Source organism: Harmonia axyridis, chromosome 4, assembly GCF_914767665.1.
Source record: "Harmonia axyridis chromosome 4, icHarAxyr1.1, whole genome shotgun sequence".
NCBI lineage: Eukaryota > Metazoa > Arthropoda > Insecta > Coleoptera > Coccinellidae > Harmonia > Harmonia axyridis.
In genome coordinates this window covers 29914630-29986718 of record NC_059504.1, presented here as the reverse complement: position 1 = coordinate 29986718, position 72089 = coordinate 29914630, and the positions used below count along the sequence as shown (strand labels likewise).

Below are 72089 nucleotides of genomic sequence, written 5' to 3'. Positions count from 1 at the left end.
CCCCCTGTACATCGAAAACAATGCGTTCGCGGATTCATGTTTATGGCCATTTCATTTTTTAAAATTATCCTAGGAATCTCTTATTTTTCTTCGTAACTACATTTCAGGAACACCCAGTATAAGATAAGAAGAATTGGTAATAAAACTTCATTATCATTTTTTTTCCCACATTATATGATAGATATAACTAAACAATGTCTTCAAAAAATTTTTTTCGATTGCCCCATTGGAAAAAAAAATATTAACGCCCTCGAAAGAAACGCACTTTAGTTTCTGTGTTAATAGATCCTCAGGATTGAGATTTTGCATTTATATATACAATAATCATTCCAAACTTCGTGCAAAATATCAAAAAAAAAATTAATATTTCAGTTACAAAAGATCCGACCGATTGTGCGAGTTTGAATAGAATTGTAATTTCTAGCATTCTAGCTAATAGCAATTTCGTGTTGATGGAGTTGTAAGAACTATAGAAAATTCAAGCAAAATATCAAAAAAAGTAAGTATTTACGTGAAGTGAGAAGCTTTTGAGAACTCATCATTTCTGTGGAACCTCTTTTACCACTTTTTTTTTCAATGAATATCATTAGTTCATTATAATTTTCATATTTTATCATTCTGTAATTATTAGGTGGATCTCTCTGTGGAAAACAATATCACATAACATTAATCTTCAATTACACTCTAGTTCACACTATAGCTCTTCATTCAATTTGTATTCCTTCATTTTTGAATTTCCATTGATCGGAATCCCAAACTAGGAATATGCATGCGATAAATACATACAATCTTTTGGTATTTCCAAATTTTTTTGACATATATGAAATAAAATAATTGGACTGGCAGAAATTTAGGTCAGGTTTTCTTTATGATGGTCAAATGTTTTCATGTATACTTATATTGTTTTTGTTTACAATTCATATCGTCTATCTCTACTCTGGAATCCTTATTTCTACTGGTTTTCATTTTTGTCTTCTTTTTTATTATTTTCTATTCTATATTCAAAGATTCATTTAAAAAAATATTTCAATACTCTAATACTCGGATTGTCAGGAAATCTCATGGAAATTATTACAATTGTAAATTGGCAACATTTATGTTTGCAAACTATTTACAGTCGCCGCCAAATATGTTGGCAAGAACTTGGTTGCGCACAAAACTGAAGGAGGAGCTAATGACTGACTATGAATACCTAATAAACCGAAGCGTTCCATTCAGTAGCGTACATATAAAGCCAGTTTAATGTCATACTATCGTACTACCTGTATATCTTATTTTCTCAAATAAAAGTACCTGTTATAATTGTAAACTTTTTCTATCTTTTCTTATAATGAATGGTTCTACTCTCAATGTTAAATATTATCGTCTGATTTTTTTTTTCGTTATCTCGAATAATTCATTGCCGATTCAATTTATTTACCACGCCACTGAGTTGAGCAGTCTAGAAATCGGCAACACCCCAGATCCAATGCCGTGATAGTGCGAAGGAGATAGCATTATCTCTCTCTGCGCCTTAGATTTGCCATCCTATTTGGCGGCGACTGTACATCGCGATAGATTTATCTCTTCTTTATGTTAAAAAATGTCTTGAAATTTTTCCAGCCTGAAGAAGAGATAAATCCCCTCTCGGAACTGTCGCGATGTAAATAATTTTCAAATATTCACCATTTTCATAATTTCCGATATTTCCATAAATAATATTGAGAATTTTATCTCTTCAAAATAAAGACTATACATATAAGTGATAGATGGTTTTCTTTCTTTTGAGTATATTCAAAATTACTCAGAACCGATATTTTTCTATCAATTTTATTATCAATCTAGGATAATCGAAAATGAAGAAGGAAAAAATATTTGTATCCATCAAATTTCAGGAAAGCATGTTTCATAATAACGTGGAATCAAGACGATAGATAAACACCAATAATTAACTAATGTAAATTATGTCACAGTAAAAGTTTTCAATCCAGGAGGGTGCCCGGGGGGTATAACCCCTCTCTCTGAGTATTTCCGATCCGCCCTCCACCCCCCAAAAAAAATATCTTTCAAAATCAAAACGAATTTTTTACTACAACAAAATTCACCTCGCGGAGAATATTGTTTAGAATCAACACTGCATTTTATAATTATAGGAGCAGCAGGTATTTTTTCTGAATTATGAGTATTTCAAAAATAATGAAACTCCCACAAGGTTCAACCAAGGCTATAAATATAGGTACTCCAACTATGCAACAAAAATTTTACTTTCAAATCATCTCTGAGAAAGATATCACAAAAAAATGACAATGATTTTTCTTGTTTTATTTTTTATATTTAACTGAATAGTGATCCAAATCTAAGAAATTCTTCTCATTTCATTTCAAACGAACTATCAAAACTACCCGCTACTTTATCCTATATTTTTAGTGGAAATACAACTTGACATCGAAACGAAGGTGTCAAATTGTTATTTCCTTTCAATATTAGTCACAAACTGAATTGAATCTCTGCGAAAGAACTGAATTGTTGATTTCTCAAATAGGGCTTGAGGCCAAAAATTCCTTGCCGTCGCCAAGTTGAAGACTTGGCTTTTGTCTATATTATCCTCGATTCATTTTAAAAAAATCAATGAAAAAAGTGAGAACATTTTCAATTGAAACAGGCATTAGATTTTTCAAATTATTGTCATTCAATAAATTGAATATTGATATATGGATATTAGTTTCATTGATATCTTCATCGACTACATAATCTAGCCAAGAGATATTTCATATAAGAGAAGTGAAGCTAACCGAGAAATTCAAGCAGTTTTTGCAATCATTGTTCTCTAATCCCGAAGAACGCATAAGAAAATATTATTTTTTTTGATGGACTAGGAAATAATATTCGGGAATTTTAACAAGATAATAATTGAATGAAGATGAAGCCGAACAAAAATCAAAGAAAAACTTTGAAGAAGGTTTTCATTAGTTCAACTTCAATTCAGTGAATAATGTTCAAGTAATATCGCAACTCAATTAAAGAATTTATGATAAGCGAATTGACCTTTGTAACGATTTGTTGGTTGCTAAATGGCGAATACGCTAGTTCCGCTTTTCGTGAAATACTTAATTGTTCCTGGGTTATTCAAATCCGAATCATAAAATCATGAGTAGAATTATAGAGGTATTTCTTAATAATATTTGATCAAAATGAAAAATTTCAAGATGAATTAATTTAGTTCTTTCCAGGAGAATCTAATTGGATTAAATTTTCTAGAAATATATTTTTCTGTTTCCATATTTTCTGTTGAGTCGAAATATTTATTAGATAAATCCCACTCTCTTCATTTCATTTCTACTGAAAGTCTTAAATTCCTCTCAAATTTTTCATCAAGAATGAGGAATATCATTATTCATCATTTATGTTTAAGAATGCATGTGTATGTTACTCACCTCTGATTATGCTCTCATCAAGAATAATAAAATAATTATTGTAATAACACATGTAAACTTTTTTGTTTTAAATTTTATTCAAAAAATAGTTCATTTCAATTAATAGGCAATTGTGATCATCCTGAAACATTCGTGAAAAATAAAATAAAACGTCATGGTTAATCGATTACGTCAATTTGATTGAAAAAATCATTTTATAGATCTATCCTAATAATGAATTTATAAACATGAAAGTGAAAGAACTGAGTAATCTCTAACAACTTTGTTGCAATTGCAATCAATAATTAATTGAACTGTGATAACGATTTTTCAACATTTGAGCAATATAACACAACTTTATCTCAATTACCATTTTCCTTCCTTTTTTTTTGATAAACATTAGAATAATCGAAGGAATTCAAAATTGATTTATCACTGTTCTAAACCATATTTTATTAATACTATAATTTTCATTTACAGAAGTAACATATTTCATATAGTATTCGCATTTTGAACACAACCTGATCAGGTATTCGAACAGAGAGACCCAACATTTCTTAGAAAAATAGATATATAAAATTACGAACTGTACTAAAAACAATGAAAAAAGATATGCAGATCCACCTTCAGTGATCTAGTAACAAAAATCATAGAAAAAAAATTAATCTAACAAAAATTCAACAGTCTTATCTACATGAATGTATCAAAAAAAAACGCTGTAACCGGAAGGTACACCACATAAGCGTCACTTTGTACAAATCCACAAAAATTTCGAAAACACGGTTGCTCAGTGGTGGGTTAACCGTGGGGTCGACATGCATTATAATCTTCGACCCTGGAGATGATGTCATAGGTAGAATTCGGGCGAACTCTGTCCATCGGAGTTAAGGCTGGCTACGTGAGTTCTACCCAGGTGTATTCTCTGCTTTAGGAGATCCCGTTCTTGGATCACCCTGGCCAGTTCGGATTTTATCTTCTGGAGTTCAACCTGGAGTTCTCTGTTGGCATGTTCTAGATGCTCACGTTGTTCATTGCGTTTGTGTCTGCAATTCTGTGCGTATCCTCTGTTTTTTAGGGTCCTCCGTTTCTGTTTTAGTCTAACGATTTCGTCTCTGGGGCATCCGTGGAGTCTTTTGTTGAGTTCTCGCACTGAAAGGGATACTAGCATATCGTCATCTAATCCTCCCCCTTCCCCGCATGTGGAATAGTCGCTAGCGTGGCTGTTGGTCAATCTGGGTGATATAGCACTCGCGCCACTACAAACTGAGAGTGGTCTTTGATGATGAATAGCGTGATGGTTGTTGTCCATACCCGGAGGAATGTATTCTCGCCTTTCCCAATCTCCATCACCTCCAACACAGTGCATGGGACGTAAATCTAAGGGTTGGGGGTCTCGTATAGTCCACATCCAGTCCTCCATGAAGGCAGGAGCCCGACAATGACCTGGTGGTTGGCTTGGTGGTGTTTCTGGTGGTGTACCTGGATCGTTCATCAACGGCATATTGATAAGAACGGCCTGTTGTCCATACAAAGTTTCTGGTGGAGGTGACAAGGAAGAATACCTGCGATCTTCTGAGTCTTCCTGTATCCAGGTCTCGCTTTCGACCAAATTCCTTCGGTCCTCCCGTTTGACGGTGACATCTTCGAGGTGATCGAGGACGAAATCCTGCACGTACTCCTCGGCAAGATGCTGATCGTCCTCCATTCTTCTTTCACTTTGAATATGCATCCGTGTAACTTCACTGTACGCGTACAAAGCCCGACTCACGCGCGTGTGTCTCCGTGTGTAAATGTTGGCCGATGAGAAGGCAGCGTTAGATTGAGCCCCCGGCGTTCGGCGTCTGCTCTCGCGTGCTGCGGAGAGGCGGCGTCGGCTGATCCAGGAACCGCCCCCGCGACGCTGCCATAGGCGCGTCGGATTTTATTCCGGAAATTTGTTTATACCTCTACAGCCAGTCAATACAGAGAATATTCACACCATATTGTTCTTATGCACGTCCATTGTACACTGCGATCGGGATAAAAGACGAAAATTACACCCACTTTATTAACAAGTCCACGGTTTTATGCCGTCCGGGTAGTTTTGTGCATTGGGTTTATGGGCGATAACTTTTTCCGAATTCGAAATCAGGGGTTTTCTGCTGGAAAATTTGTATGGAGTCTGGAACGGCCAGGGTATAAAGGGTGATGTGAGCTGGTTGCTACCCGGCATTGGTTATTGGCGTATAAACTAAGTTTTCCGCTTTGGATACGTGATTTTATTCGTTTCGACAACGTTGATGGAAAATTTTAAACGTGAACTGGCGCGAATAAATCTCGTTTGAGTTAAGGGGAAAACATGAAGTTGAATACTTTGGTTGAAATTATTGCAGGATAGTTCAACGTTGCTATAATTTTAGATGTATACATATTCGTGATAAGTTAAATAGAAATGTCGAAAGAAATATTGAATAGAATCCTACGTAGATTACAAGTACCAATTGATCATTTCGAATTCTAATTCTTAAAAGAATATCTTTCTTTTCACAACTCTTCTACTTTAGCGTGTAAACACTTAAAATTTGGAAATAAAATAAATACGAAAAAACAAAAACTGCTTCAACGTCGTGAGATAAGAATATTTCGGGAGCTAGCCAGTTCACCAATTCATTCTTGAAATCTAATCTGGCTGAAGTCTTGTTATAACTCAATAAATATACATATTATGTTAGTACAACAAAGCGATATCCTTTCTAGATATCTAAATAACATTCAGATCGAAAGTTGTTCATTTCAATTTTGTGTTGAATAGCTATTAGTCATTGATCATTTTTCACAGAGTTTTTCGCAATTTAATAATAATTTTCTTCGAATGAAAATTATAACCACCATGCCAAAAAGGGAATGCATGCTATTTCATATCAGCAGCAAATCTTCAGCTCTGAACTGAACTAAATAGAGGTATACCTAATCGAATCTGTAGTTACGGAAATATTGTGTTATATTTTCGTTTGAATTTTCTTTGGTTCTGGTAACCCAATCAACACGAAATTTTGCATCAGAATCGTTATTTTATATATCGGGTGACCCACTTTGAGAGGCGGAAAATCCAAGAGACCATAGAGAATCGGAAACTAATATTCGTTCGCCTAATGAACTATAGTCGGGGAATGCTTCGTTTACAATGTTCGAGTTTAGAACAAACAATTTTTTATGCCGAACGTCTGAACATACATATATCAATGAAATTTTCTAGGCCTCGATTTCCAGAGTAGTAGCAAGTTTTGTGATTGAAACTATTTTTTTCCTCTGCCAGTGGCGTCCGTACTAGCATCTTGACTAGGCATATTTGAGGAAAAAATATGGCACCACTGCTTTCCATGAAAATTGCAGCAATTCTGAATTACTCATTCAAGTTCCTTTTCATTTTTCACAACTTAGCAAAAATGATATTCGGATCATTACAGGCATGTTGGAATACATAGGTACTTGAAAAACAATGGTTTTTAGTTTTAGTAACAAGGAATACCAAGATATTCATTTTGGTTATAATTTTGTGATGAAAATACAGAAGCCACTGTTCGTGAATATCGAAGAAATTATTATAACAGAAGAATGTCAGATGCTGATGTATTCATTAGAACATATCGAAAGTTTCGTAGCTTTAGCCTCCGTGAGAATAAGAAAATTAACAGGAGGCGTCTAAATAATTACCAAAATTGTATTATTCGTATTTTTTTTTTAAATTTAAGGCTTTTTTTTTATTTTAAGGTCCTTTTCTAAGAAAGGAGATGAACAATTTCAAATACCGAAGTCTCAGATGAGGGGTTTTGCTATAAGAGGTTTCATCTTGAAATTTAAAAAAAACTAGTTTCGATATCAAAAAGAGTGTATTTCAAGAGGAATAATATATTTATTTCATTAAAAAGGGGATATGGCATTAATGATGGAAAGCGTATGTTATTGAAAGCCAAATGGCCACTACGTTTACAGTTGCAGCCCCATTATTTTTTCATGAAATTTTCCATGGCTGATTCGCACATTGTCGGTGTATGTTCTCGATAACTTCAGAATTCCATCTTTAGGATCGTGAATCGATTGTGGAGCATTGCCAAATGTCTCATGTGGCCCCAAAAAAAGTTTGAAGGTGTTGAATCACAAGATCTCGGTGGCCAATTGTGATCACCTCTTCAAGAAATAACAATGAGGAAAGTTTTCTTGCAAAATTGCGATTGTTTCGTTGTGTGGCACGACACGCCGTCTTGTTGAAATAAACGTTTAGACTCCTCGTCTACTTCAAACGTTAGGAGAAAGTCTTGTTTTTTCCTCCATATTCCTCATTCCTGCGATGCAGAGGTCCAACTCTCAAACCAGCGGTTTGGTGGTCTTCCTGGGAGTCTTGCGGTGTTAGGTGTTAAGATTCTTTATGCAAAATACGGTGTAATGTCGTTTGTGAAATGTCCAATTTCTAAGATCAACGAGGAATCGGGAATCTGGGTTTTCGTCAACACTACGGGATACAGCAACAATATTTCTATTCATCACATTACTAACTTGTCCCAACATCTCAAACTTTCTCACCAGTTCACTATTGCCGGCCGAAAAAGTGCTTCATGAGGACCCAAATGTGATTGACTTAGTTTTGAGTACTGTGATTAAAAAATTTTCATGATTTTTGTAGTGAATTTTAACAATTTCAATGTATTGTTAAAGCATGTACCGTTGCATATTTAGTATTGTCGTAGCTTTTACTTGACAGCTGCCTAGATAGTGGGCTATTTAAAATGAAGTTTTAATGGTACATTATTGACAAGTGTGGCGAAACCAGTCCTATCAATATTTTAGTAATAAATCGTGTGTATAGCATATCTTATTTTTATTTCCTTCATCTCAAAGAACTTCTTCAATATGAAGGTTAAATAAATTATGTATGTATAAATAATGTACTCAAAATCTTCTTATTCGTCTTAATCTTCGTTTCTTTTTTTATGAAAATATATATGGCCTCATTTCGAGTATATTTTTTGTGCGTACAAGTATCAAACCCATAGGTTTGAACCTAGGTTTCATGTTCAAATAAAAATTTCAAATATTCAACTCCCTATACTATTGAAAATATTGTAAAAACTTTGTAATACTTAGAAGAATGGAATTGTACCATGTGTCAATGACCTAGTTTTCGAGACACGTTAATTGAAATAAAAAAGACGAATCAAAAATACGCTTTAAAATTTTTTCTGTTTCCACATTTTATAATTTTCGTGAAATGAAAACACCTCATGACTCCTCCTAATTACATATCCCGTATATTTTTGACATGGATATATTATTGCATAGTCTGCAGGATATTGCCGAATTCCCAGCGAGTCGGTTGAAGCCATCAAAATACGGATGGGCCATTTTATTGACTGTGCGTGCAAATAGAACAGCGAACTTGCTCAATTATTTGTTCACAATTAAAATTTCAGGCATATTAACCCTTTACCGTGATGTTCAGTAATTCGCTATTTGAACAATGGACCATTCGCGAATGTTCTAATTACATTAGAGATACAAGCGTTCGTTAAGTTAGTGCACAGCATCTGGGCCCATCGCAACAAACAATTTTTGGGTAGATTCTAGTTGGTTTTACTTAACTACTGCTTCGCTCTGGGTTAACCTACGAGTATAATTGACAAGTCGAATACGAAATATTTCCCATCGAAAACTTTTTTCAGAAATTATAGAAAAATTCAAATGTCGAAAAAATTACTCCTCAACTAACAATAATAGTATGGAATATGGAAAGCTTACTTTACGTCAGTAGTTTTCTAATTTTTTTCAATATTCTGTTCACATTTTTTATGATTTTGACGAAATTCTTTACAAAAATTTGGCACGAAGCTCGAAAACATTATTTTATAATATATGTATAATAATTTACAAACTGAGTTTTAAGTATGGAACGCCTCAATTATCTCGGAAACGTATCGCACGAATTTATAAATTTTGGTGTCCAAGGATCTTATGATATGGCCGATATTATAAAGGAATTTCCATTGTTTTCAGAACTTCCATTTTTCCGGAATAATAATGAACTTTGTTATTTTAAATGGACCACCTGTATATTTTTAAATTTGGAAATCCTTGAGAAATACTGAATATTTTTCATGAAAAGTTCTAGTCCTATTTATCCCAATCTCTATGATTTTCATTTACATAGCAAAATATAACATTCTTTATAACTTTATTAACACATTCCGTGTGATTAGCCTGTGGGTGATAATGCACAATGAACTTTATTCCAACACCATATGAAGATGCGAATTGAAGAAACCTATTACTTCTGAATTGAGGACCATTATCCAACACTAAAAATTTCGGAACACCAAACATCATGAATACATGGTCCTCAAAACATTCTATAATATTATCCGAAGTGGTAGATCTTAAAGGGAATAGTAAGGGGAATTTTGAGAAATAATCGCAAACTACGAAAATTAATTTGTAACCACGAGAGGATCTAGGAAGAGGTCCAAATATATCAGCGGAAACCAATTCCCAAGGCCTATTCACGTAATTTCTTGTCAACATGAAACCTACAGGAGCCTTTTGAAGAGTTTTATACCTGTTACAAACCGAAAACGATCTAATGTAGGAAGAAACACCAGCCTTCATCTTAGGCCAGTAAAAATTTTTCAAAAATTTTCCCACTGTTTTATTCATTTCAAAATGACCAGATTTGATGTCATCATGATGGGAGGAAATGATTTGTTATCCGATCCGGTTTTGGAACAACCTTTTTTTAATAATCTTGATCTTCATAAACCAAGTCAGGATATTCTAACTTAGTGTACAGTAAATAAAATCATTGATGACCTTCCAATTGCTATACTTTTCAGGAGTGCTTTTAACCATAGACCATTCTTATGTACCACTTATCAACTGATCCCGAATCATCATCTACTACACAAAACTTATACAAAAAGTCCGGTACAACATTTTCTCTCCCGGGGCTATGAACAATGTCAAAATCATATTGTGCTAAGGCCACAGCCCATCTCGCTAGACGACCGCGAGGATCTTTCAAATTATGTAACCATAAAAGGCTGCTATGGTCTGTTATAACAGTAACTATAGAACCTTCGATATATGGACGAAATTTTTCGAGACTAAAGAGCACAAACATTCAAGTTCTGTTGTGGTATAAACACGTTCGTTAGTCGTCAGGTACCTACTAGCGTAAGCTACAACTTTATCACCTTCAGGATATTTCTGGGTGAGTACAACTCCTAAACCGAAACCCGAAGCATTACTTTGAACAACGAAAGGGATATCATAATTTGGACAAGATAAAATCTATGAAGAGATAAGAGCTTGCTTTATATGATTGAAAGCATTTTCGCAATCTTGACTTCATGCAAAAGGCTGGTTTTTCCTCAAGAGTCTATTCAGAGGGGCGGAAATATGAGCGAAATTTGGTAGGAACCGACGGTACCAACTGACCATACCCATAAAACTACGAATTTCCTTTATAGAAGTGGGTCGTGATATATTTACTACAGGTAAAACTTTTTGGGGGTCCGCTCTCAGACCATTTTTATCAACTACATAGCCCAGGTCATTTATTTCTGGTTTAAAAAATTCTCATTTCGAAATATTCAAAGATAACCCTGCGTCCAAGAGTATATTCAAGATCAAGCGTAATATTCTAATATGATATTCAAAAGTTTCACTGACCACGACAATATTGTCAAGATAAGGAAATGCAAATTCCGTGAGTTCCCCCGTTTTAATCCTATCTATAAAACGTTGCCACGTAGCAGGACTATTGCAGAGTCCGAATGGAAGTCTCTTGAAATGGAATAGACCTCTACCTGGAACGGTAAAAGCAGTGTATTTCTTCGAAGATTCACCCATAGCTATGTTCAAAAAGCACTCTTTATATCTAAGTGGGATGTTGAATTCGAGACAAAAAAGTAGCTTTTATATTCAAAAAAGTAGAAACTTCTACTAAAATAGACAAATCTATTCCTGGCTCCCATTCAAAATTTTATTCATTAGATTGCGGACGACCAACAACAAAATACTGCACAGGCTTTTTATTTTCGACAAATGACAGAATGGCCAGATCACCAGATTTAAGGCTAAAAACATAGTGAAGCCTCGCCTCAAGCATCAAAAACAAATACATGTAACTGAACTAGGCCGTTCATAGTGAAGCATCGACCATCGCATCGACCCAGGCATCAAGCCTCGCCTTTCCCGAGGAATCAAATCGAATATCGATTTGATTTTCAGGACTCTGCAGTCTGCAGGCATGAGGCCCGAAACTCGATATATTGGTGCGCTCAAGGTCACGTAATCGCTAGACGTATATTGTTGTTAGTCAGCGTCGTAGTAAAGTCAAAAGTGAGAAGAGGTGAAAATTATATTTTGGTATAGAAATGGATAAAGAGAAGTTGATAACTGAAATATTCAATCGACCTGCAATATGGGATAAAAGAGACAGGAGATATCACAACAAATATGTGCTGGATAAGGCATGGACGGAAATTGGCAATATAACAAATATATCAGGCGTTTGCCTGATAAAAAAACAATGTAAATAGAACAGAAAACCAATATTGTAGCAAACTCTTTTATATTTTGTATTGAATATACGGTTATTTCTCTTACAATTTTAGACACTGTCGATGCTCCAACACGAAAAGAAAATCCTAAGCTCTTGAAAGAATTTCCTGTAGCAAGGTACCTAAAAATTTGAATACAATGAAATTTTCTGCAGAAACAATCATCATAAAAAACTCTTCTGCGAAAACCGCAACTCCATAGTTATCACAGTTAAATAGTTACAGGGTGTTATTGCTGTACCTTTTTTTCTGTTCAAAATTTTTCATTTCTGTAAAAACATTCTTTTAGCAATGAGTTTCTCATGAAAATTGAACCTCAGACAACTACATCAGTTTCAGTCTATCTCCAGAAAAACTTAATGAGAAAAAGACTGATAAAAAACAATATTTTTTTCATTTTGTTCAAAAATGCTTTATATGATTTACACAAAAAAGTGATTAGTTTCCTCGTCTTAATGTTATCACAAGTCATTCCTCTATATCGATGGGTTTTTTATGTTGAGTAAAAAGTCGATGATATTCGCCAAACTGCCTCCGTAATCGGTTGACCGGGTGGAAACTACATTCTCGTTCATTATTACTGGTATTAGTGATCCACCATTTTACTGCTGCACTTGCATATACATCGCAATCACTATCAGAAAACCTTTTGAATATTTCACTACTTCCTCTTTCCAACACCTTCCTACGACTGTGGATTCACAAATCTTACAACTGCCTTCATATATTCCACACTATGTGTGCCTGCTAGATGCGATGCTTGAGACGAGGCTTCACTATGTTTTTACCCTAAGTCCACATGATTTATTTCTCAGGAAACATTTGAAAAAAACCTTTGACGAAACGAAATTATATAGCAGAACTAAAGAGGAAAATAACTAAATAACGATGCAAGGATAGTTTGATAACTGTTATGGTGGAAGCACCGTGGTGTCACGTACAGTTCCGTTCCGGATCTAGGGGACAGGGGGGTATTGGTAAGCAGGAATTCCTTCCCCCGGGTAGCAGATTTAGGGGGCGGTAAATTTACGCCTTGGCAGGCGTTTAACTTCTTCTTTGTGGTATAGAATATTGGCTAATGACGACACACATAAAAGGTATTGGTTTGCTTATTCTAAGACCAAAAATGCTACCAGATTTTTCAAGCATCCTCTTCCTTTTCCTCTACGTTATACACTGCTGAGTTAATTATTTGAAATAAATCTTCAGAGAAGTTAACCGACTACGAGGCATCTCAAATGCACAAAGTATATACATATAGTCAAATGGAAAACTCGTCATGACAAGATATTGACCAAGCCATTGAATGATTGATTCAAATGGGTAAAGACAAATGGACACAGATCCGACGTATTTTTATGGATGCTGTATTGTATTAGGTGTACAACTTGGCTTCCGCCGTTTTGCAATAGATGGGTGTACCGGTAAAATAAAATAAATTGATCGTAGATGTCATACAATAAGCTTAGGTATTTGTAAACATAACGCCATCGAAATATTAGTCGATTTGTGTCTGCATCATAAAGTTATTCTCAATTAAACATATCATCTTACTAGCCAAATTCTCGTCATTTGCGGGAGGTTTTAATTTTCTGCTTCAATATTAACAAATCTGTGGTTGAGGCTCATCAAATGCTCTCAATCACCCATGGTGAGGCCACTATTAGTGAAAGAACGTTCCGAGAGTTATTTCAACGCTTCAAACGGTGAGTTTGACATCAAGGACTAGCATGGCGTTGGAAGAGGTAAGGCTTTCGAAAATGCAGAATTGGAGGCATTAGTTGATCAAGACTCGTATCGAACGCAAAAATAATTGGCAGGATCATTGGGAGTGATAGAACAAGCCATTTCAAAATGCCTGAAGGTCAAGGGAATGATTCAGAATCAAGGAAATTGGATGTCGTACAAGTTGAAGCCGAGAGATGTTGAACGGTGTTTATTTGCTTGTGAACAGCTACCTGCAAAGCAAAGACGGAAAGGATTTCTGCATCGCATGTAACTGGAGATGAAAAATGGGTTCATTACGATAATTCCAAACCCAGAAAATCATAGGAGTATGATTCCACGTCGACGGCCAAACCGAATATACACGGTTCCAAGTTCTTAGTCAGTATTTGGGTGGAAACAGCTCGGTGTAGTGTATTATGACACTGAAACAATCACAAGCAATCGTTATCGATCGCAATTAAAGCGTTTGAGACAAGCATTGAAAGACAAACGAGGGACATGATTAAGTGATTTTACAGCATGAGAATGCCCGACCCCATGTTGCGAAAGTGGTCAAGACATACTTGGAAACGTTGAAATGGGAAGTCCTACCCCATCCGCCGTATTTTCCAGACGTTGCTCCCTCATACTATCACTTGTTTCGATCAATGGCACACGGCCTGGCTGACCAGCACTTCCGGTCTTTTGAAGAAGTAAAAAATTGGATCGATTCGTGGATCGCTTCAAAAGATGACCAGTTTTGTCATCATTTTCAGATGGGAGAATGATTCTAGCAACATACTGACTTTCTTTTCGCGGGATATTAGACAATATCAACTTGATTAAGGATATTTCTAGAATTTAGGAATAACATTTTAAATCAAAGAAGCCAAACCCTACACAATAATACACGCATGCAGAAAAATGAGGTAGGTCATTCGCTATGTGAGAATAACTTGTCCATACGAGTGGAACAACGGTATATTATAAACCTATAGACACTAAAGTGGTATTTTTAATCCCGAGGCAATATATTTGAGCAATTCGCTAAGGGATTGAAAAACACTTTTGTCACATTGACCACTTGGTGAATACTTGTCCTATTTATAAATTTCATGGTAGTTTCCAAGCTATCAATTCAGTTTCAGATTTTTTTTTAGATTTTGAAATCAATAAAATGAAAACAATAACATTTACTACTCCATTCTGGTTCTTTTCTCTTGATTTCAGATTTTATTGTGATATATACGTCGTCAACTTTAAGTGAGAAAGAAAAAGAAGAAGAGAAAAGATCGAAAAATTTTTGTTAAGAAGAAGAAGAAGCCTTCCAAAATAAAAATTTCAGCTCAGCTTCAATAACAAATAATTAATTCGTCAAAAACGTGTCAGATTAGAAGTCTTGTAGGAGTATTGTGTTAGCAGCACCTATTACATATTAGTATTGTTACTCTAGTGGCGGGATGTCTATCACTTTTGATCCCTAGGGATTAAAATATCCAAAATGTTGACACCAATTGGAAAGAAATCAGACGAGAGAAATATGTCGATGTGAAAGTATTTTTAAATAATTGACCAGAAGTGGTGACTGGTGACATCAGTGGAAGCATCAAAATACAAGGCAGGCAATATAACAAAAGCTATTGGAAATTTCAATTTTTTTAGTAACCTATACTTACACACATCGTCTAAAATCTTGCCTTCTCCCCCTATCAGTTCTGAACTTGTTGAAAAGTAATATGACAATATTTAGTCTGTGGAATCTTCACCATCTTATCACTCAAATGAAAACAATAAACCACCAAAAAATCTTTCTTGTTCGGAAGAATACAGTTGTATTCGAAGTTAATCAGTTTTCATCGTATAACGAGAGTTGTAATATTGAGAATATTCCGTGTAAAATGCCGAGACATCCAATTTCTCAGTTTGACCTGGCAAAAATAGTAGCCATACATCAAGAAGCTTTGTCGAACCACCAGATATTCCAAGTAAAGAGCATAGTGGCCAAAAAAAAAAAATTATAAAAATAATAGTGGCTCTCTTCCTGGAAACTGGCAACGTTGCCAGGAGACCGGTACCTGTTCAACCCAGAGTAAAATCTGCAAAGGAAGAGCCGAGAGATGGCGTTATGAGATTCGCGCCACACTCTAGTGCTACTCGGCAGATAATAATAATATGTAATTACTTTTTTCTCACATTATCACATTAACATGACAAAATCACGAAAATGGGCAAAATACAAAAATAACCCCTATATATAAGCATATTGAAAAATCAAACAAACTCATGATAAAAGAGGCATAACTAAATTTCCACAAATTTCAAAAACTTAAAAAAATAATCCCATAAAAAATAAAACGAATAACAAAAGTTTATCTATTACAAAAATCAAAATATTCTTTCATATTGTAAGGCTCACAATCATTTATTAACTTATATGCTAGCTTTTTAAATTCTTTATATACACTTATAAGGTGCAAAGCTCTAAGTAAAACATTGAACAACTTCAATGCAGACTACTCTGGATGTTTTTCAGTTAGCGATAGTGAATGTTTAGGGTAAAAATATGGTTCTAGTCGTCTAGAATTATATGTATTTTTGTAGGAACTCTAAAGATGTTGGTTTTTATGAAAAAACAAAAGTAATCTAAATATATACAGACCATAAATAGTCAGTATATTATTTTTCTTGAATATGCCTCTACAAGATTCCCTAAATGCTAATCCAAACATATTTCTCAATACCTTTTTTGCACAATGAAGATTGATCTCAGGTTAGTACCTACTTCCCCAGCAAATGATACCGTACGACATTATTGATTGTGCATTTATACCATTTTGAGAATATTTAAACCTACTCGCTTCTGAAACTTTCAAACTATAATCGACCGAGCAGAGTCTCTTCAGGACATATTCTGTATGTTCCTCCTATTTAAGCTGTGCATCCAACAATATACCCAAGAATTTGCTGCAACTCAACTCCTAAATTTTATTTCAACATTACTATAATATAAGCTTTGTGTGGAGAAATCCCGAGATCTAGGAGAAAACATTATGCATTCGGTTTTTTTGACATTTAATGCTTGTTTATAGTGATATATAGTGCCATCCGCATTACGGAAGAGTCGCCCCTGCACGATGGAGTAGGAAAGTGTAAATTGATTAATTTTATGCTCCAGAATCATGCTCAAGATGATAATTATGTTTTGGCCAAATATAGCTTCGTGGCATTATGTATGTATACAAGTTCAGAACTATTTAGAGGGACACTACAGGGATATCGAAAAACGTTAGAAGTAGGGGAAATGCGGACAAAAGGACATACTGTTTTGTTTTTCAATCATATATTTTTAGTTATTGCAATAATACTCCCATTTTGGTACTAAATACTAACTTTGGTTAATTGTTTTTAAGTGTTATAAGCTGATAATTCAATTAAACTACAAAAATAAAAGATATAAGAAATTATTTTGACTTCTAACAAAATCCATTTTGTCCGTATACTAAGGACAAAATGACATACTAGTAATAGACATAATGACAAACATAATATTTGTATGCAAAGTTCGAAAATATGAAGGTTTTAGTTCTCAAGACAGCAACATACGATTTATAAGCCCAGTGAAAACACTGTATGCAACGCTGCCACTCCTCACTAGGTATGAAACAAAAAAAAAATGTCATTGCAATAAAGGCAGGGGCAGTCATCGACATCTTCATTTTTATTGTTAATTTGAAACGGTTCAGTGTCGAATTCTTCATCGTCAACGACTTTTTTATTTTTCAACGGCCTTGTTTTTTTACCACAGGGTTTTTTATTATTGAATGTTTCAGTAATTTCTTGTTTCTTCTTCTTGGGCAGCAGATTTAGCCTTGGTTTTGTCAAAATAAGGCGTTAACGTGCATTTGCGAGCTTCTGGCTTTCTTATGGCTTGTCACTGAGGAAGTGGTGAAAGAATTTCATTAGGAAAGGATATCGTATTCTTTACAAGATACATACAAGAATTTCACGATATATCTCGTATTGTACGTGCAAAATGAATTCAAAACAACATGAAAATGAGCTCATTAGTTCCACGTGAAAATCAATCAACAAAATTCCATATTATTTCCAAAAATATATTTTCTTGACATGTATCGGACAAAATTACATACTATGTCGTTTTATTCATCAGGATAGTAGGTCATTTTGTCCGATATATACTTTTTATGATATTGAAGCATAATTTCAAAACTAAACTAATATCTATCTTGAAACTTATACATATTATTACGTCATAATATTACCAACAAGAATACATTAAAAAAACAACGAATATCGTAATGACATTCTCCGGAAGCAATTCAGACCCCAAGTGAACAAAAAAAAATTCAACCGACGTAAACACATTTGTAGCTATTGCACCAGTGAAACAGACAGTAGGATGTCAATTTCTTCGCAGGATTGCCATCATCACTAGCTGAAACTGAATCACTGTGGAACCCCGAGCTATACGGCACCACTTTTGAAAAAATCTAAGAGTTCATATTGTCCGCATATGTCGTTTTGTCCGTATTTCCCCTACAGGGTGGCTAAAATTACAAAAGAGTTACAATATGTAGGGATTAGTATGTTGGTGTGAACAGATACAAAATATCTTCAATTTTTCCCGAGATATCTCGAAAAAAAACTGAAAATCGAGATTTTCTTTTTTCTGTATAACTCATTTGTTTTTGGAAACAAACTACAGCGCTGAAAATATTTCAGATCAATAGAACAGTGGTTCCTACCAAAGATACCCAATTTTTAATAATACCGTACTTTTCGTTCTCCGTAAAAGTCTAGGGTGCAATCGACCGTGGCTCACCCTGTATAATGGATATTCTGAAACAGAAAACGAACAAGAATCAAGAAGACGTTAATGGGATGTTAATGTTCATACGGTCAGAGGCTTGATAATAGATGTACCCAGAAAACTGCGTATATTGTTGAGAACCACGAATCTTCACATTAAATTTTGTTGTTTATAAAACTAATCCTCATCAGTTTTATAAAAATATAGTTATTTCATTCAGATTACTTACATAGTTTCCAGAGGAAAACTGTAAAATGTGGTCGGTTTTTTATTCGATTTTTGTATTCTGCGTATTTTGAAGCGGAAGCTCGAATGATTTCAGAGCTTCATAATCACAGAGGAAGGGCTGTTTTGGTGTCGAGATTTTTTGATCTGATTCTATATCAATTCGATTTTCTGAATTCAAATATCGAATTCATTTTTACCTAGGAGCTCAGATTTTTAAGATATACAATTTCAGAGAACTATAAGTTACATTATTTCAACTCAAATCCATAGGTGTATTAAACGAAAGTAGATACCTACGAAATGTTAATTTTAGTTATACAAAATACAATATTATGTCGTTCTTACAACCGAAAAATAATTGAAGAAAACAAATAGTCAATCAACACTTCGAAAGCTTCTTTTTCCGCGACATTCTTGAATGCTCTTTTGAACAGTCCCTTTTTAAACTCCAGCAGTAATCTGCCATCATGTGTATGGCTCATCTTCCTTGGTAGTGGTCGTTCATATAACTTTAATATCTTGGTAAAATCTTTCACCCCGTTCCTCACTCTAAATTGCTGTGTAAATAGTTTATTTTAATACTCATATTGCACCCTGAGATTTGAAACCTTTAATCATCTTGTTAACCATTTCAACATAGTTTTGAGCTTTATGTTGACGTCCAAGCTTCTCGGTCAACTTGATTCATTGAATTTATGAAAGCAGGATACTTGATTGTCTTATTTGTGGGCCGTCAAATATCCCTGGTTCGTTTTTCTGTGCTCAACTTATGTATTTTCACCCCTATATATGCAAAACATGACCCATTCTTATCAAGAGCCTTTACAAATTGCTTCATTAAGCCCAACTGTATATGTAACGGTGAAAGTTATGTTTTTTTCTCATACTTACCCGAGTTAGGGGATTAAAAGTGTCAGTTCAGGTACCTGATAGGCAATAGTTCCACTATTTATAGATTTATTTACCTGTAATTTACTCAATTACAGATTGACAATAAAACCATTGTCCCTACATTAATGAATATATCATAATAATTTCAGATGTCTCATAAATGAATATACTGATGAAACTCAGATTGGTATTAGAGTTGATGTATTTAAAAAAGAAGAGGCTGATAGATAAAAACGGATTGCATGTACAGATTGAGTGTCCCAAATATAGCTCTAAAATTCCAGGCACCAAAAAAAAGTTTTTTTTTGTTGCTCTGTGTCATTCATTGGAATCAAAATACAGAATCGCGCTTGGATCCATGGCCCAATTGTCCTTTCCCGGTGAATCGTTTACGCGATTGTTAAACGGGGGTTGCTCCGAACTCCGATCCATCCCCCACCCTCAGCTGCCACTCACTGCATCGTCTACCGCACAAAACAATGCCATTATTGCGACGATCGGTCGTTCAGAATTCGACTGACAGAATGCGTGTTGACTTATTAGCTAATCTTCGTAAAATGACAACGATTATTTATGAAGCCATCAACCCCCACAGGGGATGTTCGAATGACATCCTGATGACATTTTAGTGGAGGTAGAGACCCTTCAACCTTTACTCTATCAACATGAAAATTCCAATTAGGCGGTATTAAAATTACAATAATGCTGGACGTATTGAAAACATATTTGGGAGATGAAATTTTTCAATATGGAACGAGTAGAGATAAAGGTAAATAATCTTGCTGTATAGAATATAAATATTTTCCATTATATAATGATTGCTTTTTAAGAGCTTGAGGACTCTAAATATTAATACAAGACAGAAATATTGATGGAATGAATTTTTTATTATTATAACCTGGGGAATAATTTCATGTCATTTATTTTTCAAATATGATTTCTGTTATATGTCCGTCGCGGCTTACGTTATACAGGGTAAGAACTATTTAAAGGGGCTACTATCCGTAAGAGAAACAGGGTGCTAAAATTACAAGAAAGTTGCGTTATTTAGGGATTAGTGTGTTTGTATTAATATATCCAAAATATCCCCAATGGGCCCAATGGTTCTCGAGATATCTCGAAAAACCTAAAAATCGAGATTTTCTTTTTTCTGTATAACTCATTTGTTTCTGGCGATAACTTCACGAAATTCGGTTTGTAGTAGTGTGTGTTTGAAGCCATTATTAAATATAGAGATTCTAATGGTGTCTTTAGCTTTTTTCTGTTTTCCATTGTTTCAGAGACGCGATAGTCAATTTTTTTCTTCCTATGGACGCCATATTGAATCTCCTCATGAGGGAAAAAAATATGAATTCAACAATGTATCTTACTCTACGAAAATATCGAGTCTAGCTACGCAAATTTGAACTTCCTTTTTATTTTTTTTTGTTTAAGGTTTAAGGTTCTCTTGCCAGAATTGTCAAATAACTTGTTACTTCGTGCTGTTGTTATGTGAAAATGAAACCATTATAGATTTCTCAAGAATCTCAATGAAAAATTAATCTTAATCTCATGAATAGGTACGTGTTTCGGAAATTTTTCAAGTTTCAGGATTAGAATTGATTAATTCGTTTCATAATTATAAGTATTCTTTATTTATTTTTTTTTTTTGTTATTTCTTCGATAATAATTGAACATATGCTCTCATAGTCTCATATTACAAAATTATATGAATCTAAATAATTGAATTTATTGGGAAGGCAGGGATGAATTTTCTCTACAAAATAAAGCTCATCAAAAAAAGATTCTGTTCTATTTAATTCCATTTTTTTTTTCACGTACCTACCTAATAAATACCCGATGATGGTATATTTTCAACTGAAATTTACACCATCTATTTTTAATGATGTGGTCTTTGTAGATATTCTGAGCCGAGAGCCACCAAAGAAGTGTTAGGATTTCATTATATTTGCATTCTTATGACTTCACTCAAAACCTCAATGGACAATGAATTGATCCATGGGAACAGTCTAGGCATACCAATTTCCAACCATCCCTGTTCTTTCTTTGTTGCTGGAGCTGATACTCAAAATGTTAAATTTCTAAAACTATCAAAATCTGCCAACAGATTTCTACCTACTAAAAATTTCATAGAAATTCGAGAAACTACTAAAAAAGTCACACTGGCGATCGCTTCAGTCATCTCGGAACTGCTCGGGGATTCACCTTCTTTTGTCTAAGCGCGCACGAGCTTACAGCCTCGCTTACAGCAATATGTGCCGTGCGACTCGTGCATATCAAGCTGTAGTGAGTTAAGTCAAGCAATAAATATCTCAAAGTCAAGTCAAATCCAAGTATGTATTTTGTCATGAGCTTGATTTTCAAGTCAATCAGTTAGTTAATATATCAGCCACTCCTCACTAGGTATGAAACAAAAAAAACGTCATTGCAATAAATGCAGGGGTAGTCATCGACATCTTCATTTTTATTGTTAATTTGAAACGGTTCAGTGTCGAATACTTCATCGTCAACGAGTTTTTTATTTTTCAACGGCCTCGTTTTTTTTACCACAGGGTTTTTTTATTATTGAATGTTTCAGTAATTTCTTGTTTCTTCTTCTTGGGCAGCAGATTTAGCATTGGTTTTGTCAAAATAAGGCGTTAACGTGCATTTGCGAGCTTCTGGCTTTCTTATGGCTTGTCACTGAGGAAGTGGTGAAAGATTTTCATTAGGAAAGGATATCGTATTCTTTACAAGATACATACAAGAATTTCACGATATATCTCGTATTGTACGTGCAAAATGAATTCAAAACAACATGAAAATGAGCTCATTAGTTCCACGTGAAAATCAATCAACAAAATTCCATATTATTTCCAAAAATATATATTTTCTTGACATGTATCGCACAAAATTACATACTATGTCGTTGTATTCATCAGGATAGTATCAGTGGCGGCTCGTGAGCTTTCATTCAGAGGAGGCCAAGCAAAAAAAATAGGTATACCACTAGTGTATCTACTTAGCCAGCGAAATGCATACCCAAGTGCAAGAATGAATAAGTATATAGTTTTGGTAATGAAAATTTTGTCATCGTAAGGCATTTGGCTGAACTTTTTAATCAAAATGAAATCTACAATATCTTCAGTAACTCTGAGTTCCCTACTGACACTATCATTTTCATTTCTAGTTTCCGACGTTTCCGTTTCCATTTTTCTCGATAAAATATATCTGAATAGCCAGACAATATCCTTCCTTACCTACAAACTTTGCCGAACAATCCTAACACGAAACCACAATGCACACGCCGAAAGGAATAAAAAGTTCTGACCTATCTTTACCTTTCCCTAATTCTGGCGCTAATAAACAGAAACAGCTGATATAGACCCATCGTTAATCGCCGTGGATCATGTTCGGGCCGTTCGGGTTAAACGAATATATGCACGGTCAACGGAGACCGGGCCTCCGTCACGTGATATCCAGCTCGCATTTAGAGTGGCCGGAGCTTCCTATCGGGAGAAATTTGAAATTCTACGTTCAAGACAAACGCGACTAGAGAGGAATTGGGCCTCCGCGACCCGCGTCTGGAGTCTGCTGTATTCTTTAGCGCATCGCATGCCTGTAGTACGGTGCAGCGGTGCGCAATCTTCTCAGTTTTGAAGTCTGTTGCGGAGAATGTAGAAATATGATGAAATATTGGGGTAAAAAGTATCCAGAAATTTGAATATTCTATTGATTTAGGTTAACATAATATAGTTGGACTTGAACTAAGAATTAAATATAATGCGGTAAATTTGGGGAGGCCCGGCCTCCTCTGCCTCCTCTGAGCGGCCGCCACTGGATAGTATGTTATTTTGTCCGATACATACTTTTAAGATATTGAAGCATAATTTCAAAACTAAACTAATATACATCTTGAAACTAATACATATTATTACGTCATAGTATTACCAACAAAAATATATCCAAAATATCCCCAATGGTTCTCGAGATATCTCGAAAAAACTAAAAATCGATATTTTCTTTTTTCTGTATAACTCATTTGTTTCTGGAGATAACTTCACAAAATTCGGTTTGTAGTAGTGTGCGTTTGAAGCCATTATTAAATATAGAGATTCTAATGGTGTCTTTAGCTTTTTTCTGTTTTCCATTGTTTCAGAGACGCGATAGTCAATTTTTTTCTTCCTATGGACGCCATATTGAATCTCCTCATGAGGGAAAAAAATATGAATTCAACAATGTATCTTACTCTACGAAAATATCGAGTCTAGCTACGCAAATTTGAACTTCCTTTTTATTTTTTTTGTTTAAGGTTTAAGGTTCTCTTGCCAGAATTGTCAAATAACTTGTTACTTCGTGCTGTTGTTATGTGAAAATGAAACCATTATAGATTTCTCAAGAATCTCAATGAAAAATTAATCTTAATCTCATGAATAGTTAATATATCAAGCTACATGGCTTGATGAATCCATAGTTCCAACTTCTAAGTACCAACATATATACTGTTACATTTTTCGGTAAATTAAATCGGTACTTCTGACTAACACTAATTTATTTCAGATACACAACTATAAACAACTAATTACAGATGATTCATTTCAACTATTACACTAATTTATTTCCACTACTACATTAATTTATTTCCACAACTCATATCTAATTGAATGTACGACACTAACCGACGTTTTCGTCGCACTGTGTCTCACTGCGACTTCGATTGGTTATATACCGCTGGCATTTCTCTCTAGAAGGGTCTTGATCTTTCTATCGAGCTCTCGGTGCGTCCGGTACCTTCTAGAAAGAGGCAGTGGCGTAGGGCTTGCGAATTCGTTACACTGCCCCCTTCCTAGGATGTTCAGTCCCTGAACATATCCGGCTCGGTGGCTCAATCTACAGGATTCTCCGTTTCTGCAATTTTCTTGTTCACAGAAATAGCACCCAACGGTCTTCTCTTGAACTTTGATCCTCTCCTCAAAGTCGCGATGCCTACCGATCAGATCTTCCTCTTTCAAGATATTATCTCCCAGTTTCTCTTTCTTGAGAGCGTCCTCCCTCGTTATCAGCCAATTCACGAATATGTGAACAACAGAGCTTCCAGGTTCTGATCGTAGATATCCTTTCGCTTCTTCCAAGTCCCTAATTAAACTTCAGGATTTCGTTATTCCCGTCAATGTCTTGGTCTGATTCCAAATTATGTAAGTTACATTTCCTCCCCTCTGCGCACACAACAAGATATTTGTAAGCTTCCACCGTATCTTCCCGCTTGCTGCCAATGTGCTCATTGGTATCTGGGAATTCCTCGACAAGTTTCTTGGCCTCTTGCTCTATAAAGTCCACCTTGGCCTTAATCACTTTCGACTCGCCTTCGAAAGCCTGAGGTTTTCTGAGCAAATCTTGGATACTTTCCGAGTCTTGACCATAGGTATCATAGCACAAGTCTTGCTTATCCAAGAGATCTCTTCAGCTGCTCTATCGAACATATGCACCTGTTTTAATCCGATCAAGAGTTCATTTTGATCGATAACCAGCTCCAGAAGATCCTTCCATTGAGTCTGGACCTCAATCATCTTCTCCTGGATCTTGGCGCATTTCCGTTAACTAAACATGATTGGAGCCTTGCCTCCTTATTCATTATACTAGCATAAAGAGTGTCAAAGACATGAATTAGAAATTCCACATGCTCGACATCAACTACATGCTTTTCAGTTTTGAACTTGGTCATCTGGTCCTTGATCCATTCCTGGAGCTTGGTACACTCCTGGATGAACCCGAAATACTGGGAGGCTTCAGAGAGGAAAACTTCCCTCTGAGCCACTAGCTGACGTAACTTCTTGAACTCGTGAACCATTTCTTCCACTCTTTTCTTGATGTTATCTGCATTGTAGTACTCTTTTTTCACAAGATTGCTACATCTCTGAGGTAATTTATCAATCGTTTCCTGATGAGCTTCAACTTCAGCAGTTATTATATCCAGCTCTCCCTGCAACATCTGAATGGAAATCTCATCTCTACCAACCTCACTTGTTGCCAGAGCCGACAACTTGTCATAAATCCAGGCCTCAGCTTCAGAACTCTCCTCGTAAAACTTTTCCTATTCAAGGGCATCCTGCAACCTCAACATCTTCAGACTGGCCATATCCATCACCATCACAAATCGATTTTCCAATTCCAATTCCTTCATCTTCCCACTGATATCATTGGAGAACTCATGACCGGATCTCATCATGTTGACCGCCCTATCCATCAAACTTTTCACGATGTGTTCCCTCAAGTTCAGCTCGAGCGTCCGATACTTTTTCTGTAAGCTCTGCACCGCGGTAAGACTGATACCCAGGTCCAAAGAGGCTGCCAGCGATTTCCTGTCGCTCAACCACTGTACCTCCTCGTTTATCTCGTTGATGCTCTCGTAGTTCTCTCGGTGCTGTTGGTAGTCATTTTCCAAAGCTGGATGGCATCTTAGGATGTTCTTGACTGAAGCCAAGTCGTTTCCGAAATCGTTAGAGCTAACTTTAATCTCGACTTCACCTAGCCAAACATCGAACTCTTTGACGGACCTGCTGAAGAGCAGTGCTTGATATGCCTCGTTCAGCTTTTCCCGTTTGATCTGCTTGAGTTCCAACAGTCTCTTTCAATCCTCTTTGATTTTTTTCAGCCTTATGACTATCTCATCTTTGGCATAGTAATTCGAATGTAGCAACTCTTGTCCCTCGTTTATAAGGCTTTGCATTCTTTCATCACTGTCCATAACCTCTGCTTCGGATGTAGAATGCTTCTGGATTTCACTTTTCAGGTTTTGAGGTTCCCTATAGCTCTCATCTGCCGCTATCTGAAGCTTTTGGTTCAACCAGATCTCCACGCTGCAAACATTCATCAGGAATTTCTGAAGGACCCTGAATTTTTCCAGTTTCAGTCTCCTGGCTTCCGGCATTTGCGAACGTTCTTTTTTTATATCTGGTATAGCATCCATCATTTTTAACATTTCCTGATTATTCTGGTTCCTTTCATGATCCTCCAGTTTCTTCGATTCAACCTCATTCCAAGTATTCTCTAACTTTTTCGTGTTATCCACCATTCTTTTACAATTATCCTCTATTTTATTTTCCAAAGATTTGAAGCTTTCCTCCATTTCATTTTGTAAGGATTCATTGTTATTCTTCAGTTCCAAACAGTTGTCCATCATTTGCTCAAAAGCATTTTTAAAGAAATCCAAGGTTGCCGGGTTCATTTTCTCTGCGATCTCGTAATCGGCATTCATAAATAAGGTCAGAAAAATGTTCACACTACTGTCCACAGAAATTTCCACGAAAATATCCACAATAATGTCAACGAGAATGTCCACAAAAATGTCCACGATAATGAAAAATATCCACAGAAATGTCCACGATTTAATTAACTCTCGGTTCGAAAACACACGCGAATCCCACACCTGACCCCAATTGTAACGTTTCTCGGTTAATTAAATCGGTACTTCTGGCTAACACTAATTTATTTCAGGTACACAACTATAAACAACTATTTACAGATGATTTATTTCAACTATTACACTAATTTATTTCCACTATCACATTAATTTATTTCTACAACCAGAACTGTGCCAAAGCATTGTGCTTAGTGCTTTCGAAAGCACTTGAAGTCTTTTTGTGCTCCCAAGCAATTTTTAAAACCAGTGCTTAGTAATCGAAGCACTTTCGCGAAAGGCTTAGTGCTTAGTAGTCCCATTTCTAAGCACTAAGCACTTACGAATTTTTGTCATAACACGAATATGCGACGACGCTTTGGTATCCTTTGATCGTTTTACATTATCTGATTAGTCTTTGATCGTCTTGAAATTTCAAGATGATCAAAAAGCAATCACATGATATACATAAATAAATACATATTAGATTTATATTAGTTTGATTCAATAAGAAATCAATACATCTGTTAAGAAAAAGGATAATATGAAATTTAAATCATTATCATTATTTTGAAAATGTAATTTAATCACAAATCTCAAAGGTAATGGAGGGTGACAAAACTTCAAAATTTGAAATTATTCGGTCGATTAGTTAAAGAGTAATTGAACTGTGTAATCTCACACATAAGATGAACACCACCCTGTATATCCCAAACGAAGGCACTCAGGAGATTGAAACCTTTTGATACGAGCCCTCCATGATTTCCTTAATTCATGGTATCCATTTGTCGCATTAAAAAAAAAAATTAATTCATTGAAGAGTAATTGAATTAAAGAATTTTCATTCTTTAGTGAATGTTTATTGATCGCCCTGTATGACCTTGCCAAACAGAGATTTAGAATTTTTATTATGAATTAATTCTTTGTGGTTACGGAAACAGAAAACTGTTCACGTGCAGGGTGATCTAAAATTCACGAAAATAGAAAATGTCTGAAATTTTCCTAGTCCGGATCTGATTTATTCGATTTCAGAAATATTGAAGTAATACGCTAGTAAAAGATGACAAAACTTCAAAATTTGAAATTATTCGGTCGATTAGTTAAAGAGTTATCGAACTGTCAAATTTCATTCATGAGATGAACCCTGTATATCTCAAACTAAGGCACTCAGGCGCAGTGTGGCCAGATTTAGTAAAAATTTACTTTTTCAGTAGATTTTTCGCATTTTCATAAAGCTTTTAGTTGGAAGAAATCATTTGGTTTTGAAGAATTTAACCGAGCGGTTGGGAATGTCTAGACTCTAGAATGTTCCGATGAATCAATTCATTGTTCATTGAGGTCCTTCGTTTTACGTGAATCTACCTACTTAAACATAATAAAATCATAAAACTTCTTTGGTGGCTGTCAGCTGAAAATAAATACAAATAAAGATGGAATATCCGAGAGTACCTCATTAAAAACAGATGGTGTTTAAACTTCAGTTGGAAGTATACCATTATCTCAAATTTGGTATTCTATTTAGTGAAAAAAATTGTTGTAACTGGAATTCCATTCACAATTTTGAGTGGCTGAATATTTCAGACTTAAATATATTCATTTTACATAACAAAATCGTTTTTTTTTTGTATTTCCTTTTTTTCATAGAGAATTTTTACGAAGATTTATCTTTTTATTTCCAATCAATTCAATTATTTAGATTCATATTATTCTATAATATGTGGCTAAGGGAGCAAATGTTCAATTGTTGAAAGCACATAAAAAAGACCATCAAAAATATACTGCCGTTTCAATTGAAAGGGGCGTATCTGCAAAAAAGGACATTTGAGATATTTGTCTTCGAAGACTTTCATTTCATCCACAGATTTAATTGAATTGATATGATGCATATTAATTGAATTTAAACTGTAGATGGCACAAATGAAAATGTTTGAAGTTCAATATCACAAAAGTGATTTTTTGTAGATACGCACGCACTTCTCAATTCAAACGACAGTATTGATAATCATGAATCGAATTTATTAATTTTAATTCGGAAAGACTATTGAAGTCAAATATAATTATCAAAATAATTTTTGTTGCTTGAAATCGTACTTACAAACTTTAACCCTATATATCATTGAATAATAGGATCCTTGAATTATTTCAGAAAAACGTATTTTTTTATTTGTATTTCAGATTTAAGTTCAAAATGTATCTTGTATCTAGTACTTCGAACACTCATATTCAAAGAATTTTGTATTTGGTTATTTTTTATTGGGTTTTCTTTTACATCTTTGTCGACGATTGCATGTTTTTGGCAATATTCTAAGTTATTCGGGAAAAAAAACAGAAATAACGATTTTCACGATGTCATAGGTGAAATTCGATCAATTCTTTCACGATTTCCTTAAAAAATGTCTTGTTTTATTTTCGAATCTGTACGCATCTCTACTATCTATCCTATTCATGTAGTAAATGAAGAGACATTAGAATAAAGTAATTTCTGAATAAAGTGAAAATATAATCTGTTTTGTCAAAAAGTATGTTAGTAGATTTTCGGTAGATTTCTGAACGATGTTGGTAGATTTATGCGGCAAGTTTAGTGGATTCATCATATTCCAATCTGGTCACGCTGCTCAGGCGAATGAAACCTCTGGATACGAGTCCTCTATGATGACCTTCATTCAGGGTATTCGTTTGTCGCATTCTTCCCGGGACACCCTGTATATGAATGATAGATGTCTTGCGACTATTTTTATTGGAATATATTTCATGAAATTAAGTCCGGAAATAGTTCCGTAAAGTGGTTTCATAGAAATAAATATATAATTTGTAATTTTTTTTACAGTGTTCGACCTGATATTTCAAATAACCTTTGAAGAAATTTTTGAAATTCGAAATTGCACGTTACATTCATATACTGATGTGATTCTACGTTTAGGATTTCAAAAATAAGAATGATTTAGAGTTTCTATCTTCAATTCAGTATAGGTAAAAATATTTCAACTGCATTTCAGATGTAAAAACGGCTGTCCGCTGTTATTGTTGCCTGTCGGCACGATTGATGATTTTATTACCCTTCTTTGTAATGGTTAGGCCCGGTGCACAAATTTTTCTAGGATTTTTTCTCCGAGAGTCGAAACAGATTAATTTCAGCATACAGAAAAATTCCTTAGTGAATTTTCACTTATCTCATGAAATATCATTAGACGTCGAAAATTTATTTAACGTTTATACCCCTTAGCATTATCTAACTCTATTATTCAGGTCTAACGATGTATTCAGTTACTGAATCCAATGTTTATTATGCATACTCTGGTAATGGAATGCAATAAAATAGACAATTATGGAATTAATTGTTTAAATAAAATCAGTTCTGTTTCCGATGCCGATAAGGCACGTCTGCAAAAAATATTCTATTTTATTTTGCCTACACAAAAATTATTGAGCTTTATTGGAGAATCATAGGATTAAAACCATGTACATTACGTGTTCAGAGCACTTGTTGAGAAAACGATTCCAGATGTTGTAAATGGCATTATTTGGGATAAATATTTTCTCCGAATACTGCATTCACCTTGTATATCATATAAATCCCTATAGTTCAGATGTTACGGAATCCTATAATCATCAAGACGTTCATAATTTGAGTTGGTTGGATGGTTCAAAATCAATTTCTATTCAGGTGAACTAGCTTTCTTACAAGATGTTGTTAGTAATTATTTTCTCCGTTCATTCGATGCCGGTTGGGTAGGTCATAAAAAGTCATAAAAGCTTTTCGGGATTTGCCAAAAGAACGGTTCTATTAGATTTATTCTTGTTTAAAAACAAATTTTATCTTGGAAATATGCATTTGAAACAGAAAATGATTAAAATATGAACTTCAACTCGAGTATACATTGAAATATACAGTTATACAAATGCATATTCATACGAAGCCTAGTTATGGTTTCACCAAACTCGTCGGTTTTGTGATCAAGGAAATAATGGATAATTTTTTCAAAATATTTTCTTTAAAATTTTCATGTTTCTGGTTGAACTATCAGCATAATATTAGTTACGACTCTTGAAATTGTTATTTAACATCTAAAGGCAACATTTTATTTAGATTGAATTGAAAGTTTCGAAATCTTCAGAAGAAAAACTCGTTCGGTTATATCTACGGAATTCTTTGTCAAATGTCGACTAACTAAACAGAAACATTCGATATTCGAAAATATCCTGAAAATTTCAAGTTTGAATATCTCTTCAAGAATTATAATTTTTTCGGCCGGCCGAACAGAATCGAATTTCAGAACAGATTCATCATCAGTGAGTCGAACCCTCTCGAACTTCATTGTTTTTGACCATCTCTGGTACAAAATTCATAAATTACAGACATCATGACGAAATAATAGAGCTGAACAACAGCTCAAATATATATGTCATAAATTTTCAAGTATGAAATAATAACTCATCACATTTGTCCCTTCCATGCAGGTTCCTGCTATTCGATATTCAAACTATATGTTGGTTAACTAGTATCATTCATTTTTGTGACAATTCAATTTTACTTTCATTTAAATATAGTCAAATATTTTTCTACAAATAAAAATTAAAGTGTTAAAAGTTCAAAATCCATATTTGAAAAATTTGAAATTGTTCTCTTTCATTTTCATTTTGTCCATTCTTTTTTATTTTGATATTCGTGTTTGTATTGTGAACTCTGAAAAATAATAACCTCATTTTTTCATTCGCGAAAAATTACTATTTTAAATCAGATCGCTTCTATAAAGTTCTGGTGAACTTCTTCTTTTACCCGCACATAATCTGACATATGTTTATAGGAACAATATTTATTCCGATTAAAAAACTTCACTTTCAACAGTTCCTACTTGTTTTTGGTTGAATCGATCAACTGTAATTCTATTGAATTGGGATAATGAAACACCGGATTCCTGAACTAATATATTGAATTTGGCTGTACAAGTTATGTGTTTACAAGGTAACAGCTACGAGCGTACTGGTCTATGGTATCCCAATTTCCTGGGGATGTTAAGCGTCGCTTTGGATTTTGCATACCAAAGCGCAATTCAGGTCCCTGATTGGTTCACGTCGCTGTACCTGCTGGGGTTGGTTTTCGACCTAAATGCGTCTTTCTGAATATTCAACTGCCCGTAAAGTTTGCGTGAAATTCACTTGACGCAACACTACTAAAGTGCTTAGTGCTCAAAGCCCTTTTTTTTCGAGTGCTTAGTGCTCAAGCACTTTTTTTCAGTGCTCGTCACAGCTCTGTCTACAACTTATATCTAATTGAGTGTACGGCACTGAGTGCCGTTTCCGTCGCACTGTGTCTCACTGCGGCTTCAATTGGTTATATACCGCTGGCATCTCTCTCTAGAAGGGTCTTGATCCTTCTATCGAGCTCTCGGTGCGTCCAGTACCTTCTAGAAAGAGGCAGTTGCGTAGTGCTTGTGAATTCGTTAGAATACACTAATGGAATAAATTAAAGGATCGAAATAAAATTCAAAATTTTCAGCGGTTTTTCAAATGGCTGTATTTTCGATAACAATGGTCGTATCTCAATTCGAAGAAAAACTTTTTATTGCTTGAAGTTTATAGTTTAGAGATCTCATGATGGAAAAATTTTCCGAGCAACATGTACAGCTAAATCCTAATGAATACAGAATCTAAAATTTCTGCGAAATATTTTCAGTTTTCATTATTGGCATACAGACTTCAAAATTTTTTTCCAAATTAACCACTATATGGATGAGATAACTTGTTCATTCAGCTTCAATATCCTTTTTTCAAAGTTTCGATGCGAGCACATCTCGCTGAAATATCGAATTTTAAATTGAAAAGGACCTTTTTGTTTTTATTTTTTTGAAAATTCGATCGAATGAAACAAAAAAATCGCTTCATGGATTGAATTGAAATTCTCAGGGATTTTTGTGGTGATATTGAACTGTAAAACGCATACTCAACATTGATGGTTTTTCCGATATTTTCAATTCAGCGCTTGATTATCCAAAAAGCCTCTGAAAGCCTTTTTTTATCAACTTTTCAAATTAATGTAGAACGAAAAAAATTTTTTTCCGAAAATCCAATAGCTACTTCTTGTAGAGAATTCATTCAAGATTTCATAATATCCCTTAAATTTTCTGTGCAATCATTGATTGGTGAGATATTGATGGTTAAAAACAAAAAAGGTCCTTTTCAATTCAAAGTTCGATATATCAGCGAGAAGTGCTCGCATCGAAATTCGGAAAAAAAGTATATTGAAGCTGAATGAACAAGTTATCTCATCCATATAGTGGTTAAGTTGGAAAAAATAATTCCAAGTCTGCATGCCAAAAATGAAAACTGGGAAAATACAATCTGAAATTTCAATAAATAACATGGTGTTTCGTACAATCTATGTATTTCCAAACAATTTGAGAATATAGCTCTAATGGAGGCTAATGTTAGTGTGTCGAAAAAAAATAGAAAGTTTTAGCGCTTAATCGTAATAAGGCTTCGCGTCAATGGTAAAATACCCTGTATATGTAATTAATTAAATGGAGAGAAAATTTGTAATAAATGTTCTAAAGTGCCTTTAACTGCCAAAAACATTTTTTTTTGGCCAATAACAAAACATATCAATTTAATAGCAGTCAATGAAAGTACAATTAGACAGTTAGGGCGGCGAAATTTTATTTTGCCGGGGCGCCAAAATGTCTGGCGGCGGCCCTGAAGGCGGTTAGTACATCCAAGCAAGTAGATCCAAGGAAGGCAGCAGGCGCGCAAATTACCTACTTCCAGATCAGGGAGGTAGTGACGAAAAATAACGATACGGGACTCATCCGAGGTCCCGTAATCAGAATGAGTACTGAATACAGTATCTTCTACCGTGAAGTCCCAGCTTCCCATCTGGATTGGAGTAATAAATTCCTGAAAATTTTATTTTCATTTTGTAATAATAACCCGACACTAGACATTCATTATAAGTTTGTATATTTACGATTATTTTTTTTATATGACTCATACCTATGAGTTGACACTCTCACTCTGTGATATAGGAAGAAATGATAAACCATAGTGTGAAATATAAAATGTTATATACTTTGATTTTTCTGCTTTATCAACATTTTCTATAAAATGATTCGATTGCAAAAGCATATATAATAATCAATCCAAAAGATTATTCATTCCTTATGAATGATCTCAATTAACAAAATTTAGAACTCATCAACCAATATTAATTCATAAAACTGCAACCAATTATTAGAGATATATACCACTACATCCTTTCTGTTAAGGTTAAGGACATCCTAAATGCACATATTTCCTAATGAATGTAATCTGCCGAATTTGCGCGATTAGAAATAAAAAAAAAGATAACAGTGGAGTTCGTCATAATGACACGTGCATGATCAGATAAAGAAAGGAATTTATAAGGCACGAAAGGAAAATTTTCATTCAAAAAATTCATCTTTTATCGGACGAGAGCTATAAACATAAACCCTCATCTCCAGAAAGAAGTTCATTTTCTCCTTTATTGTTATTGTACGATATAGATTTGTCTTTGTTTTTTAATAACCTAAAAATATATATTTTTTTATTTTTGTGTTCACACGCTAATCCCGGAAACCGAAAATACCTAATTGATTTCATTGATATTGGATGGAACTAAAAAAGTTATCGTCATTTAAGAGCACGCGAGCACATTCGCGGGCTCAATACATGCAATAGATTGAAATGCCATTTCAAAATTGTAGGGTAGTAAGAATCTTTCACCTCAATTGTTTTCTACGCCAATGCTAGTTCCCATGTATTATAGTTACTATGTGGCTAATAAGTCTAAACAATCGGAATTAAGTACATGATAAATTATCAGTTTTTTCACATGATTTCTTCATTGAAAGGTCAATAGTTTCAAAGTCAATTTCTCACACTAAATTAATCACAATGTTTAGGATAAGATATTGTATCGATACATACAATGAATCAGAAGAAAGGGTGTCTGTTCATTTAATAAATTGATAAAAATGAGAAATGGCTTCAAGGAAAAATTAACAAAAAACAACAAGAATTCATTTCGTCTGTAATCTGTATGTACCTACACGCTATCTCCCAAACTACTGAATGTATTATATTGAATAATTATTTCAAGATCGTTGCCAAATTTCGTGTTCAAAATTAATTAGCCGTTAGTCTCAAACTACAGAGTTCGAATCACTGGAAAAAAATCCGTCCTCAAATTCTATTCTGCCGGTCCACCCGGTCAATCCCGATAACTTTCGAACGGAAGGACTTAGAAACTTAGAATTTGGAGGGTAGGTTAGGATCTTGAATGCCGCTGTTAAGATTATTAATAAAAAAAACTAAGAAGGGTTAACAAAATTTCTCTAATTCTGTGGCAAATCCATTCATTCCGTCACATCTCGTAAAACAAAATCGTGTGGAAGATTTAGAAGAAACTATCATAGATGCATTAACGTATAAAGTGCCATTTTTCAAACGTTTTGTGGACGACTGTCTCACTGCAACACCTGAAGAAAAAATAAATGATATTATAAAAAAATTCAATAATTATCATCCAAAATTGAAGTTCACCTGTGAGTTAGAAAAACAAAATGAAATAAATTTTTTGGACCCAACACTCACACGAACAAACACAGAAATAAAGACGATTTGGTGTACAAAACCTACCTGGAGTGGCCGTTACCTAAATTTTGAAGCTACAGTCCCAATAACACAATAAAAAAGGTGTCATATCAGGAATTGCTGACCGAGCTATAAAACTGACAAGTCCAGAATTCAGAAAACAGACAATAACTAAGGCAAAAAACATACTAATTCAGGATGATAAATGATAAACAAAATCTTCAAAAACAAATTTTTTATGCTATATAACTCAGAAAAACAAACAACTAAAAATATCGAAGCTGGACCACCCAAATACGTATCTGTACCATATATCCAGGGCCCATCAGAAACTTTAAATAAATCACTTAGACAGTATGGAATAAATTTAGCACATAGAAATATAAGCAACCTAGCTTTCTTAAACTCGAAATTGAAATCAAAGATCCCAAAGGCTAAAATATCAAATTGAGTGTACCAGATAGATTGATTAAATTGCCCTAAGGTATATATTGGACAAACAACTCAATATATGAAGGAACGTATAAATGGCCATAAATATTGCAAGAACATCACCGCACTCAAAAAGCACGAGCAAACTGAGAAGCATAAAATGGACACGAATACCAGTGATAAAATGGACTTCGAAAATTTTTCCATCTTAGAAAGAGAAAAAAATAGTAAAACTCGAAATATATTGGAGATGATTCATATCAAGAAAAATAAAGAGGCTATGAGCGATAAAACAGAAACGAAAAATTCAGCCCAAATATACTGCAATTTGATAAAATAATAGAAAATAGAACATAACATAACATAACAATAATCTTTATTTTGAGGAATAACCTGTGTACATAAATAAGCAAATTATTAAACAAAATTGATGTCATAAATCAAGAATCGGTGAGCGCTATGCCAGTCTCCCCAACAAATACTCTTCCACTGTATACGGTTCAAGATCCATCAGCAATGTATGGACCTCTTTTTTAAATCTATTAATAGGAACAGCTATTTTTATTTTATTTGGCAATCTGTTGAACAACCTTAAACAGCTATACAGGGCAGTCTTTTTCGTCATCGTTAGGTGATGGATTGGGTATGAATAGTTATTTGTTCTTGTTTCATAAACATTTTGGGGTTCATACTCCTTAAAAAGTTCCCTATTTTCATAGAAGAACAGCAGGCATTCCTGGATGTACACTCCACTCAGGGTCAGGATTTTTGCTCTTCTAAAATGCCCTCTGCATGACTCTCTGTATCCTATTCCTGCCATGGTTCTAATGACCCGTTTCTGCACGACAAAGATTTGTTTGATGTCTCTGCTATTTCCATAAAAAACTATCCCATATCGAAAGACTGACTCGAAGTTAGCATGGTATACCATTTTAATCGTAATGTCATCTACATATCTCCTCAGGATACGTATGCAGTAGCTCACCCTATTCAATTTATCAATAGTTTCCTCGACGTGGCAGTTCCAGCTCAGACAGCAATCAAGAGTCATACCCAAGAATTTGGTGCTGTTTGTTAACTTCATTTTTTCCTTGTTCAATACGATCTCCGTAGGTAGCGCATAACCAGGGCGATTTGTTCTGATTATCATCGCATTCGTCTTCTCGTCATTGAGGAATAGTTTGTTTGAACTAAACCATTCTTTCATTTGTTTCAGTATGTTGCCAGCTGAATTAAGTAGGTCTGGAAAGAGTTTTTGTCTGATAAGGATATTCGTATCATCTGAGTAGTTAGTAAGACTGAAACAGTCAGTTTCCTCCAAGATTTCAGCAATGTCATTCAGATAAACAATGAGCAGCAAGGGTCCAGCCACTCCACCTTGTGCTACGCCAGTATTAATAGTCCTGATTTCTGATAAACCTGTCTCACCGTCTTTATCCACCCGTACAAATTGTTTCCTATCCGACAGATATGATTCAAACCATGCTAGAGCAGGACCTCTAATGCCGTATCTCTCAAGTTTATCGAGTAGTATGAAATGATCCAAGCAGTCAAACGCCTTGGTCAAGTCAAAAAACAGGGCCATAGCAACTTCACTTTTCTCCAGTGCCTCAATGATGTTCTGTGTGAATTGGAATATTGCAGTCTGGCACGATTTTCCTTTTTGGTAGCCATGCTGTGTTTTACTCAGTAGGTTGGATGTAGTAAAAAAATCTATTATGCGGTTACACATAACAGATTCAAAGATCTTCGAAAAGCAAGACAACAGACTGATCGGTCTATAGTTTTCCAGTTTTTCTTGATCACCCTTTTTATAAACTGGTCTTATCTTGGCCAACTTCAAACCATCCGGGAAGAGTCCACACTTCAAGGAATTATTCAGAATATATGTCACAATGTCCACTATGCTTTCTATACTCAATTTCATTATCCTTGTTGGGACCTCATCACTACCTGCACTCATCTTGTTTTTTAGGTTTTTAACGACCTTCATCACCTCCTCTGGAGTTGCAGGGTGTAGGAATATGGATATACTGTTCCTCTTGATTTTACTTGTATAGGATTGTGGATTCATTGTTGATACCAGGTCTCTGATTGAAGTTATTAAAAAATCATTAAAACGGTCAGCCACAGTCTTGGGATCTCCATCAACTTGTTTATCTCTCGTGTTTACTGTCCCTCTGATATCCTTTACTATATTCCATGTGGTTCTCTGTTATCTGATTCGACCAATCTTTTTTGGTATCGTTTGGACCTGCTTTCTTTCAGCTTCCTGTTGTACTCCTTCTTAGTCTCTCGATAAGTATTCCTATACATTCTGTTCAGTCGTGAACTACGGTCGTATTTGTTCTCGAACGACCCCGGTAGAATCTGATTTCGTATCGGCTGTCAGCGGAGAAACAGAACAGATTTTCAATATCGATCGTACGTGCTAATACAGAAAAGTTTCAAAGGAGACAAATTAATTAATCTTCTGATAACTCATCGTAATTAATTTTAGTTTATTTTCATCTATCTTATTCATCGTCATCTACTAGTGTTAGTGAACTAAATAATATTGAACAACTATTCGTGAAGTGCCCTGAATTCATCATCAGCCAGGTGAAGCCATAGGTACTTAAGGGAGGTAAATTCCCCTGAATTCCCTTCCTTGGAACCTCCTTTTAGGAACCAGATTAGCGGTGATTCGCCTAGGTTTCTTCTGCAGCCCGTTGGGGTAAGTTGCATTTCACAATTTTTCGGTTGTTCAATATTAGTAGAAAAATTCATCTGAAATTGACCGCAAACCCCCTTTTTGCGGACAATTATTGGTGCCGAAACCCGGGAAAATATCTTAAAACCCCCTAAATTCAGTCTAATTGTCATTTCCGTTCATCTGATTGAATTTGTGATTTGATTTTCATTCATTAATTGGGTAGTTATTGAAAATTCATAACACGGTTATCTTATCGCGCGTCATCTGTTCATTATCTTCAACGATAAACACATCGTCTGTTCTTCTTAGATTTTTCGGAATTAATTTATACCGATATACATACCGGGGTCGTTCGACAATTTAAAATGCCGTCAACGGATAAATTGAAGGCCTCTTTAGCAACATCTGTCATTAAGCGCGAGAATGCATTTTCTGCGGCATCTACTCTTCTTAAATTAATAGAGGATTTGACCACAGAAGTCGATGTGGCCAACATGTGTCTGGCTGAGTTGGTCAAAGTGGAAAAGACTTTCAGGGAGGCTGATGAGTTAGTTGTCCAACTCAATTCTCAGCTAGAGGAGCCTGGTCAGATGGGATCACCATCAAAATTCGAGGCATTTTTTGAAATTTGCCTACAGGTACGTGTCGCCCATAGTCGTCTAACCGCATCTACGTCTGTTAAGGCGCCATCATTGTCATCGGCTGAGCTACCTATTCCGAGGGTTGACCTGCCTTGCTTTCAGGGCAAGGTTGAGGAATGGCCCGGATTCATCTCTCTATTCGACGCCTTAGTGCATCAGAACAATTCCCTGGCGCCCGTTCAGAAGTTTCACCTCTTGGCATCTGCCATCTCTGGTGAAGCAGCATCTGTCATCTCTGGCTTTCAACTAAATTCGGTGAATTACCCTCTGGCCTATCAAGCCCTTCACTCCCGGTATCAAAACCCTCGTCGGTTGGCGAATCTTTATGTGAATCAGATCTTGGATTCACGGCCCGCATCTGTGTCTTCCTTACCACAGTTGAAGAAATTCGTCACGACGCATCAGAATGCCATTCATGCTATCAAGGCATTACCCATTTCAGATCTGGCTGACTTCCTCTTGTTTTCTCTAGCTTTGCGCAACCTCGATATACCATCTCGCCACTTGTTTGAGGGGCAGTTATCCTCTGATGACTTTCCCACTCTCGCTCAGTTGCTCGAATTCACCAATCGACAGTTGCGATTGTTGGAGAGCACTTCCGTCACCTCATCCATTGCGCCGAAGGGATCATTAAGACCTCAATCTCCAGCAGGCTCAGCATCTGTTTCCCCATCGTCTGTGCCTTCATCCTCTGGTGTGTATCCTCGCCGCCCTGCTAACGCTGGTGCGTGCCCTTCGTCGTCTTCCGCGTGTGTGTTTTGCTCAGCGAATCATTCTGTTCGCCAGTGTCGTGAGTTCAAGGCCATGAACGTTAATCAGCGACGAGCTTTCGTGACTGAAAGGCGACTATGTAGAAATTGCATGTCGTCTTTCCATGCCACCGCTAAGTGCAGTTCGGGTCAGAGCTGTCACACATGCGGGGGACGACACCATACAATTCTCCATCTGGCATCTGCTGCCGCGGTATCTGCTGCCACTGCATCCCCTTCCGTTTCCTATGCTGGAAGGAAATCCCTTTCAACGGAAGAACGTCCTTCTTCGCCCTCTGTTTCATCAGAGGAGCCAACCCGTGCTTTCACCTCTCGGGGCACCTCAATAAGAGCTCGATCAGCGGGGATCTCGCTGATGTCACGCCGAAGCCCTGAGGCGGCAGGTTCAGTGTCGTCCCGAGCCTCGCCAGCTTCACCTCCCCTTTATTCTTCCCACTCCCCTGGAAGTGGTTCCGAATGACTGCACTGGTCATCTCGCGGTTGTCTTACTCCGTCAAACAAACATCTGTCTTCGTCTTTCCGTCTGTTCTCTTCTTATCATCTGTCTTCATCTCCGCGGTCTTCTTTGCGTCAGACCAATAATCCTGACTATCTCATGCCTACCGCTTGGATACGTCTTGATAACCGGCGGAATGTCGTGTTCGGCCGTGCTCTCCTGGATTCCGGCTGCCAGCACACCCTTATCACCCGTGAGTGGGCCTCCAAGCTTCGTCTTTTCATCCACCCTGAAACCATCCAACTTCGCACCTTGAGTAACGCGGATCAGTTTCGCATTCAGGGTTACGCATACGTCACTCTCTATCACCAAGGGGATCCTCCCAATCTCATCATCAAAGCTTACGTTATTGACAGCCAAATAGATCCCCTTCCTGTCAAAGCATTCAACGGCCGGTGGCCTGAGTTTCAGAAACTCAGCCTGGCTGATCCATTTTTTTTTCTTCCTCGTGCCATTGGAATGTTGATCGGCTCGGATGTGCTTCCTCATCTAGTTCTTCCTGGCACCTTGTGCCCATCGTCTGAGCTTCCAGGTGCATTATCTACCACCTTAGGTTGGGTACTTTATGGGCCGTATGCTCGCCATCGGAGGAAAACAAAACACGTGTCTTTCTCACCAGCCACTGTTCATAGTCGCATTCGACCTTCTAGTCAAAACACTTTTCCGTCATTTTCAGCAGGCTCATCATCTACTGTGTCTTCTCCATCCCCTTCTCAGCCCAAAGTCCTTCTATCAGAGGCCGCCTGCCATGTTCCTTCGGACAATACTGATTCTTCTGATGCTTCTGCCCGTATCTCATCATCTGATGTGATAAGTTCTCCTGTCATCACGGACCCTCTGAGCTCCCCGCGTCATTCAGATCAGGAACTTGTCAACATCGTTCGGCGTTTTTGGGAACTCGATAAAGTACCTGACGTGCTTCCTTTGACCCCTGCCGAGAAGGAGTGTGAAGTTCTGTATCGCGCTGAAGTCACTCGTGACTCCACTGGCAGATACACTGTTGGTTTGCCCTTCTCATCTTATCGTCTGGGTACCTCTGTCAATGTGGCGACTAGGCAGTTTCTTCGATTAGAAAATCGTCTAGAAAATAACCCTGATCTTCGTGTCGCCTATCATGAGTTTATGCGAGATTATCTCTCGAGTGGTCACATGGAATTGGTTCCTGAATCATTTGACCATCCTCGATATGAACCTTATTATATTCCTCATCATCCTGTACACCGTCCAGATGATCCTGCTACTAAAATTCGAGTTGTCTTCAACGCCTCTTGCGCATCTGCTAATGGCAAATCCCTCAACGATCTTCTGCTTACCGGCCTGAAGCTGCAAGCGGACATTTCCACTCTTCTGCTTCGTTTTCGTCTACATCAATTTGTTTTTACTGCCGATATCAGACAGATGTATCGACAGATCCTGATACGCCCTGAGCAGAGGGATCTGAACACAGTCACCTATGGAGTTTCCTCGGCTCCTTACCTAGCACTTAGAACCCTTCATCAGCTAGCTTCGGACGACGGACTCAGATTTCCTACGGCAAGGCAAGTCTTGCTGAATGAGATTTATGTCGATGACATCTTGACCGGCTGTTCATCCGAATCTGAAGCTCTTGAATTGCGAAAGCAGGTTCAAGACCTGCTCATGGCGGGTGGTTTTGAGCTGCGTAAATGGGCTACTAATCATCTTCCCCTGCTAGACGGTATCCCATCTGATCATCGTAGGGAATCCTCCTCTATTGACCCCCTTCTTCTTGACCGTGAACCAAGTCTCAAAATTCTGGGACTTGGATGGAATCCTGCATCTGATCACTTCTTTTATTCCGTCCGTTTAAACTCAACGACAGTCACCAAACGGAATGTGCTGAGTCAGATGGCTAGAATCTTCGATCCTTTGGGATGGCTAACTCCAGTCACTTTCTTTGCCAAAATCTTCTTTCGTCAGCTCTGTCTACTTCATCTAGAATGGGATCAACCTCTCTCGAATGAGATTCAAAACCGGTGGTTGCAGTTTCAATCCCAGCTTCCCACGTTGACAGAGCTTCACATACCACGATTCATCCCTGCCGTTTCTTCTTCTGCTCATCGCTTCATCGGCTTCTGTGATGCCTCTGAATCCGGCTATGCTGCAGTTGTTTATCTAAGCACTCCTACATCGTCCGGTCGATTCCACGTGTCTCTTCTAGCGGCCAAATCCAAAATTTCTCCTTGTAAGGCAATGTCCCTGCCTCGTCTAGAACTCTGCGGTGCCCATCTTCTCGCAAAGCTCATGCATCATTTGTCTACCCGCGTTTTACAGAATCTCAGTGCTGACTATTTTGCCTTTTGCGATTCTTCTGTTGCCTTGTCGTGGATCCGTGGTGAGAGTCACAGGTGGAAGACATTTGTTGGCAATCGAGTCGCTGAGATACAGGATTTGATTCCTTCTAATTGCTGGAGGCATGTGATATCTGAAGACAATCCAGCTGATTGCGCCTCTCGAGGATTGATGCCCTCAGATATTCATCACCACCCATTGTGGTGGCGCGGTCCTCCTTGGTTGTCTCTCGACCCATCCTCGTGGCCTCTTTCCTCTGTCGATTCATCTCAAACTGAACAGGTGGACGACGAAGCAAAGCCGATCTCCTCCTTAATGTTAGCGGCCATCTCCAATGAGCCCACCTTCATAGAACGTTTCTCTTCGTATCTTCGTCTCAAGCGCATAACTGCCTTTTGTCGACGTTTCATGGTAAATGCTCGTCGTCCATCTTTCCCTCGGTCAGGTTTCCTCTCCTCTATTGAGCTTCAAGAAGCTGAAATTTGTTTGATACGTCTAGTTCAGTCTCTGCATTTTGCTGAGGAGCTAGCTGAACTTAAAAAACCTTCTTCTCGTCATCGGCTTGTCATGAAACTCCATCTCTTTCTCGACAATCATGAACTTATACGTGTCGGTGGTCGCCTTTCAGCCTCCTTGCTACCTTATAAACACAAACATCCTGTTCTCCTACCCAAAAATCATCATCTCACTCATCTGATCATTGATGATGCCCATTATCGTCTACTTCACGCCGGTGCTTTAGCTACGCATTCGTTCATTCGTCGACGGTTCTGGATCTTGGATGGCTGCAACGTAGTTCGTAACCGTCTACGAAAATGTAACCGATGCTTCTCCTGCAAACCTCGTCCTCTCATTCAGCCAATGGGCAATCTTCCGCCTGAGCGGTTATCTTCTGCTATGGCTTTTCTTACCACTGGCGTTGACTACGCCGGTCCATTTTACGTGACGAGTGCGCGACTGCGCGGAGCCGTCAGCACCAAAGCATATCTAGTCGTCTTCATCTGTTTCACTACTAAAGCGGTTCACCTAGAGTTAGCGTCTGAGCTATCCACTTCAGCTTTCATTGCTGCTTATCGTCGCTTTGTTGCACGCCGAGGTCATCCTTCTGTTATCTTTTCGGATAACGGCACCAACTTCGTGGGTGCGCATAATTACCTTCGTGACCTTGGCCGCTTATTGGCTGCTCCACAACATCAACAAAGTCTGTGTGATGCCGCCTCTTCCTCTGGCACTGACTGGCGATTCATACCTCCTTCCAGCCCTCACTTTGGCGGCCTTTGGGAGGCTGCTGTCAAATCTGCTAAGCATCATCTCACTCGCGTTATCGGCGAGCAAAAACTCACGTACGAGGAGTTTCTCACCGTCTGTACTCAGGTGGAGGCAATTCTCAACTCTCGTCCTCTGTATCTCCCTTCGTCTGATCCTTCTGATTTTGAAGCTCTCATACCAGGGCATTTTTTGGTTTTTCGCTCCCTCACCGCTCCTCCTGATAACGATGTGAGTTCCGTATCAGTAAACCGTCTGTCTCGCTGGCAACTAGTCCAACGATTTCAGCAGGACTTCTGGAAGCGTTGGCGTACGGAGTACCTGCACACCTTGCAGCAACGTCACAAATGGTTGCACCCATCTACTTCTATCCTTCCAGGTACCGTTGTCGTCATTCGAGATGACAATCTTCCTCCTCTAAAGTGGTCTATCGGTCGTATATCATCTGTTTTTCCGGGAACTGATTCCACAACCCGCGTTGCTGATGTTGCCACTGCGTCTGGGACAATTCGGCGACCAGTCGTTAAATTGTGTCCTCTTCCAACTCAGTAGATTGCTCCTGAAATATTTCGTCTGTTCACTTCTTCAGTTCAGTTATCTTACTGAAGGGACACTTCAGGGCGGGCGGCATGTTCAGTCGTGAACTACGGTCGTATTTGTTCTCGAACGACCCCGGTAGAATCTGATTTCGTATCGGCTGTCAGCGGAGAAACAGAACAGATTTTCAATATCGATCGTACGTGCTAATACAGAAAAGTTTCAAAGGAGACAAATTAATTAATCTTCTGATAACTCATCGTAATTAATTTTAGTTTATTTTCATCTATCTTATTCATCGTCATCTACTAGTGTTAGTGAACTAAATAATATTGAACAACTATTCGTGAAGTGCCCTGAATTCATCATCAGCCAGGTGAAGCCATAGGTACTTAAGGGAGGTAAATTCCCCTGAATTCCCTTCCTTGGAACCTCCTTTTAGGAACCAGATTAGCGGTGATTCGCCTAGGTTTCTTCTGCAGCCCGTTGGGGTAAGTTGCATTTCACAATTTTTCGGTTGTTCAATATTAGTAGAAAAATTCATCTGAAATTGACCGCAAACCCCCTTTTTGCGGACAATTACATTCCATTAACACTACTTACTGTATAGAGAATATCCCGTCTGTTTTTGCACTCTGCCACCTCTGGATCCATTCTTCTCCTTTGCCTACTTCCTAGTGTGATCCTCTTGAGTGGGAAACATCCATTGAAACATGCCAGATACAACTTCATAAACCATTCACATTGTCCATTAACGTCTCTTTCATCTATTTCGCGAATTTCCATCCATTCTAAACTTCCTAAGGCATTTAGAAAAGTATCAATGTTTTCTTGATTGAAAATTCTCCTCATTACTTTTTTGGTCTCTGTCTTGCCAATAGTAACTGTAAGTTTTTGTGCGGTATGGTCAGAAATCTGTGAGTGAAGGATTTCCCCCGAAATACTACACCTGTTAACTAGAACATTGTCCACACAAGTTGCTGCTGTTTCAGTTATGCGAGTGTTTTCGCTAATTGTAGGGTATACACCATAGGAATTGAGCATTGAGCACATTTGTAATCTTTCAATGCTATCCTTGCTGACAAAGTTTACGTTGAAATCACCCGCTATTATCACCGTTTTATTAGCCTCATTTGTGAAGAGTGCTACTAGTTTTTCTAGTCTCTGTAGGAATGTCTCGAAATCTCCACTTGGTGTTCTGTATACTGCTGATACAACGATCTTTGTCTTGTTGATCTTAAATTCGCAAGCTGAAATCTCAATGTGATTTTCTACTGAGTTCTCTGTGGCTTCTTTTCTTACTTTCCCTAATAAACCATCTCTGGCAAATATAGCACTCCCCCCATGTTTGTTCTCTAAGGTTCTGCAGAAACTTGCAGCCAGGTTGTAGTGTTCAATTTTATAGATCGGAAGTTGACTTGCGGTTTTCCAGTGTTCTGTGACGCATAGGAATGTACACTTGTTTTGGGCCTGTAGGAACTCGTTCAATTCATCTACACAATTTCCTATCGATTGTAAATTCTGATGGATTACTGTTATTTCATTTTCGCGGTATTCTTCTCTTTTCTTCTCTGGTTGTCTAGCTATACTAGTTAGACATTCTCTGCCGAAAAAACTGATATCTTCTGACGAGAACTCCCTGAGGCCATATTTCTGGTTTCTGTAATTCATTGATCAACGAGATGTCGGTTGAAACCTTGAAAGCGATACTACCAGCCTCCTCTCTTTTGGGCAACATATTAACTGTGAACTCCCTGTTTGGAAATTTTTGGACAAGGAAGTTTTTGATGTTATCCTCCGTTGCCTTTAAGCTCACTCTGCCCACATAAAGCCAGGCTTTCTTTTCAGCACTGGTGAAAACTGCATCTGGTGGCAGATTAACAATGTCACTATTTCCCTCTATCGCACTCCTATTTCGTGACCTCTTCCTTTGATTTCCCACTGTTGTCCAAAAATCTTCTCTAACCTTATTCTTCCTCAGGTGATCTTCTTTTTCAGATAAAACGGTCTGTTCTTCATTTATAACTATCCGTGGTGTTATATATTCCTGTTTGTTGTTAACATTCCTGGTCTCAGATTTTTTGATCACATCAGCGTAGTTTTTAGTTGGAGCTGTTTTGTTGTCATCTTTCTTTTTGGGTTGTGTTTTTTCACCATCATCTTTATCTTTGGAGTGTGCCTTTTTGCAGTCGTCTACATCCTTTGGTTTTGTCTTCTTATCTTCTATTTCAGGTAATAAATTCTTTCGTAACTGTAATAGTAATCTCCCATATAATCTTTTTTCCAGTTTCAGCAAATTCTCATCCGGAATTCCTCCTTCACACATATATGGTCCCTGTTCCTCTCGATCGTTTTTATGGGTTGGGGCCTTCGCAAAATTTTGTTCTTCTTTCTTCAATTGTTTCAAGTCTTCATTTAGTTTTTCAATCTCCTCTGATTTGGCCTGTACATCTTCTCTATTCCTTTCATTTTCTTCATCAAGATCCTTTATTTTACTGACAAGGGTCTGATTTGTAATTTTCAATTTGTTTACCTCATCCCTTAACTCCTTTTCAATCCTTCTGCTGGCATTCAAATCCTCCAGTATACTAGCGACCATTTTCTCAGAAGCCTGCAATTTTTCGTGCAGTTCTTTTTCACTCTTCTCTAATGCCTTTATCTTCGCCTCATATTCACTCTCCGATAGAAGAACTTCGTTTTCGAAAGTTTCACTATTCCTTCTAAGAGTTCTTATTTGGTTTTCCTGTTCAATACCCAACAGACTCATTTTATCCATTTGGTCTGACAACTCTTTCACCTTTATTTCGTTCTCCTCTTCAATGTGAAAAATGTTCTCCTCCAAGTTCTTAATTTTTTGGGTATACTCCTTCAGTTTCTTCACTTGTAAAACTTTCTCTTCTTCCTCACGTTTGTAACTTCTCTGGCATTCTATAGAACATAAGCAACTTCCTCCATCCACTACTTTAGCTGATTTCTTCCTTTCCAGACAGCTCAGATGAAAATGACTAAAACATCTCATACATACAGTGTGAATGTTCTGTTTCTTCTTACAGCATTCATAGGTGTAGTTCATACTCTACCAGTACGTGCCTGTTTGAGGAAAATATATTTCTTAAAATTTCACTAAACCACCATCCGAAGAAGTATGAAATGAAAACCTTGTCAGTGTATGGAACTCTTCACACATTAATGTCTATGCATCATCTGCTTTGCGATAACAAAGGATGACGGCAAAAAAACTCAACAGTTCCGAGATATTCTCGCTATTCACCGTCAAATTTTCCCGGAATTATGATTGATTCATTTCTAATTCCGTTCCTCATACATAAGAAAAGTTCTTAGATTCACCCAGTATCGATTTTCAATCCCAGATTTCCAAGTAATCAACATAAACTCGAACTATCATGCAGAGCGATATTCAAAGATAACCGTCCGCGATAATAATTTTATATATTCCCCAAGAAAATTCTCCATGTAACTCCATCTACAATGACAACATTCAACTATAAACCCAAATAAGATATTTCGCTCGATATACATATATACAGGGTGTTTCAAGTTTGACGGCCTATTAGACGTTTCTGTAGAACAGGGCCGATTGTAAATCTGAAAATTCGGAATATGACATTGTTCATGATGCTCTATTCAGCTAAAATATTTTCGAAGTTCCGGCATTTCCGGTTATACCTACAAGAAAAAAAAATTTTTCGAAAAAAGCTTTTTTTTTATTTTATGTCTCAGATATTATCAAGATTTCCATTTTCAATTACTCTCTGCTAAAATTATTGCGTTAGTCCTCATAGTTTTCAAAATATTATGAAAAAAACGAAAAAAAGAGAGAATTTCCTTAGTCACAATTACGTGAATTATTTTTACTGTGAATATCCTATGCGTATACTCAATTCGCCTTCTCAAAAAAGAATGATGTAGGAATATCTTGCATATCTCGAATTTGAAAAATATTATCACAGGGTGTTTCAAATATTGTGCAAAAAATTGTGAACAAAATTTGATCATAACTTTCGATTTTCAAATTAGAACCCTATTTTTTTGTGATTTCGTTGGATTCTACGGTGAAAAATAAGGATAGTGTCCTAACATGATTATGCTCTCAAATTCAATAATTCAAGAGTTATTCCAGATTTTATTTCTCCAGAAACGTCTAATAGGCCGTCGAACTTGAACCACCGTGTATATATATAAAAATAAGTTTGAAGTATATATATATATATATATATATATATATATATATATATATATATATATATATATATATATATATATATATATATATATATATATATATATATATATATACTTCAAACTTATTTTTAAGAGTCTTTAGTGTATAACTGTGAACTATTGATAAGGGTCAAACGACTCGATTATTTTGAAGAATAAAAGAAAACTCTTTATTCCTTGCCAAGCTTTCGAATTTATTTAATTCTTCTTCAGGGCTTCTGAAATACATTACAAATCCTTCACATATTCAGTTTAACAATAACTTCGTTAATAATTCACTTACAGAATGTGAGGTTATGTTTAGGAAACTTGCAAAACTACAAAACATTTGTCTTAATTCAATTCACATTGATCCTTTGGACATTAAAACGACAATAATTTTCTTCAATTTGAAACGTCAACAAAATAAAAACATTTTTTTCACAACCAAAATATATTACTTAAAATATTCAATTTATTTATTTTTTCTCCTTTGTGTCAACTGGCTAGATAGGTATATTGTTTTGTTTGTTTTTGACACTTTCGTAATCTGCCTTCTTCCTTTCACTCGTCAACTGGACCATCGAAGAAGAATTAAATAAATTCGAAAGCTTGGCAAGGAATAAAGAGTTTTCTTTTATTCTCCAAAATAATCGAGTCGTTTGACCCTTATCAATAGTTCACAGTATATATATATATATATATATATATATATATATATATACGCAGGGTGGTGCATTGTGCCATCGGGGAGTGACGCCCCCGCGTACCCGAGTCACCACAACTTACCTGAGGCTGGCACCCTCTGTAAGCTTGAATTAAATCGCTCCCGTTACAAGAAGGAATGCAAATCAGGGCGGTGAGGAGTCTCAGGTTGGCTCCTCTCGGAACCGTCCAGAGGTACAACCTGTTGGGGTTAGATGTGGAGCGAGCGGCGCATCCCCCCCGAGATGGCACCGCAAGGCCGAGCCTCGTCACTCTCCAAAGAGTGAGCTATGGAAACTTGAATGAGCAAGATGCTCATTCCGTTACAAGCGGAACACGAGATAGGCGCACACGCTGGACATACGAGGAAAATTGTATTTTGATGCGTGCGCATTATATTGCACAGGACCTAACTGAACGAACCGGAAAAACTTATAGACAGCTTTTGGTTGAAATATGGGAGGAGATGTATCCCAGCAGACCCTCATACGCCCAACTTCTATCAAATAGGGTGAGATGGATGATGAAAGGTGGAAAACTGTCTCGAGCTGAGCTGAGCAACATCAAAGGAAGCTGTTATCCACTCGAAGTGGTACAAAATATGAACACAGATGGGGTGGAATCCAGTCCGCGCAGATCATCGCTGAGGGTTAGACGTAGCGGATTGTATCTGGGAGGTGACGTAGAGACTAATGAGATCGAAGAAGCGTTTGTTGGGACTTTGATGAAGTTTTCAGGCTTAACATTAGAAAACAGGCCAAAGATCCCACGGATGCAACACAATAAGAGGCTGTTGAATTCGGTGAAGTTGTTGAACTCTGTGCTACCAAGACACCTCACTGGAATTGAGACACTTTCCGATCTGGTGGACATAGTGTATGCTGGGGCGGTGACTGTCTCTGAGGCTCAAGGATATCAAGTGGGCGATGACAACTCCCGATGTTTCAATTCATCACCACCATGGAAAAGACGCCTGGAAAATAAAATCGTGCAATTTAGAAAAAAAATTGGAACGTTTCATACTTACCTAGCTACTCCACATCCTTCGACAAAAGTAATGAAGAGCATTAAAAAACTCGCATCTGAGTTCCGGATCAAACGGAGAGATCCTCTATTCAAGGATAAGATAACCCTTTTAAATGACACCCTGAACAGAAGATCAAAGCTTTAGGGAACCGTATACGACGATACAATGAGAAGGAAAAAAGAAATAAAAATAACAGAATGTTTCACCAGAATCAGAAGAGATTTTTTCGAGATCTTGAACAAAAAGGCGTCAGTCAAGATGTCAACCTCGAACCTGGGGTTGCTGAGGAGTATTGGAGTGGGGTATGGTCGGAGAGCGTCGAACATAATGAGCAGATGTCTTGGATAAAGGAGGCTGAATCCGGAATACCGCAAGTCCAAATGGATGAAGTTGAGATAACTGTATCTGATATAGAAGAGGTCTTAAAAGGAACAAACAACTGGGCAATCCCAGGTTGTGATAAACTACATAATTACTGGTGGAAACACTTCACTAATATCCATGGAGTATTGTCCTCGATTCTCAAGAAGTCATTAACAGACCCCCTTTCACTTCCTCCTTACCTCACACAGGGACTTACGTACCTAATCCCGAAAGCTGGAGACCTTCAGAACCCGAACAACTACCGGCCCATAACCTGCTTCCCTGCGGTTTATAAAATATTGACAGCTGTGATCACTAAACACATAAACAAACACCTCAGAACGAATAACCTGATGGCACCGGAACAAGGTGGGGGCCGTATAAGAACCAAAAGCTCTAAAGAACTGCTTATTGTTGACTACATCGTGACGAAGCAAGCCCGTAAAAAGCTGCGCAATATATCTGTAGCGTGGATTGACTATCGGAAAGCCTTCGATTCGGTGCCCCACTCTTGGTTGTTGAAAGTTCTTAAAATGCACGGAGTCCACGAACAAGTGATCAGTCTCCTGAGATTCCTCATGCAAACCTGGAGGACGTCTCTCCTCATGCGTGCTGGGGATGAAATGAAGGAGTCCAGGAGCATAAAAATCAACCGAGGAGTCTTTCAAGGTGACACACTCAGTGCAATATGGTTCTGCATGGCGATCAATCCTCTGAGTGCACTGCTGAGAAACACAGAATATGGATATGTAATTGACAAGCAGAGGAACATTCGAATAAATCACAGTCTGTACATAGACGACCTTAAACTGTATGGTGCCAATTTCGAACAGATAAGGAGACTCCTGGAAATAGTGTCGCTATTCAGCGATTCCATCGGCATGAGTTTTGGAGTGGATAAGTGTGCGACCCTGGAAGTGAGACGTGGAAAAATTCGAAACACAAGCCTTGTAACTACATTAATGAATCAGATTACCATACCATCCCTGGATGTAGATGATTCATACAAATATCTCGGAATAAAACGGGCTTTAGATATCAAAACATCAGAGATGAAGGAACTATATCGTAAGAAAGTTCTTGGAAGAGTCAACATGCTTTTACGATCAAAACTGAACTCTAGATCTCTATTCACTGCCATCAACATCTGGGCCATACCAACAGTAGCGTATTCTTTTGGCATCATCACGTGGTCGACAACTGACCTACAAGAAATGGACAGAGCAATAAGATGTATGCTCACGAAACATGGAGTCCACCACCCTCATTCCTCGACGATAAGACTATATGTCCCACGTCATCAAGGAGGTCGAGGGTTATTGAGCCTGGAGAAAATCCATCTGGAGAACATCACCACATTAAGAAATTACTTTCTGAAAAAAAACTCACCTTTCTTCCAGGCAATTCAGAAAGCGGATCAGGATATCTCGGTTTTGCACCTCTCGGGATCATACCCCCAATCGGTAGATCGTACATTAGAGGATCTCATTGAGGAATGGTGCTCCAAAGCCTTGCACGGAAGATACCCTGCTTGCCTGAAAAAGGAAAATATAAATAAAAAGGAGTCATTAACTTACCTGACAGCAGGGTACCTCTTTCCGGAGACAGAAGGTCGACTAATGGCAATACAGGATCAGGTGATTCCCATAAGAATGTACCAGAAAAATATTGCCAAACTCGACGTACCATCTGATCGCTGTCGCAAATGTTCCCAAGCACCTGAAACATTACAACATGTAACTTCATCTTGTCCTATACTTGCTCCAAGAGATTACCTGGAGAGGCATAACTCCATGGTGAAGATCTACCACCAACAGATTGCGTTGAAGCTTGGTTTAATCCGGGAAAACCTACCAACTCACATATATGTTCCAAAACCTCTCCTACAGAATGCACGCTACAAACTATATTGGGACTGCACCTTAGTAACGGATCGAGCGGTGATGCATAACAGACCTGATATCGCGCTCTTCGATACTGAACAAAAAACATGTATACTCATAGAGTTCACGATCCCGGCGGACGATAACATCACGAAAGCTTACACGGAAAAAATAACCAAATACGGTGACTTGGCATTCCAACTACGTGAGCTCCACAATTTGAGGACGATCAGCATTTTCCCGATGATCATATCGGTGAATGGCTTGGTGGAGACACACCTGCTGGAGAATACTAAGAGATTGTGCCTGGAACCTGATGTCATTTCAGCTTCCCAAAAGCAAGTGATCCTGTCTACCACCCGAATCGTTAGAAAATTCCTACAAGGATTCTGAACACTATTTTGATCTTGACAATGTGTTTGTCCGATTGAAATTAAACCAAACCCGAAGAGATGGTGGAAGAAAAAAAAAAATATATATATATATATATGCGGATAGAAATAGGAACTCTAACTGCTTACCTTCGCGAACAAACACCGAGCAAAAGACTTGAGAAAAAACACGGGCTTACTCTAAAAAAGCTAAATTGAAAAAGACTGCATCCAATTACCGCACAAGCCTAAAATCCCACTCGGAGAAGCTCAAACAGAAGGTGGCGGCAATGGGGAATAGATTACGGCGGTATCACAAAAGAACCCTGAGACATCGACAAAATAACATGTTTTCGAAAAACCAGAGAGAATTCTACAGGAGTCTGGGAGAACCAGCGGAGGGAGCAGAACCCCCATCTTCCGACAGCATGCAAGGTTACTGGTCCCCAAGTATGGTCTCAAAGTTCAAAACACAACGACAGTGCTCCTTGGATCAGAGCCGAAAAGGAGAATCTAAGAACGTTGCCGGAAATGCAGACAGTGTGTGTCACGGAAGAGAATGTACGCGAAACAGTGAGAAGAATGAAAAACTGGTCATCACCTGGGATTGACGGAATCCATAATTACTGGTGGAGGTCATTGCCGTCAACTCACGGAACACTGTCGCGGCTCATTCAGAGGGCACTCGAAAACCCAAGCATCATCTTCCCATATTTTACTCAGGGAATCACTTACATGATTCCTAAGAAAGGAGACCCATCGAACCCTGAAAACTATCGACCCATTACATGCCTACCAACAGTATACGAAATTCTGACTTCCATCATATCTCACAAAATAGAAATTCATCTCAAAAGGAACAATATTATGGCTTGGGAGCAGAATGGTTGTAAGAGGCAGGGCAGGGGAAGCAAAGAGCTCCTCATAATTGATAAAGCAATCACCAAGCAGGCCAAAATAAAGAAGAAAAACATATCTATGGCTTGGATTGACTACCGGAAAGCCTACGATTCGGTCCCTCATTCATGGCTTCTCCAGGTTCTTGAGATTTATAAAATAAAGAAAGATATTGTGAACTTGCTCAGTATACTGATGTCCTCCTGGAGAACAACAATAAGCATTACTGGAAGAACAACCCAATATCAGACAAATGAGGTGAGAATAAAAAGAGGTATTTTCCAAGGGGATGGATTCAGCCCGCGATGGTTCTGCCTAGCCCTGAACATGCTGAGTAAGATCCTCAATAGAACTGCTTATAGCTACTCCATCGATAACGATCTGAAGCTGAGCCACTTGTTTTACATGGATGACTTAAAGCTATACGCCATAGGACGAAAACACCTAGAGGGAGAACTGGAACTCGTCAGGAGATTCAGTGAAGACATTGGTATGTCATTCGGGCTGGACAAATGTGCTATGGTCGAGGTTAAAAGGGGTAAAATGGCTAATGGAGGAAATATCGAGATGGTGGATGGAAGGGAGATTGCAGAGTTAAAATTGGAACAGAGGTATAAATATCTGGGTATCCGGCAAACTTATGAAATAAGACAAAAAGAGAATAAAGAGGATACTAAAAACGAGCTGATGAAACGAGTACGAAAGATCCTGAAGACACAACTTTCAGCTAGGAACATAATCGAGGCACTGAACACCTGGGCCATTCTTATACATAGCTGGAGTACTCACCTGGACCAAGACAGAGCTCCAACAAATAGACAGACGTATTCGAACAACACTGACAGAGTATGGTATGCACCACCCTAACTCAGCGATTGAGCGGCTCTACTTACCACGAAAACAAGGAGGTCGAGGATTAACCAACATTGAACAGGCCTGCCTGAAAGAAGAACAAAATCTAAGCACATACTTCAGAAATACACACTTACCTGTTCAGCAATGGATAATGATGCATGGGGATCGTAACATCATTACTCTAGAGGATAGAGCCGGGGAACCTGTAATACAAAATCACATAGATAGGTTAGAACAGAGCTGGAAGGCTAAAGCTCTTCACGGAAGATTCCACACAAGCCTCAGTCAGCAAGAGGTCGACCAGGCAGGCTCACACACCTACCTCACACAGGGCTACCTGTACCCGCAGTCAGAAGCTACATTCCTCGCTATACAAGACCAAGTCGTACCAACTCGTACCTATAGCAAATATGTGATGAAACTCCCCGTGGAGACCACCAAATGTAGGCTATGCAATGATGCGGAAGAATCGGTGCAGCACATATCATCGGCATGCTCAACAAAATATTTAGCCCGCCACGACAACATGGGCAAGGTGGTGCATCAGCTGCTCTGTCTGCAGTACGGCCTGCTGCAGAGTTTCACACCGCATCATTTGTACTCTCCACAACCAATAATGGAAAACGACAGTTTTAAAGTTTATTGGGACATCACAATCAGCACAGATATAGCCGTCGGACACAACCGCCCGGATGTTGTGGTGTGGAACAAGATAAACAGAACCGTCGTGATTGTTGATTTTGCGGTTCCTATGGATGGCAATCTGAAGAAGTCGTATGATGAGAAGAAAAAGAAGTACGAAGCGCTATCCCGACAAATGAGAGATATGTGGAGACTCAACAAAGTTGAAGTGATGCCTCTCATCATAAGTTGTAACGGACTGGTCCACGAGTTCACGACCAAACATTTGAGACAGCTGAAGTTACCTCCGAATGCCATCACATGGATGCAGAAGGCTGTCATTTTGGGAACAATCAATATAATACGTCAGGTTGTGTATCCGCACTAATTGATAGCAAACAGAAACAATCTTGACGCTCGCGTCCGGTTGTTTCTGCAAAATCCACAGACTGCTGTGTGAAGAGTTAAAAAAAAAATTTAAAAAAAAATTAAAAAAAAAAAAAATTAAAAAAAAGAAATTTTAAAAAATATATACACGGTGGTTCAAGTTCGACGGCCTATTAGACGTTTCTGGAGAAATGAAATCTGGAATAACTCTTGAATTATTGAATTTGAATATATATATATATATACAGGGTGAGTCTTTGACTTGTACATATATTTTAACCGTAGATTCTTGAGGTCAAAAGAAACACTTTTTTCATTTACCATTTTTTCCGATTCGGCTCGGTTGAAAAGATATGGCCATTTTAAGTTTTCATAATGAGCTATGCCGAACCTGGAAATCAGCCCACTGAAGTTTTCCCAAGCATAAATTTATACCATTTGAACTTTGGAAATGGGTTACTATATTAGCAAAACAAGCATAAACTCACTTTTTCCATTCCCATTGGTGACCGAAGTATTATTTTCAATATAATAAATGAGTTATAGCAATTTCGTGGGAGATAAATATGTTGATTATTTTTCTCTTGATTTCTATTTTATATTCGATAATAATAAAAAATTCAGCTTGCAACCACCCATATTAAATCTGATATTCATATCCAATCATTTATTTTCGCTTTTTCACTTCGTTTCGTATTACCAATTCATATAACCTTTCATTTTCATAAAGGTAAATAATTAACATAAATGATAATCATCTGTGGACTTCCCACGTTGCCAAGTTTACAATCACAAAACACTATAATGACAAAAAACCTACAGAATAATAAGCTAAATCTATGTACCTATGAATACTAATCATCTCGCATCTGTAATGTTATGTTTAAAGGTTATGTTATGTTTTGTCAATAAAATTCAAGAAACCCAACAAACGGTTGAAGTTTTGTACATAATTAGAAATTTGGGCTAATTGAGTATATTTTGTTATCTAGAGGTCAGCAAAAAAGTGGTATTCAAACCAGTGTTCAATTTGAATTCTTATTATCATGGAATCAGTGAGAAAAATTTTAAATTTTTAGGGTAGCAAAAAGTGTAAGAACGCTTGCATTTTGGATTGAATGAACCCAGAATACTTTATCTAAGTACCTACACAATAACTTAGCTCGAAAATGAAAAGGCAGTTTCATGAATGGATTTATGTGGAAGATGGAATCACCTCTGTATCACACAGAGGTAATTTTGTGATGGAAAAATTCCGATTTTATCTTGTTGAAAATAACAGTAGTATGAGGAGTAATAAATAATTTCCAGAAGGAATTGAATTTTTTTCCTTTTTCATCCTAGAAGCTTATAAGTTTCATGAATCTTCAACATTCCATTATTGATTTATTATTGATCTTGATTTTTGTATTAAAAATGAAATGGTGGTATTCAATATGAATATCCACTATTGAATATTCTGCTTTTTTCAACTCACTGAAGTTTTTTATTTATTTTCACGTTAAAACAATTTTGGCCCTCTTAAAAGTATGTCAATCAAATGTTCTAGGATGAAATTATCGAATAGCAAATGGATAGAAGTATTCAATCACGTAAAAATGAAATTTTAGGATGTATTGTTATGTATCGATGAAAGCTCAGAAGACTGGAAGAAGATTATAGTAATGTTTGGTAGCAGCAGTTTTTAATGGGATTTCAGATCTTGATTGGTGTTATTTTATAAGGAGCCTAGTTTGTGAAAATTCACTTGAAAATGAGTTTCGATCAGAATTATTCAAAATAGAATATTAACTTTAATGAAATATCTTCATATTATAGGGCTGTGCCAAAGCTCAGTAATTTGTTATCATGAAAATATTTGAAATCCTTTTCTTCTTAGTGTTCACTAAGGCCAATATTCTGTCTGAAAATTTGATACCCAATAGGTAACTCCAAAAAATGCTCTTGAGTACTTTCGATAATAAAGAAGCAATTAGTCTTTCCTTAATATTATCAATGTTATAATCAACATCTTCGAAAATTTCATTTTCCTGAAGATGGTAAAATGGTATTCGGCTAGAAAAAAAGGAAGTACAACGTACAAGTAAATTTACTTGTTTGTTATCGAACAGATAAACTGAAAATATTATGAAACTTCCCAACAATTATGTAATCTCTTTTTTTTTGTTTTCACATATCAACTACATGTAAAATAAATTCTGAATTCTTGTAAGGTATTCCTTTTTTTCAAAAGTACTCAATAAACTGAAGTTTTTGATAAACTTATCAAAAGATTAACAGTGACTTGAAATCATGTATTATTGCCAAATCCACTCTTTTACTTTAAATCCAGTATTCAAATCAAAATAGAAAAATATTTCTCTTGTGCCCCACAATAGGTATACAACATTCAAAGCAATTTGAAATAAAGATTTTTCATTACTGAAACAAAAAAATGCATATCAAAAAACAGGAATTGAAGTAGAAACTACCATAATAATAAATTGTCTTTATTTTCATTTAATTTATAAATAACCAGGTTTAACATTTTTTACTCTTATACTTCTTACGTAGATTCATTTAGCCTCAGATGGATTGTGCGAAATAAAAAACATTCAATAATTATTAAATTAGGCCTGCCATTATTCCAATTAATTCTCAATGATTCCTGATCTCAGATGTATTCATTATATTATTATAATATCTATAAACCACGGACAGTAACTACAAACTATGTATATGCCTTAAAATATCAATAGCTATTGATTCTGAAACATATGGATTGGATCAGTACATGTACTAGATAATAGGATAGGATCTGCGTTAATGGTGAAATCAGTGACTTTGAAATTATTTTTCAGTACATCGATGAGTATGAAGTTTGAATAAATATTCATTACAGAACTAGTGCTTCACTTATTCAAGTAGTTGAATTTATCAACAGAATCATTGTATTGTAGATTTTTGGTTATTTCAATTAATCAATTTACTTTTCCATTCATTATATGGAAAAATTATCCTTATGAAATCATGAACACCTCACAGCAAACTGTTTCCGGTTGGATTTAATTTGAAGGGGTTCAAGATTCTCTTTAAATACAGGTCATCTGAAACTTCTCTGTATCTAGTGGGCAATCATCTTCACGAAGGAAAATCGTCGTCCAATTAAATTCATTGTGGTGTTTTTCTGAATGATTCGATGAATTATTAGGAGATCTGAAAGTATACAATAATTATTCAATATATTATTTATATTATGTAACTTAGTAACTTACTTACGCCGAACTATGTTGTTTCTTATTGAAACATAAAATATTTTCGAATCATATATCGAATCATTCCATTTGTTTGCCAAACATAACCACAATTCTTCGAGATTTCTCAAATTTTCAGTTTGGCCATGCGCATAGAGTAATAATAATAAATAATAAATAATAATAATAAATACTCTTTATTTCAGAATCGTCTCAAGTTCACAACATGAATTGAAATGAAATAGTGTCAAAAAAGTAGTATATTTTCTAGTTATTTCCTAAATAATCTTGTAGGCAATAGGGTTCCATATCCATCAACATCGAGAATATTTTCTTCTTAAATATTTTGTAGTTTGTGATGTTCTTTGTTTCATTTGGTAGATGATTGTATAATAGTAGACATCTGTATTCTGCTTGTTGTTGGGTTGTTGTTAGTCTATATTTGGGATAGTTATAATTCTGTGTTCTAGTTTCATATCTTTCCTTCAGATTCTTGTATTGTTCAAATAATTCATTATTCTTATGTATAAACAGAATGCATTCTTGTATGTATAAGCCATATAATGTCAATATCCTTTTCTGCCGGAAAAATCCTCTGCATGATTGGTTGTAATTCAAGCTGCATATTAACCTCACAGCTTTTTTTTGGAGTCTGAAAAGGGATTGTATGTTTCCAGATCCGTAAAATATCAGTCCATATCTCAATTTTGATTCTATCATTGCATAATATACAGTTTTCGTTACTTCAGGATTTAGATATTTAGCTGTTACTCTGAAAGCATACAATGATGATGCAATTTTGTCTTCTAAGTTTGCTATATGTGTTTTCCATTTCATATCACCTTCAATGTATATACCAAGAAATTTTGTGTATTCTGATATCTTGAATTCTTGTTTGTTTATGTTGATTTTTCTAGGATTTTCTATATTAGAGTGTATTGTATGGAATAATATCATCTTGGTTTTCGTTTTGTTGAGTATTAAGTTGTTATTCTCTAACCATTCTTCAGTGTAGTGCATTATTTTTTCAGTTATACTCCTGAGATCAGGCCATAATGGTTGTACTGTTAGAAGGTTTGTATCATCTACATAGTGAACATTTGTTATTTCTGTTCGGTCCTCGATCAGAGAAATATGACCAAAGTCGTTAATATAAATGAGAAACATTACTGTCCCTGCTACGCTGCCTTGTGGTATCCCCATCTTGATTTGCCGTTCTTCTGATTTAATGTCTGATCCATTTATCCGAATTTTAACCTGCTGCGTACGTCCATAGAAATAGGATTTAATCCATCTTAATGCGTTTCCCTGTATTCCATAGTGTTCAAGTTTTTGGTAGAGGATTTCTGGGTCAAGACAATCATATGCTTTGGACAGGTCCAGAAATATTCCTAGTGCCAGTTCACAATCTTCGAAGGCTTCCATAATTCTTTTTATAAATTGGAATATTGCTGTTTGTGTTGATTTTCCTTTCAAGCATCCATGTTGGTTTGAGCCAAGTAGTCTTTTTGATATGAAGAATTCCATTATTTGCTGGCAGAATGCCTGTTCGAATAATTTTGCAAATGATGAGATTATGCTAATGGGCCTGTAATTTCCATAATCTTCAGGGTCACCAGTTTTGAATTTCGGTCGTATTTCTGCTGTTTTAAGTTTTGATGGGAAATATCCTTCTGTGATAGAGTTATTAATGATATATGTTATTACCTGAATTATTTCCTCTTTGGTATGTTTAATTGTTTTGTTTGAGATTTCATCTATTCCACTTGAGGTTTTATTTTTCAACTTTTTGATAATATCCATTATATTTTGTTCATTAATTTTTTGTGTTGTAAATATATGTTGTGCTTTGGTATATGTCATTGGCCTTTTTTTCTGGTTTATGTTTTTAGTAAGGTTAGTAGCAGCATGTAAGATGTATTCATTAAATTCATTTGCTAAATTTTCCATGTTTCGTTTCCTAGGAATTTGGGTATCATAATTGTTTTTATGTAGAGAATTTACAATGGACCAGATTGTTTTATTTTTATTGTCTGAATTTTCTATGAGTTTTCCGAAGTTGTCAGTTTTGTTTTTGGTGAGCAGTTTATCATATTTTTGTTTTGTTATTATGTATTTATTCCAGAATTTTTTATTTTTAGTGCTCAGTATAAATAATATATCTAACTCATGTTTTGTTTGTTGAATTTCAATATTGTTGTGTTTTGGTTTGTGTTTTTTAGATTTTATTGGAATTTTTATGAGAGGACAGCTGTTATTGAAGTGTTCAAGATAAATATTATGGAATATATTAAATTGTTCATTAATGTTTTTTTGATCACACTCATAAACTGATGACCAGTTCTGTTGGGATAATGATTTTTTTAAATCGTTGAGGTTTTTTTCAGATAACGCTCTTATGTGAGTATAATTGATAGTTTTATTGAGTGAAAAAGATATTTTTTGTGCGAGGTGATCTGATACATGAGTTTGTAATATCTCTGTGCTATAAGGAGAGTTTACTTTGACATAAATACCATCTAAGCATGTTGATGTTGAGTGGGTTATTCTTGTAGGTTCAAATATTGTTTGCTCGATTCCGAAGGTTTTTAGAAAGTTCGTCCAATCTCTTTTTGTTTTGTTTTCTTGTAGCATATTGATGTTGAAATCTCCTGTTATTATTATTTCATAGTTTTCCTTTGTGAGTTTTTCTAAAATAGGTGTTAACTGTGTTGTAATTTGTTCTGTATTTCCATCATTATATACAGCAAGACATATCCATTTTTTGTGGTCTAAGTGGTACTCTATGGCAGCACACTCAAATTGTTTTATTTTTGATATTTTCCCTATATCTTGTCTTTCCCATGATTCTATGTCATTTCTGACAAATATTGCAGTTCCTCCATGTTCTCCTAGTGGTCTACAATATTTAGCCGTTAAAGTGAAGTTTTTTATGGTGTGATGCATGATTTGTTTTTCCGTTTTCCAATGTTCCGAGATGCATACTATTTTTATATCTGGGTTTTCGTCTGTTAGTTTTTCTAGTTTTTCTGTTGTATTTCCAATTGATCTTATATTTTGATGAAAGATTGTGATTTTATATTGATTGTTTTGTTTTTTCTGATCATTTACAGTTGATTGTTTATGGGGGGTCTTTTGTCTAAAAAATGTTGTCCCCTTTTGAAATCAAATCTTGTGTATTTTATTCCAGTTGGCCAGAAATCGTTTTCATATGCAATATCTTTCATTTCAAAAGGGACACCTAACATGATGCTGTTATAATGTATGTTTTCATTATTCCTCAAGTTCAATATTTTCACTGATATTTTATTCTCTTGTACTTTTCCTTTATTGGCGATAAATTTGATTATATCTGTCTCTGTAACATCTTTATGTATTCTTGATATAAACAGCCAGGCTTTTTTGTCTTCATTCAATTTGGATGATTTGAATGTTGTATTATTATTTATTCCAGTCCCTGTTTTGACTTTATGTCTTTTATTAACTTTATATTTGACTTCTTTAAATCCGTTCACATCATCTATATTTGTGAGCTCATGTTCCATTTGTTTATTTATCGTTTCTTGATTCTGAGTGTTTACATTCTTCGTTTTAAGGTTAAGTTGTTTATTCACAGAGGTTGATTGAAATACTTTTGAAGGATCTGTATTCTGATTGTCCGTTTTATTTTCCTTCTGTGGTCTCATTATAGGTTTGGTTATGGGATTTGTTTTGTTTATGATATTAACTGGGTTATTTTGGTTATCTGTTATCTGTGCATATGATTTTTTATGAATGTTTTGGTTCTCCATTTGTGTTATTTTTCCTCTTAGAAGGGAGTTGTTTTCCATCAATACCTGATTTTTCTCTGTCATCTCCTGTAGAAGCCTTTTGAGAAGTGTATTTTCCATTTCAAGCATTTTTATCGCCGTATTCGGTTCGACCATCTCATGTTTACATGTTGCATTTTCTTGGTTTGCGGCACGTAGCATGCAAGATTTGTGGAAATTGTTGTCGCATTTGCCACATTTTACACTTTCTTTAACTTTTCTAACACAATAATGACATTTATTATCACTATTTTCACCGTCCTTTTGGGAGCTAGTATCTGTATCACTTTCATTTGTCGCCATTTTGAAATATAACTCTAATAAACTCTGAGGCCATGCGCAATAGTTCAAATCGTTCATAACATACGGTAATCTAGCATATTATGACTTATTTTATTATACAAAATTCGATTTAACATTTCGGATGATACTAATTATTACATTTAATGAAATTCATAATAAAATAAATTTATTAATTCATAAATTTGATGGTTTGTTTAAAAAATTATTCGAGATTCTTCTATGTTGATCGGTCATGCGCATAGAATGATCCGAAAACAATTGAAATTCGAATTTATGGTATCATGATTTCTGTTGCTTTGTTCAATGTAAATGATAAGTATTGAGTGTATTTAGTTTGTTAAGTGTTACCTAAGTGCATTTAACTTGTTAAGTGTTAAGTGTGTTTAGTTTGTTTAGTGTAAGGTGTTTGTTTAGTGTAAAGTGTTTGTTTGTGAAGTTCTTTAAGTGTGTTAAGTGGAAATTAGCAGAATATACAGGGTCTTTCACGAGGAACCTCACCCATATTTATACGGGAAACTACTGAACGTATTTTCATGAAATTCAGCACTTATAAGTATTTCACGATGCTGATGAAATCTAAAATATTTTCAAGGCATGAGCACCTCCGGTTTTTCCGGAAATGACGTCAACTTCCGTTTTTCAAATTAGAACACCATTTTTTTATTGCAGAAATAGATTCCTTAGAAAATTTCAAGTTATTTTGATGTAACATTTTTCAGTTTTGGTTGGAAAATTCTCTCTGAGCGGGAAAATTCGAAAAAAAAATCGAAAATAGAGCTCCGCTGAAACAAGAATAACTTCGAGGTTTATGGATGGAAAATTTTCATTTTTGGGATTTTTCAAGATGTAAGATTGATGTATCCACTTTAAAAATCGAAATCGCGATTCATGATACAGGGAGTGAAAAAATCGCTTTCAAAGTTAGGGATGACAAAATCGTGAAAAATCAATTTTTTCAAATTAGAACCCCATTTTTTTATGGCAGATATTGAATCTACGTTAAAAAATAATGTGAGTGTATGCATCACACCCTTGCCCTAAAGTGGATATTTTCTGAGTTATTCACAAAAAACTGTTTTTCGTCTTGAATTTTCAGCTATTTCTTTTCCCTTCACGCCAAAAAGATGAAATTTTCAGGAACTGTTACTTAAACCATGTTTTAGATTTTACTACCCTAATATGCAAGAGAAAAAAATTACAGGTTGTTCCTAAATAGATGGCGAATTTTGATTCGAATTTGTATCGGAAACCTCTTTATTTCAACTAATCGGCCATCGGTTTTCTCTCCAGTGATAAATAAATAATTCCTCATGAACCATATGCAAAAACTTACCATGTTTTACATTCTTTTTTTTTAATGATAGATATCATTAATTACATCTGCCAAATTCCTCTTTATTCAGTAGCATTTTGTGTTTACTATTAATTTGGTGATAATTCGTATTAAGTGCGAGAGTTTGCCATGGTTCTCCTAATAGTAACTTGAAGTCGGTTTCAAGAAGTGGTGAAAAATCTACAGCATGGTTCAAATAACAGTTCCTGAAAATTTCATCTTTTTGGCGTGAAGGGAAAAGAAATAGCTGAAAATTCAAGACGAAAAACAGTTTTTTGTGAATAACTCAGAAAATATCCATTTTAGGGCAAGGGTGTGATGCATACACATTATTTTTTAACGTAGATTCAATATCTGCCATAAAAAAATGGGGTTCTAATTTGAAAAAATTGATTTTTCACGATTTTGTCATCCCTAACTTTGAAAGCGATTTTTTCACCCCCTGTATCATGAATCGCCATTTCGATTTTTAAAGTGGATACATCAATCTTACGTCTTAAAAAATCCCAAAAATGAAAATTTTCCATCCAAAAACCTCGAAGTTATTCTTGTTTCAGCGGAGCTCTATTTTCAATTTTTTTTTCGAATTTTCCCGCTCAGAGAGAATTTTCCAACCAAAACTGAAAAATGTTACATCAAAATAACTTGAAATTTTCTAAGGAATCTATTTCTGCAATAAAAAAATGGTGTTCTAATTTGAAAAACGGAAGTTGACGTCATTTCCGGAAAAACCGGAGGTGCTCATGCCTTGAAAATATTTTAGATTTCATCAGCATCGTGAAATACTTATAAGTGCTGAATTTCCTGAAAATACGTTCAGTAGTTTCCCGTATAAATATGGGTGAGGTTCCTCGTGAAAGACCCTGTATTCTAACCAGGAGATGGTAGATATGTTGGAATGCTATTTCACAAATGGAAAAATAGCGAGAAGAGCTAAAGAAGCTTATGGAAGGCTGTTTCCAAATAGGAGACAGCCAAATGAGAGAACTTTCGTAAGGATTGTTCTAAGATTGCGTGATCATGGAACCCTCGCTATCAACATGGTGGATAATTTCTTCAAATAACTTTATTTTCAAACTAAGTCGGCTGGTTCCCTCACTTGTCAATGCAAATTCAGTGTTTCAATCCATGATTTTTGACCTGACAACGTAGCAAATATTCATTTCTGTGAGTCTTTTCTATCAGAGTTGCAATTAGCCAAAGTACCCAATTTTTTGAATTTCACAGATTTTTTTTTTTTTTTAACACATATTACTCGAAAACGGCTCAATATACGAGAAAATATGAAGAATACTTTTTTTTTTCAAATTAGCTGAATATCCTTCAATGGACGTCCCAGTTACTTTTAAGAGTTCGGTTCTTTGAATTTCTGGTATTTTTATGGGATGAAGTGTTCATAATGAAGAAACGGGGAGATGTGGATAAAATTTTGTGTACGGAGAAGATTCATCACATACATGAAAAACTATATCCCGAAATTCATTTTTTTCTATACAATCATTTCCGAGATATAACGGAAAATGACATTTTTTTATCGATTTTCAACAGCCTGTATCTTTTTAACCGGGCCGAATCGAAAAAAATGGTAAATAAAAAAAGGGTTTCTATTGACCTCAGGAATCTTCGGTTGAAATATATGTACAAGTCAAAGACTCACCCTGTATATATATATATATATATATATATATATATATATATATATATATATATATATATATATATATATATATATATATATATATATATATATATATATATATATAAACAATGGTTTAAGGGGTGTTGGAAAACTTCAATTGTTACTAACTTTTTTATTTCATCAGTCGACGTTTCGATCCTTGGTTGGGATCTTCTTCAGGACTTCTATAAAACAAACAACATACAAATATAACACAAACATTGCAGAAAAGACAACATGTTAAAACGCACCGAAATGCGAAGAGTTACCAGATCTTAAGTTGCACTGAATCTTATACAGATTTGGAGGAAAAATTATTAATTAACTTGAACACAAAATAGTCTCTAATACAATAACGTCTCTTTTTTATATCACACACTTCCTTATTCTCTTGAAAACTTATTTTTGAAAAACTTTCTTCATCCATCTGACAACTGCGTAAAAAACGAAAGGGGTTAGGTCGGGTTCATAGAACATCATAGATCTTCAACTGACATTGGAGAACATAGAACTTGAGATCAACAACTCACTCTCACTAAGTTGTTTTGAATGTATCAGATATGAATAAATGTTGCTAATGTTCTCTATATCCTTTCTGTAGTTCATGGAATTTTCATGTCGCTTAATGTGAATCATCTCCAGGAAACATCTTTTTCTCATATTCTCCTCGCACTCCAAGACTGTCACCGAATCATAGTCCATTCGATGGTCAACTGATCTTACATGTTCTGCCAGTGCACATATCTTTCTAGGATTCTTAATGTCGCTAATATGTTGGGTTATTCTTCTTTTAAGTTGTTGGGATGTTTGTCCGATATACACCTCATCACAATTTTGACAGGGTATTCTGTATACAACACAGCTTTTCTTATCAGTTTCTATCCTATCTTTCAAATTACTATAAAGTCTCTTTAATTTAAATTCAGTTCTAGGTATCACTTTGATGTTATCAGTTTTTAATAAGTTTATTAAGGATTTTGTCATTACATTAATCAGTGGAATGGAAGTAAATATAATTCTCTGATCTAAATTGGTGGATGCGATTTCATCGTTATTCTGTGGCTGTCCAGAATTCGATGAATTGTGTATCAATTTCTTTAAAAGGTTCTTGGGGTAACCATTCTCAAGCATCAACTGATATAATAGTTTCATATTCTTCTCCTTCAGAGTGGGGTGTGATATTCTTTGTATACGATTCTTCAATCCTGTAACCATATTGATTTTTTGTCTCTGAGGGTGGTTGGAAAAATAATGCAAGTATCTACCTGAGCTAGAGGGCTTTCTATACCAATCAAGAATCAGTGTATTGTCAGGTCTTCTAATGACTAGGGTATCTAGGAAAGGCACACTATTGTTATTTTCTAATTCTATGGTAAATTTTATAGACTCACTCTGTCTGTTGAACCTTACAAGAGTGTAAGATGTCTTATCACTGGGAACTGCACAAATGATGTCATCTACATATTTTTTAATAAAAGGCATCTCAAAGGGGATATCTGTTAGGATGCCATCTAGGAGGAAATCCATCACTACATCTGCAATGGAAGGGCTGAATTTAGACCCCATTGGGGAACCTAGTATTTGGTTGTAAAAATTACCTTGGAAGATGAAATAGTTGGAGTTGAAAAGAAATCTGATGATGTTGATGAAGTCTTCCTTAGGTATTGTGGTGTGGCTACTGATTGATTCCCATCTGTGTTGAATTGCAGACAGAGCTAATTCTAATGAAATATTGGTGAAGAGGGATACTACATCAAGGCTGATGAGGACATAATCTTCTGGCAGTTGGAATTCACTAATGAAGGTGGAAAAAGAGAAAGAATCTTCTACGTAATATCTGCCTCTAGAAACACTTAAATAACTTGAAATTATTTCAGATATATAACCTGATATCTTAGATGTTGGTGTATTCAAAGAGGAGATGATGGGTCTGAGGGAGAGAACAGGTTTATGGACTTTAGGTAGTCCATAAAATCTTGCAGGAATGGAGTTATAACTGTACAAGGATTTTCCTTGCATTTGGGAAATATGACCACTTGTTACCAATTTTTTAATCAATGTGTTACCTTTAGTTTGTATAGTAGTTGTTGGGTCTCTAGGTAGTCTTCTGTAATAGTCAAGATCATTGAGAATTCCATTAGATAGTTGTATGTATTGTGACTTGTCCATAATAACTGTTACGTTTCCTTTGTCTGATTGTAATACCTGTAATATATGTACAAGTCAAAGACTCACCCTGTATATACAAAATGTGATAATTTCCTAAAGTAATTAATAAACAATGGTTTAAGGGGTGTTGGAAAACTTCAATTGTTACTAACTTCTTTATTTCATCAGTCGACGTTTCGATCCTTGGTTGGGATCTTCTTCAGGACTTCTATAAAACAAACAACATACAAATATGACACAAACATTGCAGAAAAGACAACATGTTAAAACGCACCGAAATGCGAAGAGTTACCAGATCTTAAGTTGCACTGAATCTTATACAGATTTGGAGGAAAAATTATTAATTAACTTGAACACAAAATAGTCTCTAATACAATAACGTCTCTTTTTTATATCACACACTTCCTTATTCTCTTGAAAACTTATTTTTGAAAAACTTTCTTCATCCATCTGACAACTGCGTAAAAAACGAAAGGGGTTAGGTCGGGTTCATAGAACATCATAGATCTTCAACTGACATTGGAGAACATAGAACTTGAGATCAACAACTCACTCTCACTAAGTTGTTTTGAATGTATCAGATATGAATAATTGTTGCTAATGTTCTCTATATCCTTTCTGTAGTTCATGGAATTTTCATGTCGATTAATGTGAATCATCTCCAGGAAACATCTTTTTCTCATATTCTCCTCGCACTCCAAGACTGTCACCGAATCATAGTCCATTCGATGGTCAACTGATCTTACATGTTCTGCCAGTGCACATATCTTTCTAGGATTCTTAATGTCGCTAATATGTTGGGTTATTCTTCTTTTAAGTTGTTGGGATGTTTGTCCGATATACACCTCATCACAATTTTGACAGGGTATTCTGTATACAACACAGCTTTTCTTATCAGTTTCTATCCTATCTTTCAAATTACTATAAAGTCTCTTTAATTTAAATTCAGTTCTAGGTATCACTTTGATGTTATCAGTTTTTAATAAGTTTATTAAGGATTTTGTCATTACATTAATCAGTGGAATGGAAGTAAATATAATTCTCTGATCTAAATTGGTGGATGCGATTTCATCGTTATTCTGTGGCTGTCCAGAATTCGATGAATTGTGTATCAATTTCTTTAAAAGGTTCTTGGGGTAACCATTCTCAAGCATCAACTGATATAATAGTTTCATATTCTTCTCCTTCAGAGTGGGGTGTGATATTCTTTGTATACGATTCTTCAATCCTGTAACCATATTGATTTTTTGCCTCTGAGGGTGGTTGGAAAAATAATGCAAGTATCTACCTGAGCTAGAGGGCTTTCTATACCAATCAAGAATCAGTGTATTGTCAGGTCTTCTAATGACTAGGGTATCTAGGAAAGGCACACTATTGTTATTTTCTAATTCTATGGTAAATTTTATAGACTCACTCTGTCTGTTGAACCTTTCAAGAGTGTAAGATGTCTTATCACTGGGAACTGCACAAATGATGTCATCTACATATTTTTTAATAAAAGGCATCTCAAAGGGGATATCTGTTAGGATGCCATCTAGGAGGAAATCCATCACTACATCTGCAATGGAAGGGCTGAATTTAGACCCCATTGGGGAACCTAGTATTTGGTTGTAAAAATTACCTTGGAAGATGAAATAGTTGGAGTTGAAAAGAAATCTGATGATTTTGATGAAGTCTTCCTTAGGTATTGTGGTGTGGCTACTGATTGATTCCCATCTGTGTTGAATTGCAGACAGAGCTAATTCTAATGAAATATTGGTGAAGAGGGATACTACATCAAGGCTGATGAGGACATAATCTTCTGGCAGTTGGAATTCACTAATGAAGGTGGAAAAAGAGAAAGAATCTTCTACGTAATATCTGCCTCTAGAAACACTTAAATAACTTGAAATTATTTCAGATATATAACCTGATATCTTAGATGTTGGTGTATTCAAAGAGGAGATGATGGGTCTGAGGGAGAGAACAGGTTTATGGACTTTAGGTAGTCCATAAAATCTTGCAGGAATGGAGTTATAACTGTACAAGGATTTTCCTTGCATTTGGGAAATATGACCACTTGTTACCAATTTTTTAATCAATGTGTTACCTTTAGTTTGTATAGTAGTTGTTGGGTCTCTAGGTAGTCTTCTGTAATAGTCAAGATCATTGAGAATTCCATTAGATAGTTGTATGTATTGTGACTTGTCCATAATAACTGTTACGTTTCCTTTGTCTGATTGTAATACCTGTAAGTCTGGATGTTCTTTGAGATATCTTTTACAATTATAAAATTCTCTCTGTACTACATTTCTGACAACTTTATTAGGTTTGATATTATTAGTTATAATGTTGGTGGCCATGGCGCGTTTTATGTTCTTGGCATCAGGAGATAAGGAGTCATTGAGGTTGATAACATTCTCAACATCAGATAAAAGTTTCGGAATAGAGATTTCTTTCATAGGAATGTCAATGCTGAATTTAGGACCCAGCGACAAGAATTTTAGAACTCTATCTGGGATATTTGTTCCACTTATATTTTTAACCCACCTTTCTTGTGATCTGACTTTTCCCAATTGTGCTTCTGTCAAAGCTCTCACCTTATCCAGATTTTTCTGTTTCGTCAATGCAAATTGTCTATTGTACTTGTTATTCTGATAAGAGAAAAAATGGTTAGTAATATCCTCAGGAAGTGCATGCTGAATGAGTAGTTTCAGTCGTTCAACTTGTCAGAAATGTAGTACAGAGAGAATTTTATAATTGTAAAAGATATCTCAAAGAACATCCAGACTTACAGGTATTACAATCAGACAAAGGAAACGTAACAGTTATTATGGACAAGTCACAATACATACAACTATCTAATGGAATTCTCAATGATCTTGACTATTACAGAAGACTACCTAGAGACCCAACAACTACTATACAAACTAAAGGTAACACATTGATTAAAAAATTGGTAACAAGTGGTCATATTTCCCAAATGCAAGGAAAATCCTTGTACAGTTATAACTCCATTCCTGCAAGATTTTATGGACTACCTAAAGTCCATAAACCTGTTCTCTCCCTCAGACCCATCATCTCCTCTTTGAATACACCAACATCTAAGATATCAGGTTATATATCTGAAATAATTTCAAGTTATTTAAGTGTTTCTAGAGGCAGATATTACGTAGAAGATTCTTTCTCTTTTTCCACCTTCATTAGTGAATTCCAACTGCCAGAAGATTATGTCCTCATCAGCCTTGATGTAGTATCCCTCTTCACCAATATTTCATTAGAATTAGCTCTGTCTGCAATTCAACACAGATGGGAATCAATCAGTAGCCACACCACAATACCTAAGGAACAGGGCCGTCGCTAGCCAAACTGCCGCCCTAGGCAGAGACAAAATTTGTCGCCCTAACAGAAGTTTTACAGAATGCTAAAACTGAATTCTTATGAATAAATGATGAAATGTATGATTTGAATTCAGGTTTCAGATTC

General features: G+C 36.1%; 4 protein-coding genes across 4 annotated transcripts; 2 read left to right on the top strand and 2 right to left on the bottom strand.

Moving 5' to 3' along the window:
- Positions 1–3830: 3830 nt before the first annotated feature.
- On the bottom strand, positions 3831–5291 carry LOC123678389 (transcription factor MafB-like). Its single transcript, XM_045615394.1, has one exon. It carries the CDS (start codon positions 5119–5121, stop codon positions 4240–4242), a length of 882 nt encoding a protein of 293 aa, XP_045471350.1. The 5' UTR covers positions 5122–5291; the 3' UTR covers positions 3831–4239.
- Positions 5292–39114: 33823 nt separating this feature from the next.
- LOC123678655 lies at positions 39115–40620 on the top strand. The gene has a single exon (XM_045615791.1). The coding sequence runs from the start codon at positions 39115–39117 to the stop codon at positions 40618–40620; it is 1506 nt and encodes a 501-aa protein (XP_045471747.1).
- A 601-nt stretch (positions 40621–41221) lies between these two features.
- On the top strand, positions 41222–44784 carry LOC123678654. The gene is made up of 2 exons (XM_045615790.1): positions 41222–41228; positions 41333–44784. Exons 1-2 carry the CDS (start codon positions 41222–41224, stop codon positions 44782–44784), a joined length of 3459 nt encoding a protein of 1152 aa, XP_045471746.1.
- A 564-nt stretch (positions 44785–45348) lies between these two features.
- LOC123678653 (intracellular protein transport protein USO1-like) lies at positions 45349–47842 on the bottom strand. The gene is made up of 2 exons (XM_045615789.1): positions 46506–47842; positions 45349–46429 (listed from the first exon to the last, which is right to left on the bottom strand). The coding sequence occupies exons 1-2, from the start codon at positions 47840–47842 to the stop codon at positions 45349–45351; spliced, it is 2418 nt and encodes an 805-aa protein (XP_045471745.1).
- Positions 47843–72089: the final 24247 nt, after the last annotated feature.

What these genes read in the sequence shown, in the direction of transcription:
- LOC123678389 (XM_045615394.1), bottom strand. Translation starts at nt 5,121, where the DNA reads ATGCATATTCAAAGTGAAAGAAGAATGGAGGACGATCAGCATCTTGCC.
- LOC123678655 (XM_045615791.1), top strand. Translation starts at nt 39,115, where the DNA reads ATGCCGTCAACGGATAAATTGAAGGCCTCTTTAGCAACATCTGTCATT.
- LOC123678653 (XM_045615789.1), bottom strand. Translation starts at nt 47,842, where the DNA reads ATGAACTACACCTATGAATGCTGTAAGAAGAAACAGAACATTCACACT. An exon ending in AGGGAGTTCACAGTTAATAT is followed by an intron (nt 46,430 to 46,505) that starts GTTGCCCAAAAG and finishes AATGAATTACAG; the next exon opens with AAACCAGAAATATGGCCTCA.